This window comes from Mytilus trossulus, chromosome 6 (assembly GCF_036588685.1).
Source record: "Mytilus trossulus isolate FHL-02 chromosome 6, PNRI_Mtr1.1.1.hap1, whole genome shotgun sequence".
NCBI lineage: Eukaryota > Metazoa > Mollusca > Bivalvia > Mytilida > Mytilidae > Mytilus > Mytilus trossulus.
This window is the reverse complement of record NC_086378.1, coordinates 8,327,132-8,390,200: the sequence shown is the minus strand read 5'-3', so window position 1 is coordinate 8,390,200 and position 63,069 is coordinate 8,327,132. Positions and strand designations below refer to the sequence as shown.

At 33.0% G+C, this 63,069-nt stretch overlaps 1 long non-coding RNA gene across 2 annotated transcripts; it reads left to right on the top strand.

The window, feature by feature from the left end:
• Positions 1-2,851: 2,851 nt before the first annotated feature.
• LOC134723167 (uncharacterized) lies at positions 2,852-42,323 on the top strand. 2 transcript variants are annotated; one of them, XR_010108000.1, is made up of 5 exons: positions 2,852-2,922; positions 16,557-16,745; positions 33,713-33,798; positions 37,765-37,885; positions 41,670-42,323. It is a non-coding gene; the product is annotated as an uncharacterized LOC134723167 (long non-coding RNA). The 2 variants fall into 2 exon arrangements; XR_010108001.1 differs by lacking the exon at positions 37,765-37,885.
• The last annotated feature ends 20,746 nt before the right edge of the window (positions 42,324-63,069 follow it).

Genomic DNA, 63,069 nt, shown 5'->3' with positions numbered 1-63,069 from the left:
TATGACATGCAAAATGTCTGCCTTATTAAATTTTTTATTTTTATCATTATGCCCAAGTGTTGTTTTACGACTGTCCTTTTTCATTTTTACAGTAAACAGTGTTTGGTTCAACAGTCAATTAATGTGAAAAAAATCATCAAAGACCAAACTTCGTATATCGGTTAGTTTGAGTTGTACTCCATGCTTGCCTCTGACATCTCTGTCATAACTGTAAACTGTTGCGAAGGATTAAGTATCAACACAACACATGCTGTATCGATAAAGGCAACAGAAGTATACAGCTGTTCAAAATTCATAAATCGATTGAGAAAAACAAATCCTGGTAACAGCATAAATCGAGGGAAACACTTCAACTATAAGAGGAAAACAATGTAACAACATAAACACTGAAGTGCAACATTGACACACACAAATGCAACATACATAGAAACGAACTTATTGTGCTACCCATGTCGACCACATCGACCTCATATACTAAGTACGGCCTCAATTATATGTTTGTAAAGACGATCATCAATACATTACATAATTCAATAGTATAATGACATTACTTGCAACCAACTCTTCAGACAATAATGCATTAATTTGACAGAATACCGATTTTTTTATGCTTATAAATTGCAATAGTTTTGGATAGAAGTTTTTATCAAATTACTGTATAATCAACGCCAGAATGATTATCAAAAAGGTCAACCAATTATGCGTGGCATGTTTGTTTTGATTTCTTTTTTTGTACTGTTTGATTTTGCCTATGTCTATTGAGGCATCACATATGTGTCTTTTTACATGCAATACAAAATAGTATTCATATCATGTATGTAGTAGTCTGAAATTGTGATTTAATCGAAAAATAAGTGGATCATGTCGTGCCACGAAGAATAAAAAGTTATGTAACGCTATCAAAACTATGAGTTTTTTTTACTTTCTGTTTGCTGTTTTTACTGGGCCACACCACTTCCAGTAAACATAATATCCTTCCACTCTCCTGGATTGATTTTCCCCAAAAATGAAAGATGTTTGCGAGATTTAATATATATATATGTTTCAATTCAGCATGCACCAGAGTATAACCAGTATAAGTATTGACATGCATTATTATTAATGTGTTCATAATTTTAAATTAAGTGCTAACAACAGTTTGATTTTTCTAAATACCAAGGATGTTTTACCCTAACAATAGCTATCATTATCTGTATTTGAGATAACCTTTCGGACGTTTTGGATCTGAATGCTTTTCTACTATATTTGACATGTTTCACTTTTTTATTCGAGCGTTATTGACGAGTCTTTTACACATAAACAATTTAAATTCAGCCCTGTATACTGAGTATTTTGATAGCTGTATTGGTTCTTTCTCATCCCTGTGTTTCCTATTATCGGCTTCGAGCATTCCTAGTTAATTCAGAAATGCGATTTAGACGTATGATGTTGATAAAATGTTCTTTCTCTTTTTACACTGGTTTGATACAGCTGCTGTCGAGTGCTGATAGACTATCAGTTCCGGAGGAAAAATTAGCTCAATAGCCAGTTCTTCATAAATTATTTAATTTATCTCCATCATGCAAAAAATAAGATCGACGAAAGATACTAGAGGGACATTTTTAAACACTCATGATATTTTTGTGACGTTCAGTTTAACATAACGGGAAGGTAAAAAAATAACACGAAGTGTCAGAGTAGTTAAATACAAAATAATGTGTCAGGATACGTTATGCAAAAAATTTGGTAAATCTAGTTATTTTATAGGTCCGGCCTCAATTATGAAGATAATTACAATATTTTCCTGCTTATTGTTATTGTATATGTTATTAGAAATTATCATAAATTAAGGAATGTATCTCCCTCATGAAAAGCTCCGATTCCTTTCACGGAATTGGCTATACTTTTTAGACCTTTTGGATTATACCTCTTCATTTTTTATATAAGCTTTTGATTTCAATGTTTTGGCCACGAGCATCACTGAAGAGACATGTATATTGTCGAAATGCACATCTGGTGCAGGAAAATTGGTACCGTTAATTTAATTATTATTGTATTTTATTTTTGAAATGTTTTTGCGCAAAGTAAAAGACATATTGATTTCCTTAGTTATACAAATAAAAAATTATTTCGTCAAATAATTGATGTAAGACCGTTGTAAATTTATCTCTTTCAAGGGTTTAAATCACATGTTTCATTTAAGTATTGTTGAGAGATATAAAATTAGAAAGATGTGGTATGATTGCCAATGAGATGACCATCCACAAGAGACAAAATAACACAACACTCAACAACTGTAGGTCACTGTACGGCTTTCAATTATCTATTCTTAATCAGATGAAGTAGATATTTTATGTTCATGTGCATAATTATGTATTTTTCATGTATTTAGTTGTATCCAGTTTTTCTTTTTCTTTTATTCGATCATAGGTTTCTGTTTTTGTTCGACCATAGTTTTCTGGTTATTTATAACTGCTCGCAGGTGTTAAATTTTCCTTTGATTATACTGGTTATTTCTTGTTTTCTGCTGTCTGCATGTAAAATTATGCATGAGCTTATACAATTGTCTGTCTGTCTCTTTGTAATTTGCTTCTTTTATTTAAGATTGAATGAAATTTCAAAAGAAATAAATCCATCGTGATTTATTGATCATGAACAGATCCTGAAATAAAGACAGAACAGGTTATAAGGTCTATTGCTACTGATGATCTCAACAAATGTAATTTACATTTAAAGAAATAATCATTTCATAAAACAACCATATATTTGCGAACTTAATTGTGATGTGTAGCTTTCTGAAATGCAACATGAAAATGGACAAGTGTTTATCAAGAAATATATAACACACGTATAAATGTCATAATGAGACGACCAGCATTTGGTTAAATCCACTCACTGGGTTACGACTAGAATTCACAACATAACAATGTAGCGTATCCATTGGTAAGTATAGTACAATTTGTTTGATTTGTGGCAAATATATGATTTGTGGCAATAATATTTATTTATCTATCTGAACATGCCGAAAGAAGAAAAACAAACCTAAAGGGCTAATTATTGTGCTTTTTTTAACGTAAAATTGGGATGGTGGCGCTATGATATTATACAAACAATATATAATCTATTACGTCATTGATGAGTCTTTTGTAGACGAAAAGTGCGTCTTGCAAAAATACGAAATTTAAATCCTGGTATCTATGATGAGTTTAATTACACATGTTCGTAAAAAGAAAGATAACTCTAATGTTGTAAGTGAATGTTTTTTTTTAAATATTATGTGTCGATTCTTGCATATGACGCGCTTCATATTGTTATATACCTCGCTTTTCTCTTTTTAGCAACAGTCTTTCTTGTTTTATATGATTCACAAAATTTAACGCTTTCATTCTTATTGAAGCCTTCCCCTGAGCTGTTTGGAAAGTATTCAGAATGTCATACATCAAAACTTTATGTTTGAATATTTTGTAACGCAACTGACATCGTCATTTTTTCTAAATTGGTGAAATAACATAAACGGTACCAATTTTTTAACTTAGGATTTTCTTATTTTTTTTTTATTCCAGCAATAGATTACCCTTGCCGTTTTTGGCACAAATATTTGGAATTTTGGGTCCTCGATGCTCTTCAACTTTGTACTTGTTTGGCTTTATAACTTTTTGACCTGAGCGTCACTGTAGACGAAACGCGCGTCTGGCGTATGGAATTATTATTCTGGTACCTTTGATAAATATTTTAACACCAGTTCCGCATTTTGATAATGAATTTATATACAGCAATTCACGATGACAGATGATTTGAAAATCCAAAACTTATTAAAAGGATGAAGAGCTATAAACATAAAAAAGACAAAAAGTTTAGCCAAAGGCAGGCAAGGAATTAGAGCTTTGCATGAGGGAGATGCGTCCCTTTATTTCAAATAAAATTTAGAATTTGGTATACAAACGTGAACTTGCATGTATTTTACATAATATTCAACGCACGATGTACGTTTTATTTAACACGGACCTGCAATGTCTGCCAGTGTTCTAATAATCTCAAACCATTAATGTATGTTTGAATGTTAGTTTGAATGTAGGTTTAGATGTTGGTTTGAATGTAGGTTTAGATGTAGGTTTGAATGTAGGTTTACAATAATGTAATTTATACGTACCTCATAAAATTATAACCGAAACATATCTATCAACCTTGTAGTTATGTCTGTATGTTTATAAAATATATAAGGGTTAACATAATGACAAAGATATGTTATGATTCACTTTGACTTCTTTCTATATATGTTGTCAATGTTTGTAAACAATGTATTTGGTGTTCTCATCAAATAAAATTTGAACTGAATCACAGTCTGGGAATACTGGAGACGGTTATGAAATATCTATGATTTGCGGCGAGATTTTGTGTATTTTAAAAATCGTTGACAAATAAAACACATTTAGTTATTTCTTTCACACATTTACAATGGTGTCCATGTCTTTAGTCAGTAAGTTATAAGTTCTATTGCTTCTACTTTTCGCAACAAAAGCAATTTGTATATAATGAAATATTCATCATAGAAAACAATCTTAAACTTACGAACTCAAATGTGATTTAAAAAAAACCCATAATGCTTACCAAGAAATATAATAAACACGTATTAGTGTCGACCAGCTTTTGATTATTTTTTAGGAGCTGAATTCAAAAGCCATTCACTGGTTTATTACTAAAATTCACAAAATAACTTTGTACCGTATTCAAAAGGTTTCCCGATTTGCTACGTATCATGTACGGTTGGTTCGTAACATAACCGTTGGTGCTGTTTCGGAGATATCATTTAACGCATGAAATTATCTTATTAATTACGATGAAATTTAAAGAATTGATTTGCGTATCATAAAAAAACTAGCTTAACGATTTATTTGATAGCGATTTTAACGTTTCTAGAACATTGTGTTTATGATTCTTTATGGATAACTTTGTTATGCATAAGTGAATTCTTTTTAAATCCACTCACTGGGTTACAACTAGAATTCACATAATAACAATGTAACGTATCCATTGGTAAGTATAGTACAATTTGTTTGATTTGTGGCAAACATATTTATTTATCTATCTGAAAGAAGTAAAACAAACCTAAAGGTCTAATTATGCTTGTTTTAACGTAAAATTGGGGTGGTGGTGCTATGATATTATACAAACAATATATAAGCTATTACGTCACTTATGAGTCTTTTGTAGACGAAACGCGCGTCATGCGAAAATACGAAATTTAAATCCTGGTATCTATGATGAGTTTAATTACACAGGTTCGTAAAAAAGAAAGATAACTCTAATGTTGTAAGAGAATGTTTTTTTTTTTTAAATATTATGTGTCGGCATATGACGCGCTCCATATTGTTATATAGCCCTACCTCGCTTTTCTCCTTTTAGCAATAGTCTATCTTGTTTTATATGATTTACAAAATTTAAAGCTTTCATTCTTGTTGAAGCCTTCCCTTGAGCTGTTCGGAAAGTATTCAGAATGAAATATATCAAAACTTTATGCTTGAATAGTTTGTAACGCAACTGACATTGTCATGTTATCTGAATTGGCGAACTAACATAAACAGTACCAATTTTTTAACTAAGGATTTTCTTGTTATTTTCTTATTCCAGGAATAAATTACCTTAGCCTTTTATGGCACAACATTTTGAAATTTTTGGTCCTCGATGCTCTTCATCTTTGTACTTGTGGCTTTATAATTATTTTGATCTTAGCGTCACTGATTCGTCTTATGTAGACGAAACTCGCGTCTGGCGTATTAAAATTAGTATTCTGGTACCTTTGATAAATATTTTAGCACCAGTTGCGCATTTCGATAATCAATGTATATACAGTGATTCACGATGACAGATCATTTGAAAATCCAAAACTTATTAAAAGGATAAAGAGCTATAAACCTTAAAAAAGACAAAACGTTTAGCCAAAGGTGGCAAGGAATTAGAGTTTTTCCATGAGGGAGATACGTTCTTAAATTTTAATTAATTTAAATATTTGGTATACAAACGTAAACGATGTACGTTTTTTTTTAACACGGACCTGCCATGTCTGCCAGTGTTTTAATGATCTCAAACCATTAATGTATGTTTGAATGTTAGTTTGAATGTAGGTTTAGATGTAGGTTTGAATGTAGGTTTAGATGTAGGTTTGAATGTAAGTTTAAAATTATGTAATTTATACGTAGCTTATAAAATTTTAACCGAAACATATCTATCAACCTTGTAGTTATTTCTGTATGTTTATAAAATATATAAGGGTTAACAGAATGACAAAGATATTTTATGATTCACTTTGACTTCTTTCTATATATGTTGTCAATTTCTGTAAACAATGTATTTGGTGTTCTCATCAAATAAAATTTGAACTGAATCACAGTCTGGGAATACTGGAGACGGTTATGAAATATCTATGATTTGCGGCGAGATTTTATTTATTTTAAAAATCGTTGACAAATAAAAAACATTTAGCCATTTCTTTCACACATATGAAATGGTGTCCATGTCCTTAGTCAGTAAGTGATAAGTTCTATTGCTACTTCTTTTCACAACAAAAGTAATTTGTATTTGATGAAATATTCATCACAGAAAACAACCTTAAATTGGCGAACTAAATAGTGCTGATAAAAAAAAATGTTAATCAATAAATATATTACACACGTATTAGTGTCATAATGAGACGACCAGCATTTGGTTATTTTTCAGGAGCTGAATAATTTCTTTTTAAATCCATTCACTGTACTGGGTTACTACTGAAATTCATAAAATATCTATGTAGCCTATTCATTTGTTAGTATAGTACACTTTGTTTAATTTGTTGCAAACATATCAATCTATCTGAAAGAAGTAAAAAAAAATTAAAGAACTAATTGTGCTTGTTTTAACGAAAAATTGGGGTGGTGTTGCTATAATATTAAACATGCAATATATAGGCAATTATACAAATGTTTGTAACAAGAAAGATAACTCTAATGTTGTAAGTGAATTTTATATCTTTGAGTCTTTTTTTAAAAGTATTATATGTCAATCTTTCATATGACGCGGTTCATATTGTTATATACCTCGCTTTTCTCTTTTTTAGCAACAGTCTATCTTGTGTTATATGATTCACGAAATTTAACGCTTTCATTCTTATTGAATCCTTACCCTGAGCTATTTGGAAATTATTCAAAATAAAATAAATCAAAACTTTATGTTTGAATATTTTGTAACGTAACTGACATTGTCATGTTATCCGAATTGGTGAAATAGCATAAACGGTACCAATTTTTGTTGGCACCAGTTGCGCATTTCGATACTCAATGTATATACAGTGATGCTGGATGACATCTCATTCAAACGTCCAAAACTTATTACAATGTTGGAGAGCTGTAAACAAACGAAAAAAGACAAAAATGTTAGCCAAAGCCGGACAAGGGATTAGAGCTTTACATAAGGGAGATACATTCCTTCATTTTGAATAATTTTAAAAATATATTCAACGCATGATGAACTACTTTTTTTTTTAACACGGACCTACTATGTCTGTCAGTGTTCCAAATTTCTATGATTTGCGACGAGATTTTATGTATTTTAAAAATCGTTGACAAATAAAACACATTTAGCCATTTCTTTCACACATATGAAAAGGTGTCCATGTCCTTAGTCGGTAGGTGCATTATTCGAACAGGTTATCAAGTATACAAGAACTTGAGAATTGAATTGATTAGATTTTAATTATTAGGTATGATTATAGGGAAAAAATTTCAATGCATAATCGAAGAAAAGGGGCAGATATTAAGTTGAAAATTTAAGAATCGTACATCCTGAATTTTTACCGTTGAATCTTAATTGGAATGAAAAAGGCTCCGTGAAGAACAATTTCCATATCTTGCAATCATATTTGCTTTAAACATAGCCTTGGTTTATTGATGAATGTGTATTTTGCAGTAAACAAAATTAAGAAATTAATTTTTTTCCTTTCGATTAATAGAAAAAAATAACAAAATTGATATACTAATTAATACAAATCTTTAAATTTTAATTTTTTAGACTTTTGCATACCACCACAAATCTTTTCTAGCCAAGTTAAATATCTGATTATTAACATGTTATTAGAGCTGATGTTTTCTTGTGGATGATTTTAAATATTTTCTTTAGAATGAGTTTCAGGGGAAACTTATATGATGTATATGACGGTTTTTGTAAATAAATAGACACGCGGACGTATCTTACTTCTTCGATTTTTTGTAAAAATAGTTATGATCTTAATAAAATAATATTTGAAAAAAAGCACTTTACACAAAACAAACAGTTTAGACCACGTTTCTTTGTTTAAATAGATAATGACGTTAAACAGAAAATAGAACTTTGGGTCATGGATGCTTTCAACTTTATTTTGCCTTTTTTATTCGAGCGTCCTTGGTACGTCTTTTGAATGCAATGAATACTCGTCTGGCGTAACATTCTTAATCATGTTGTCTGTTATAAGTTTATGGTGTATACAAATACAACAGACATCAGCTTACATGTACTTTTAAACAGAAATTTAGAAAACCTGGTTATTTTACTGTTTAGAACTCACAAATGAAGACAATGGCGTAAAGAGTTGCTTAGTCTTTAGTTTTCTATGTTGTGTAGTTTTATTTTTGTCTTTTCTTTATTTTGTCATTGCCTTGTTAGTGTATTTTCGACTTTTTGAATGTCTCAGTTGTATCTTTCATTTAACTGATACAAATCAAAAATATTTTGTTTATTTCATTTGGAATAAGAAGTTAAACTATTTTACATGACTAGCTTATGTTGAACATTGTTACATTATAGTTCGATTCTGTGTGTGTTACGTTTCGGTATTGTGTCTCTGTTGTGTCGCAGTTCTCTTATATTTGATACGTTTCCCTCAGTTTTAGTTTGTAACCCGGATTTGTTTTTCTCTCTATCGATTTATGAATTTTGAACAGCGGTATACTACTGTTGCCTTTATTTATATACCTCATCCTCTTTCACAGGGTTATATTGATGTTGTTGTGAGATAGTCTTGTATTCTTGTTATCATGACTTGTTTTATTTAAAAGACATTTTTCATTTATGGTTTTTGTTTTTGCTCGTATCACGTTGTATCATTTTTTCTTTTCAGTTTTGCAGGTGTCCTTTAATTTGTTTATCCTTGCTTTTTGATGTCTTCGTGTTTATTACGTTCATGAGGTTTAGAAATTGTCTGGTTCATTATCCTTGTTAGATATTATTACTCAATTATCTTAAAAAATTACATAAAGTGTAGAATATATCGTGCTTCATTCTTCATATATAGAAAGCCAACAGTCAGACAGTACACTTTTGCAGTTCTATTGGTACTATTTCGTAACAAAAGTGCGCTTTGTTTGATAAAATGAATATCCAAAAGCATTGACATATTCACGTACTTTATTTTGATGTATGTTTCTTAGAAGGAAAAAGTACGCACAAATATTAGTCCGAAGTCATGCACTGGTTTACGATTATACAATTCACTAATTCGGTTTGGTACCTTATTTTGATGTAGTCTGTATGTTTATAAAAATAACGTGTTGTGAATCAATTAAAAATCATTTAGTTGCGATAAGTTCAGCATCTTAAGGCTCTAAAAAGTCCAGCTGATTTATAGCGTTAAAGTGGGGAATATGGTGCTATCCAATTGTGTAGATTTATTTGAGACCATTTCACAGTCGGATCAACCGCTTTGATTTGTTTAAAAAAAGAATTATAACTGTCGTAATTTTGATAAAGATTTGCCGAAATTCAATCACAATAAGAAACAAATCTGTAATATGTACTGGAGAAAATCTTGATAAAGTATTGTCCTGCATGCATCTTTACATTATGACTCGTAGATATTCTAAGTTATATATATGTTGTGTACAAGATGTAAGTTTGTACAAATTTTAAAAATGTGTTCAGGGTTTTTGTACAAGTTATAATAAATTTTTTGATACACACCTTCTTGCACTAGTTGATAAAAGTTTATCTTCTAAAATGTGTCGGTTTAATGTCTTAATTTCAAATTGATACTCCAACCTAACATTAAGTGCTATTCTTCTTGTCCTAAAACAGAGAGGATACCTGAATGATTTATGTTCTTATATTATTTTTCTCCTTACACCAAATTCATATCCGTAAAAAGTATGTGTGTGTTCAAATAATGTATTGTATCAATGCTGAGTTTTAGACTGTACCATGAATTGTGGAAATATGACAGAAATGTGCAAAACAAAAGAATGTTTGCTTGCATCATCCATTTGTGTTAAGTGGTAAAGAAAACAATGACAACTTGTACAAACTATCTGTACAAATTATGATTTACGAAATATATATGTACATGAAGAATCTTAGTTCACATGTTACCCGTTATTTGTACAATGGGCAACTCTGGGTAACTGTTATCAATGAAATACTATAAAACCCAGATACAAATATATTAGAACGTTATGCGTTAGTTTAACAATAACTTATACAATATTTTGTCGTGTCAACAATTTCATCAACCTTTCTGAAACTTATGTAAGTGAATATTAATCTTAACATATACATTGTAATTTTTGAAGGTTTTAGTGCCTTTCTAATATGGTCCCTAAAAACTGTATGTTCCTAACCTTTCTAAATAGGTAAAAGTTTCTTTTTCATTTTATTCCATCATTCGTTGTGTCCATTATTGTAGACGTAAGCAAGTAAATGTAACCGTATAGTCTTCAACAATTAATAAATCCTATATCGTATCGTATAATAACATAAATCGAACAGGAATAACTTGAGAAAGAGGAAGAAGGCTGTATCAATTAGAAATGTAAATACTAAGTAATGCAAACTTGAGAGTTGTCTCATTGGCACTCACACCACATCTTCCTATATCTATTAAAACTAGTTTTGAATCTTAATATGATGGTCATCAATTATATCTTACATTTTACAAATTACAAATTACGAAGTACAAAAACCTAACCGTCTTTTTCAATAACTGAAGTATTTTGTCAAATTGAAACTCTTGAAATAGTGAATTGATATATACGATAAAGGAATAAAAGAGTTTAGTTCAAAATATTGCAGATAAAAAATGTATAAGAAGGAAAGTCGAAAAAGAGAATCGATATATGCCTACATATACATATACCTCTCAACTCTTCTACTCGGCATGGCTACCAACGCACACTATACAATATCGGTTTGTTCATTTCAAAACAGATGCATGCTTTATAAGAAATTGTACCGTATCAAATTGATATATTGTAAAACCGATATTTGTATACAGTGTAAGATAAAATATATGTAGGAAAATAAACTCATCATAGATACTAGAATTGAAATTTAGAGTTTACCCAAGACGCGGCATGTTTCGTCTACAAAAGACCCGTCAGTGACGCTCAAATCAAATAAGTTTAAAAAGGGACAAATAAAGTACAAAGTTGAAGAGCATGGAGGTCCTAAAAGTTTTGCAAAATACTGCAAAAGTAATCTATTCGTGAGGTAGAAAAGCCTTAGTATTTTAAAAAAAATCAAAGTATTACTAATCGGAGAATATTAACCTGGAAAACACCTAATTTTTCGGTTTAATGATATTATAAACACCAACAAACTGTGATAAGTTGTTAGAAATTAAAATGATTATCTCTACGGTAATGTATGTAAGGTAATCGGAATTAACAAAAATAATTAAAAGATCGATAAAAAATGTGTAAGCTCGTGATAAAGATTTGCGTTGTGAGAAATTGGGGTTAAAACATATCGTTTGAAGAAAATAAAAGCACCGTGTAATTGAGAGGTCAGGTTGGTCTTTGTATTATGTATTCGGGTTTTGTTTTCTATAATTAGTTAATACTTCAGTTTCATTTTGTATATCTTTTATATTCATTTGATAAAATTTACTGTTTGCAGTAGCATAAATTGTTCTAAATAATGAGGATGTTCTTATCCCAAGCAGAAAAACATAGCCGTATTTGACACAACCTTTTTCAACTTTTGATCTTCAGTGCTGTACAACTTTGTACTTTTTTCACTTTCGATCTTTTATATCTGGGCGTCATTGGTGAGTCTTGTGGGGACGAGGCGCGTTTTTGGTGTATTGAATTTTAAACCTGATGCATTTTGTGATCTATTTCTTTATTTAATACGTTCTCCTATTTATTTGTATTGTAGTCCTGTAATATTATGTTTTCATTTTAATTTTATATTCAACATTGCCATTAAAGTGCGAGGTTTGGCATGCCACACAACCAGGTTCAACCCACAATTTTTATCTAAAAAAATGTTCTGTACCAAGTCAGGAAAATGACCATTGTTATATCATAGTTTGTTTCTGTGTTTGAAACATTTTAACGTTGTGTTTCCGTTGTGTCGTTTGTTTTCTCTTATACTTGAGTGTGAATTGTGTCACGCTATTTTTATGTTCCAAATTCATGTATTAAGTTTTGATGTTATTTTTGTTATTCTCATCGGATTTTGTCTAATGCTTAGTCCGTTTCTGTGTGTGTTACATTTTAGTGTTGTGTCGGTGTGCTCTTTTTGTCGAGCCTTCGACTTTAGTCGAAAAGCGAGACTAAGCGATCCTACATTCCGTCGTCGGCGTCGTCGTCGGCGGCGTCCACAAATATTCACTCTGTGGTTAAAGTTTTTGAAAATTTAATAACTTTCTTAAACTATACTGGATTTCTACCAAACTTGGACAGAAGCCTGTTTATGATCATAAGATAGTATCCAGAAGTAAATTTTTCAAAAATAAAATTCTATTTTTTCTGTTTTTTACTTATAAGTGGACTTAGTTTTTCTGCGGGGAAACATTACATTCACTCTGAGGTTAAAGTTTTTAAAATTTTAACAACTTTTTTTAACTATCATGGGTTTGTACCAAACTTGGACAGAAGCTTGTTTATGATCATAAGATAGTATCCAGAAGTAAATTTTGTAAAAAAATAAATCCAGTTAACATAAAATACAGTCTGCACTTTAAGTTTTTAAAACATTTATTCGATTCATAAACTATCCTGAAATGTATACAAACTTGGACAGAAGCATCTTACAATCAAAAGATAGTATCAGTAGGAATATTTTGATTGATTGTTTTCCTCATTTTTGTTGAGCCTGGGAGTTACAGCAAAAGTAGGCGAGACACTGGGTTCCGCGGAACCCTTACAAATTTTTATATTTTATGCGTTTCTCTCAGTTTTAGTTTGTTACCCCAATTTTGTTTTTGTCTATAGAGTTTTGAACAGCGGTATACTTCAATCTGTTGCCTTTCTTTACTTAGCTGTGAAACCAGGTTTAATCCACCATTTTCTACATAAAAAAAACGAATTTAACAAGTCAGGAATATGACAGATGTTGTTTTTTTGGTTGATGCGTTTGAGCTTTTGGTTTTACTATTTGATTAGGAACTTTGTTAGTATTTTTGCGATTTCATTTTTTGTAACACATTTAAGGATGTGTTATAAATTCAAAGATGTACAAAAAAAACGCGTTACATAAATTTCATGCGTCTAAATGTCTAGAACTACCTTCATCAGGAACGCTCAAAGCCAAATATTTCAAAGTCAAGAATTAAATAAAAACCGAATCAATTGAAGAGCTGTATGACCATGAAATGGCCATATTAATCAAATAGCAACTTTACCTGAAAACACCTGATAAATAGGTTTTTGACTTATCTTAAAACTAAATGTTCTTCTTGTCTGACCTCAATTGTTTAAAAATGTGCTAAATTCGACGCGTCAACGTCCGGAAAATTATTTGTCTCGGAAGGTGAATAAGTTAATAAAGCAACAATGTATGATTTGAAGGACAATCTCATAACTTCTTTGTCTATTTTCTAGGCAGACAAAAAAGGTGTGTTTCTTTTTTTGCGTCCACAATACATTTGTCATTTGGTCTTTCACCGGAAGAGATTGCAACAATTTAACAAGGTTAGTTTAACTGTTGACTGCTTTCATCATCTACGAATAAACCATCTCTTATCATTTTAATGCAGAGAACCAGTATGTGGAAAGCGGGAAATGTAGAAGATAACAACACATTGATTGTTATTTATTCTAATTATATCGTTGGTAAACCGCAGATCAAATTATAAATTTGAGATTCCGGACAAAAATGTGGATTAATCTTCTTCACATTTGATTACTCGAAATAACTAAATTTTGAAATAAAAAATATTACATTTATAGTAGGCCGTTTTCATTTTTAACGATAAACTATCATCGAAAGTGAATTGGCTGAGTGTAGAAAAGAAAATCGCGTAATTTTATAGAAATCAACAAAAAACAAGTTTTATCTCATTTTCAAATTTCAAATGAACGTAATTACGACCCAAATCCCATTTAATGTAATTTATTAGACCACACATAGGCATAGCTCGACCTGCGATGCTACCAAGACAGGGGTTTGCAATAGTCCGGTAAATATTGTACATTAGAACACGTCAGACGTTCTGATCTGACTGCAAATCCCCAACGGGTTCACAAGTCCAGTGCTTTGAAATTCTAAGATAACATGAATTGTGTAACAAGTGGAACGATATTTCGTCTGTCCGGAACGCTTTTCTTTGTTTACCTTCAGAGATGTTATTAACTTTACCACCTGGAATTCTTGGTATGAAATGATGTCATAACAGCAAATGTAAATCAAGCATTATCTGTTTTTTACGCAGCCAGTACTGGCCACTGGGCTGGTGATACCATCGGGGACAAACAGTTTACCAGCAGATGCATAGACCAAGTGGTAGCTAGACTTATAAAGTTACCATTTTTTTCTACACCAGATTTAGGACTTTAATTATTACAATTGATGTTGTATCAAAATTGAATGTAGGATCAATCTATTATGTCCCGTCATTGCTATATCTTCCATAGGTGTATTCATTAACAAAAAACATAACAGTCGTATGTATCCATGTCTCTTTAAGTTATCTTTTACAAGAAAGATTAAGTGATTCAAAAATACAGTTTTATGTTTCTACAGCGAAATTTGTTGAAATAGAAAACCCAATGAACTAAGTTGTCAGTCTATGAATTAATGGTTTATTCGGGTACCGCTGGCAGTCTAGTTTAAACATATTTTATTTGTTTAAGTACAAATTGGATAAGACACAAGTCAAACAGTCCTGAAACGGAAAAGACGACACTTTTCCAGAACAATACGAAAAACTGTATACAAGAATATCAGACTTGTGACACTTCAATTACAAACATTTGCATCTTTATTTTTATCGGTACTTGTGCGATAATGTTTAATTGATATCAGAAAGATTTGAGACAGAATGTAAGTAGCATGCAGTATTATTATTCTCTATGCAAGAGAACAATTGTATTTAATCTTTGATTATTTGTATTGTAAATTTTAGTCCTGTCATGTAATTCGGTCAATTTATTGTTATATATAACATTGCAGTAACAGCAAGAGGTATGGCATGCCACAAAACCAGGTTCAACCCACCATTTTTTTCTTAAAATGTCCTGTACTAAGTCAGGAAAATGGCCACTCTTATATTATAGTTCGTTTATGTGTGTGTTGCATTTTATTTTGTGTTTCTATTGTGTCGTTGTTCTCCTCTTATATTTGATGTGTTTCCCTCAGTTTTAGTTTGTAACCCGGATTTGTTTTTTTCACACTCGATTTATGAATTTCTAACAGCGGTATACTACTGTTGCCTTTATTTATATGTGTTTCGCGACATAATAACACATCTTTAAACAAACCATTCTATTAAAAGCATTAACGGTACCAATTTTCCTGCACCAGATGCGCATTCCGACAATACATGTCTCTTCAGTAATGTTCGTGGCCAAAATATTTGAAATCCAAAGCTTATAAGAAAGATGAAGACCTATAATCCAAAAGGTAACAAAAGTATAGCCAAATGCGTGCAAGGAATCAAAGCTTTGCATGAGGGGAATGCAATTCTTAATTTATAATAATTTAACATTTTGAAACAACAAATTTTAATTACACAAAACAAAATCCGTTTTTGCATGCCAATACCGAAGTACTGGCTACTTGGCTGGTGATCTTAATTGAGTTATTCCGCATAGAAATCATAAGCCACTTTTGCTAAAATGTTTTTGATTTCTTGGTTTGGAACTTCGATATTGATGTGGCCTTCAAATTGTGTTGATAAGACTGCTACTAGCGGGTTTTGTGTAGACAAAAAGCGTGGCAGATGAGCTTCATAATAGTATCTTTAATGAGATTTTGCAAGTGTAACCCCATTCATTATGTGCTTGACGTAAATTGAAAAACGATGTAAATAATATTTTTTCAAAATTCATTCAACTTATCGCCTGCTTGTTTGGTTTCGAAAGAAATAGACTCCAGTGCATGTGTCAGCACAATTAATAGTTTATACGTTCTTAAAACGGAAGTATATATCGAAATATATTACCCTAAAAAAAGGCAGTTTATTGTATCGATAGAACATAAATCATCCACACAATGCTACGTATGATATTTCTATTTTTTTCTATTTGATTTTTTTTTACAAAATTTCACTTCTCATATTCCCTTTATAAGACTGTCCGAAATTTGGATCGGACAGGATTGGCAAAGATAAAAACACATTTTGTTTTAATTTACAGGTAGACTAGACAGTGGGATTGTTTCAATCACGAAACTTTAAACTAAGTGCAGATTTAGCAGAATATGAATAGGGAATTAAGAACATATATAATGAAATATTGACCTAAGAATAAATTTAGCTTGTGACAAATGAACTATACAAGGATGAGTTATAAACCAGGTGCGGTGTCTAACATACACGAATATCTGTAAGTTTTACTATAGTAGCGACATATTCCGTTTTGTTGTCATGTTAGAATATCATGCTATCTTCTTTGATCCATTCTGGTACAGGATTGTGTAAATGTTCGCAAATGTCGCCAACGTCGCCAACATTTACGAAATCCTTACTATTCGCCAACGTCGCCAACGCCGCCAACATTTATGAACTCAATACTGTTCGCCAACGTCGCCAACGTCGCCAACATTTATGAACTCAATACTGTTCGCCAACGTCGCCAACGTCGCCAACATTTATGAACTCAATACTGTTCGCCAACGTCGCCAACGTCGCCAACATTTATGAACTCAATACTGTTCGCCAACGTCGCCAACGTCGCCAACATTTATGAACTCAATACTGTTCGCCAACGTCGCCAACATTTATGAACTCAATACTGTTCGCCAACGTTGCCAACATTTATGAACTCAATACTGTTCGCCAACGTCGCCAACATTTATGAACTCAATACTGTTCGCCAACGTCGCCAACGTCGCCAACATTTATGAACTCAATACTGTTCGCCAACGTCGCCAACATTTATGAAACATTACAGTTCGCCAATGCGCCAACATTTACAAACTCATAACTGTTCGCCAACGTCCCCAACATCGCCAACATTTATGAAACATCACTGTTCACCAACGTCGCCAACGTTGCCAACATTTACAAACTGTACTGTTCGCCAACGTCGCCAACATTTATGAAACATTACTGTTTGTCAACATCGCCAACATTTATGAACTCATAACTGTTCGTCAATGTCGCCAACATTTACGAAACTTAATACTGTTCGCTAACATTTACAAATTCATTCAAATATCGCCAGCGTCGCTATCATTGCCAGTATTTATGTAGTCATTACTATTCGCAAACATTTACAAACTAATACTGTTCGCTTAGTTGCAAACATTCAGGAAAACATTACTGCTCGCCATGCAATGTGTATATGTAATATTTGCCAACTTACTGAAGTTTGCCAATTTAGCCAAGTTCACCAATATTTATTTTTGTATGTTTTATTCACCAATCTATCCAACATTATTTTTTGAAGTACTGTTTGCACAGTTTGCAAAAAATATTTTTTACGTTTTGTTTAGTATGTTTGTAAACATTAAATTTAGATATAAATATATTATTATAGGTAACAATTTTATGGCGAAAAATTAAATTCGGATTGTATCCGTCCTTGTCTCTGGAAATACACATGTTGTCAACATCCATTTTCTCTAACTTTCCCTGGAAATATTGACCGCTAACCATTTGCTGAGTCTTAATTTTAAAATAATAGTTGATATAGAACATTATAATGCTGTGAAATGGTATACAGTATGTTCCTGATTTTTTTGTAAGTTTTAAACATTAAATACCGACTAAAAAAAGGAATTAACTTTTAGTTTAAAAGTGATTTATAGGCCCTAACGTTACATGTAAATGACAAATGTCCATGACCGACATGTTGCAACTTATAAATAAGAATGTGAGACGTATTTCTTTTGACTACTATTACTATTAGAACACTTAGGGAAAAATTAAGACATTTTTAAAAAGGGGTTCCAGCCGTTACGCTTAATTTTTGCGTTTTGAAGCCAGAGACTTATTTTTTTGAAAATTTTAGTTGGATTAGAAACAATGAACAGTATAATACAATGTTGTATTATATGTCTCTGGTTGGATTTTGTTGGCTTGTAGAGAAGAATTTTACAAGCCTGAGAGCAATTTTACAATCAATGCTGTAGGACTTGTGGATAAACATTAAGACTGGGGTTCCCAACCTAGGGTAAAAGGGGGGGGGGGGGGGGGGGGGAGGGTCCAACACACGCACTCGTCTAAGAAAAAAATCTTACCTATATAAGTTATATATATTATATACATGTATATAGGAAATTTTTGTTGAGATGAGTGCCTGTGGGGTCAAACTTGATGTTTCCATTTAAATGCATAGCTATATATTAAGGCATTTAAAAAGTTTTTTTTTTGCACTATTTTAATTTTTAAAGCCCAAAATGTTGATAGTTGAAATTTTTTAATTTTAACGTCAAAATTTTACACGCAAAGATGAGTATAGACCTTACCTTATTGTATATAATATACATGCTATTGTTATGAAACTTTGTAATTAGTGCTATAATTTATTAAGCTTTGGTCATACCAAGTTCTTTTAAAATTTTACAACTCTTTATATTCCATTAGGTTTGAGACCACAATTGTCGTCTCTTGATTTTCGTTGTTTACAAATATAGTCCCTTGTGTTTTACAGTGGGTTACTTGCCATTAATTTTTATATGCCTTCCAAATTAATTTTTCCATGTTAAATGCCTCAAATTGCAAGTAGGAGGGTTAAATTACACTTAAAATTAGAACTTTGGAAGCTGTGAAAAGATTTCAAGACGCCATAACCATGAAATTGTCCATATTTGGAGTTAGAGCCAATGAAGTTTTCTATAATTTTTCTATAATTTGTCCCAAAATAGGACAACACACTGTAAAAGTTTCTTTGAGAAAGCGCAGGTGGGATTTTTTTTATTTTCATTTTTGTTTTAAAAGAAATGCACTGCAAAATAAGTGTGGTCTTGGACATAATGGGACTATTAACTGATTAAAAGTGCAGTCATGCTCATTTAACTGTTTTATTTACTATTAAATAATAAAATTTAAGGTAAAATACTTTTATTTGAGATAATAAATGAGATTTTTGTGAGTTTATTCAGTATTTATATTAGGCTATGATATCTGCCCTATATACATGGTATGCGGCTATGATATACATGTAAAAGGGGGGGTAAAGGGTTATTTTTTTTAACTTTTTCGGCCTTTTTATTTTCCGTTAATTTCGTGTTTTGATGTTTTAATTTCTCCTTTTTTCGTGTTTGGCTTGATTTGCTTGCTTTGTGTTTCCCCTTATTTGTTTTCCGTGTTTCGTGTTTGTGCTATTAATTTGTCTTGCATGTCCCGCATTTGGTTAAAAAGTGTGGAATACAGTGTAATATCTTCTGAAATTTGTGTAACCTAATAGTTATTGATGTATGTTTTACTTTTGCAAAATTTATTGTATGAATGAAGTCTATCAAATTACTATGAATAATATTTTATTTTCAAATAATTAAGATGCAAGTAGCAGATGCTAAAAGTTGACTGCAAGGTTTTTATGTTCATTAATAAAGGCTGCATGATCTTGAAGAACGACTCAATAATTACTTTTGGTACTTTTTTCTTTAATATTTACAGCTATTTTTGTCATGCTTTATTTTTTCCCGACCTTTATTTTTCGTGCAACGTTTTTGAGATTTTTATTTCATGTGTTTGCGTGTTTAATACCCCCCTTTACTACCCTCATGTAACAGGTAAAAATCAAATAATTTTATTAAATCTTTATGACGACATTTTTTTTAGGGTAGTAATCAACCTTTGTTTTAATGTTTTACACCACAGAAACAACTTTCTTTGCATTTATAACTGTTTCAATTTATAACATTTTTTATATGAAAGCATATTGTGAAGCTAAACCTGCTTTTGATTGAAGATTTTTTTTAACATATATATCTTGGGAGTTTCATAGCACTATTTTATTCTTATTAAATTTATTTTGAGAGTTATGGCATTAACTTTTTGGAAATTAGGGGACAAAACCAATACTTTTCTATTTTTGTCGAGCCTTCGATTTTGTCGATAAAGCGAGACTAAGAGATCCTACATTCCGTCTTCGGCGTCGTCGACGGCGGCGTCCACAAATATTCACTCTGTGGTTAAAGTTTTTGAAATTTTAGTAACTTTCTTAAACTATACTGGATTTCTACCAAATTTGGACAGAAGCTTGTTTATGATCATAAGATAGTATCCAGAAGTAAATTTTGTAAAAATAAATTTTCATTTTTTTCGTATTTTACATTTAAATGGACTTAGTTTTTCTGCGGGGAAACATTACATTCACTCTGTGGTTAAAGTTTTTAAAATTTTAATAACTTTCTTAAGCTATCCTGGGTTTGTACCAAACTTGGACGGAAGCTTGTTTATGATCATAAGATAGTATCCAGAAGTAAATTTTATAAAAATAAATTCCATTTTTTCCACATTTTACTTTTAAATGGACTTAGTTTTTCTGCAGGGAAACATTACATTCACTCTGTGGTTAAAGTTTTTAAAATTTTAATACCTTTCTTAAACTATCCTGGGTTTGTACCAAACTTGAACAGAAGCTTATTTATGATCATAAGATGGTATCCAGAAGTAAATTTTGTAAAAAAAATAACTCCATTTTTTCTACTTTTAAATGGACTTAGATTTTTTTCCAGTTAACATTACATACAGTCTGCAGTTAAAGTTTTTCAAAACATTTATAAGATTTATTAACTATCCTACATTTTTACCAAACTTGGACAGAAGCCTCTTACAATGAAAAGATAGTATCAAAAGGAATATTTTTATTGATTTTTTTCCTCATTTTTGTTGAGCCTGTGATTTACAGCAAAAGTAGGCGAGACACTGGGTTCCGCGGAACCCTTACAATTTTTTTTGTATAAATTGCTTATTTTTTGGACTAATTTTAACATTAATATGCTGAATGTTACCATGTATTATTTTTATTGGATTTTGGGCCCCAAATTTAAAATGGTCCACATTGAGGTCCAAAGGGTACAAAATTAAAGTTTGTATGATTTTAATAAAATTTGAATTATTGTTTTTTTTTATATGCTTAATATAACTTTGTATATAGATTTTTAATTTTGGTACCGTTTTTAAATTGGTCTAAATTATGGTTTATAGGGTTTGAAATTAAACTTACATGTGTAGTTTAATTTCCTTAAAAATTAAATTTTTTGTGTACTTTGATATACCGAATTTAACTGTGAAATTTAATTTTTAATTTTAGGTCCGGTTTTTAATTTGGTTGAAAGGGTTAATTATTAAACTTAGTGTGATTTTAACAAAAAGGGCTCAGAAGATTGTCTAATTTGGGGTACAAATTGAAAATTTGTTTGGTTACAACAAAAATTGAGTTCTTTGTTTTTTTTCTTGAGTTCTTGTGTATTTCGTAATAAAAATATAGGTACTAGAAATGAAGGAGGTATTGCTGTTTTTTGTAAGAGTTTTTTATGTAACGGTATTATTGTTGAAAAAGAATTAAATGATGGTATTATTCTGTTAAAACTTGACCATAGTTTCTTTGATACTGATAAAGATATTTTTATTTGTTTTTCTTATGTACCACACGAAAGATCTAATTATTACCAATTATGTGATATAGATTTTCACGATATTATTGAAAGTATTGTAAATAACTATAGTGATAAAGGTATTGTTTTGTTATGTGGAGATTTAAATAGCCGCATAGGTGAATTAAGTGATTTTTTACTTAATGACGATCTAGATAAATATGTCGAAAGTGTTGAGCACGTTGTAAACCCCATTATTTCTGACAGAAGTTCAATGGACAAAACAGTTAATGCATTTGGCCGTAAACTATTACAAATGTGTTTTAACACGGGTTTAGTTGTAGCCAATGGCAGGCTTTGTAATGACAAAAATGGTAATTTTACGTTCTGTACAGCCAAAGGAAGAAGTGTAAATGACTACCTACTAGTGCCCCCGAGCGAATGTAGATTAATCAATGATTTTAAAGTGCTACCTATGAACGAATTTTCTGATCACATGCCTGTTTACTTCGAACTAGACTTATCTGTTATTCGTCAACAAAACCTCCCCCGAGTCCATAAATTCATTAAATGGGACAACAATAAGTGCGATGAGTATATTAAAATTTTACAGTCTCATAGTGACAGCCTCTTGAGTTTGGTGAATGATCTATCTTCCGAAATTGATATTAATAACGCAGTGAGGGAGATAACCCGAACTATCTATGAAAGTGCATATAAAGTTTTTGGACACTCTGTTTTAACTCGAGACGATATATATGTTAAACGACCAAATAACGAATGGTTTAACGAGAAATGCGCAAATTCACGAATAGAATTTCACACTGCTAGAAATTTTTATATGCGTCATCCGACAGATACAAATAGACATTCATATATAACGACTAGAAACAAATTTAATAAAGTCAAACGTAATGCACAGTTTAACTTCAAGAAAAGGAAAGGAATCGAACTTTGTAATATTGCAAAAAGGGAACCTAGAAAGTTTTGGTCCGCTGTAAAACCGAAAAACAGATCAAAATGTTTAGTTGAAAATAATGAGATGTTGAACTATTTCGAAAATATTTTGGGATCGAACCCACCAGAACTTTGTGATGAAGTTTTACATTTATTAAACAATACCGACTTTGGTGAAATAAGTATTGATATTCTCGATTCAGAAATTACAGAAGATGAAATTATAAAAGCTATACAGAAACTTAAAACTGGCAAAAGTTCGGGAAACGATGATATAATTGGTGAAATGTTAGCTGCGAATCCTCTTTTCTTTGCGCCTATTTTTAAAATTATTTTCAACTCTATGTTTGACAATGGAATATATCCAGATAATTGGACCGAATGCATAGTTATCCCTGTACCCAAAAGCGGTGATTTGTCGGACCCTAACAATTTCAGGCCGATTGTATTGGTGAGCATTCTTTCTAAGATATTTACTAGCATATTAACGGAACGTTTGCTGTCATGGTCGGAAGACGAAGAGAAATTAATAGACAATCAGTTTGGATTTCGTCCTGGTCGTTCAACTGTTGACGCCATTTTCACACTGCATGGAACTATATCACATATTTTAGTACAAAAGCTTCAGCTTTTTTGTGCCTTCGTGGACTTTCGCAAGGCTTTTGATAAACTACACAGAAGAATTTTGATATACAAACTGCTAAAGAATGGCATTAGTAACAAATTTGTTTCTATTATTAAAAATTTATATTCATCAGTGCGTCTTCGTGTACGATCTGGAGGAGTGCTGTCAGATGCGTTTGACAATTTTCTTGGTGTAAAACAAGGGGAACCTTTATCGCCTTTGCTGTTTTTGTTTTTTATTAACGACATTATTCAAGATATTTCCGTTGAAACAGATAAAGACATCGTGTCTCTAAATGGATTTTTAATATATTTGATCTTATTTGCTGATGATACCGTACTTTTTGGAAAATCAACGAATGTGCTGCAACATTTACTGAATAAATTACTTCTATATTGTAATAAATGGAACATAGAAGTAAACACGGAGAAGACAAAAGTTGTTGTTTTCCGAAATGGATGGAGGCCTGTGGTAAACCGTTTTTATTACAACGACAGAGAATTAGAAATTGTGAACTCCTATGTATACCTCGGTGTATTGCTCCACTATAATGGAAAATTTTTACAAACTCAAAAGCGTTTATCTCAACAAGGATCAAGAGCTTTATCTTCACTAATAAATTCATTGAAACAAATATATGTGACTACTGAACAACAAATTTTCTTATTCGATAGTATGGTTGGATCCGTTTTAAGTTATGGGTCTGAAATATGGGGTTTTCATCGTGCTGGTGATATAGAGCTTATATATAATAGATTTTGTAGATTTATTTTGAAACTTGGTAAAAAAGTCCCTACAAATTTTTTATATGGTGAACTTGGGCACTTGCCATTGCATATTTTGAGAAAATATAAAATCCTGAAATATTGGATTCATATTGTAACTAATAAACCTCATATTGTATATGAAGTTTATAAACTTTTGTACAAAGATGCAAATAATGGTAAAATTAATTGGGCGTCTAACGTAAAAAAATTGTTATGTAACCTTGGATTTTATGATGTATGGATTTCACAAGATAGTAGTAAATTATCATTTGATTGTATAAAAACACGTATTAAAGATCAATTTTTACAAAACTGGAATACAGCTTTAGAAGAATGTAGTAAACTTTGTATTTATAAACGATATAAACTAGAATTTGGTTTTGAAAAATACTTAGATTTTCATTGTAATGTATCTATATTAACAAAACTACGTAGCGGCACACTTAAATTAAATGTTGAAGTTGGTCGTTATCTAAATACTCAAAGAGAAAACAGAATTTGTATGTGTTGTAATATGAATGTTTTAGAGGACGAGTATCATTTTGTTTTATCATGTCCAGCGTATAGATCTGTACGTATAGAATTTTTACCTTTATACTACTGTTCTTGGCCAAATCGGCACAAGTTAGATAATTTATTACAAGCTCATTCTAAATCTCTGACAGTAAAACTATGTAACTATTTAAATGCAGCTTGGAAAATTAGATCGCATATATTGTCATAATATTATTGTATACTCTGTAACTACTGTTCTCTGCTGTCTTTTGTTTGTCATATATTGTATATATTTTCGTTTGCCATAGCATGTATATGCTTCTTGCAAATAAAGTATTCATTCATTCATTCATTCATTTTTGATATGCTGAATTTCACCACGTACATGTCTTTACATTTTGATGTATGGGTTCTGTTATGAGTTATGAAGTTAGTTCCTTATTGAGGAGAAAAGGGTACAAAAGTGAACTTTTGTTTGATTTATGAAAAATTGGATTATTGGGTTTTTGATATGCTGAATATAACTATGTATTTAGATTTTGGATATTGGACTACAATAGTAAAATTTAAAACTTTTTAGACCACATTTATTCTGTGTCAGAATTTATGCTGAGTCAATTATTTAATCACAATATAAATTAAGAGTTGTATCAAGCTTGAATGTTGTGTTTGTACTTTCCCCTTTTGTTTTGGGTACTACCTCTGCGGTTGTATTAGGCTGCGCCCTGAGGAGTATTTTATTATAGGAATAATGCCATGATGATTTTTCCTTTATATATGCATTTTTGGGGGAAAACTGGGGGGGGGGGGGATAAAGAAAATGTATACAACAAAAATTATCAGCAAGACCATTTAAAATTATTGGTGGATCCAGGGGAGGGTTATGGGGTTTGAACCCCCCATTTTTTTGGCCAATTAATGCATTTGAATGGGGACATAAAGTTGGAACCCCCCTTTGTTTTGTGTTGGGAACCTTCCTTTTGAAATGGCTGGATCCTCCCCTGAAAATAATTTGTATGCCCCATTTATGGGTATTATGTTTTTTGGACTGTGCGCTCGTTTGTTCATTTGTTTCTCTTTAGGTAAAAGGTTTGGTTATAATAGTTTTAGATGAAATTGTATTGAAATTAACCTGAAACTTTGAACAGAAGTTTCTTATGATATGATCTTTTTAATTTTAATGCCAAATTAGAGTTTTTATTTTAATTTCACGGTCCATTGAACAGTTTAAGTTTAAAGTATTGGTTTGTTTCTTTAATCAGCATTAGTTTTGCAAATAAGTTTTACTCACTGTTTTTGTTATTCATGAAGATTTGATGTTTGTTTTTTTTATTATATCATTGCAAGTTACAAAGAAGTTTGAATTTTGTTTCAGTCTAATGATTTAGGGCAGGGTTATGGTCCTTTGACTTTTGAAAATTCACTAAAATAATCAGTTTTTTCACCTTTTTTGTTATTTTTGAATATATGGATTTGATAATTAGTATATAACTTTATCATACCAAGTAACAGTTAAATTTTGATTTTGTTTGATAATTTTGTGCAGAGTAATGGTTGTTGGGCTTAGAAAATTATCTGAAATAATCAGTTTTAAACACTTTTCTTGTCATGCTTAAATACATTAACTTGACTTTTGTTTTAAGGTTTACAATGACAAGTTATAAATCAAATTACAATTTTGTTTCAATACAATGATTTTTGTCGAGCCTGCTACTTTTGTTGCAGAAAGCACGACATAGGGATAGTGATCCAGTGGCGGCTACAGCGGCGGCGGAGGTGTTAGCTCACTTCTTAAAAGCTTTATATTTTAGAAGGTGGGAGACCTGGATGCTTCATACTTTGTATATGGATGCCTCACGTTGCAAAGTTTCCGTCAGTCACATGTCCAATGCCCTTGACCTCATTTTCATGGTTCAGTGACTACTTAAAAAAAAAGTTAAGATTTTTTGTAATGTAAATATGTTAAATTCTCTCTTATTATAAGTAATAGGATAACTATATTTGGTATGTGCGTACCTTGCAAGGTCCTCTTGCCCGTCAGACAGTTTTCACTTGACCTCGACCTCATTTCATGGATCAGTGAACAAGGTTAATTTTTGGTGGTCAAGTCCATATCTAAGATACTATGAGCAATAGGTCTAGTATATTCGGTGTATGGAAGCACTGTAAGGTGTACATGTCCAACTGGCAGGTGTCATATTACCTTGACCTCATTTTCATGGTTCAGTGGTCAAAGTTAAGTTTTTAAGTTTTGGCCTTTTTTTCTAATACTATATGCAATAGGTCAACTATATTTTGTGTATGGAAATATTTCATGACCTACATGTCAGTCGTGCAGGGTTAATTTTACCTTGACCTCATTTTTTACGGTTCATTGCTCAGTGTTAAACTTTTGTGTTTTAGTTTGTTTTTCTTAAATTATAAGCAATAAATCAATTTTATTTGTTGTATAGAAGAATTGTTAGCTGTACATGTCTACCTGGCATGGTTCATCTGACCTTGTCCTCATTGACATGGTTCAAAGGTCAATGTTTAGTTTTCTTGGTTTATGTTAAGTTTATGTTACAATTGTAATAAAGCTTTATTATTAGGACTATCAACATAATATCAATAATTAGTAAAGAAGGCGAGACATTTTAGTGTGTGCACTCTTGTTTTTAAAAATGGTAGGGGATTTTGCATTGCCATGCAATACTCACAGAATGCTTGTTTTACGCCCATTTATGGGACATACAGTCAGGGGTACTACTTGTACAAGTTATCTTTATTTACTTGAAGAAGTAAAAAAAAATACACCTTATCGCTATTTGTCCGCCATTTTTGGATATTACACAGGTTCCCGTAAAATTTTGACGTCATAAAACAAAATATCTGATGCCACAATGGAAAAGTGATTGTTGTTTGTGTCAAAAGGTCGAGCGGCCAGGTCGGCCGGCTGAGTAGGCTAATAGCGATAAGGTGTATATACACATATAAGTAAATAAATAATGTTTGAATAATCTCCCCTTAATTTTCTTTAAAATCTACTTGCATAATCAAATTTTTCTTACAATCCCACAAAAGTTATTAAGTTTTTTTATGTAAATTCATGCCTTTTATGATTTTTTCCATGCTGCTGATTTTTTTTTATTAGAGTTTATAATGTTTCCTCTTATTGATTGAACAAAGAAACTGATTGGGCAAAGATCTTTTAAAAGTATTTGGGCAAGGCCTAAAAAAATTGCTCCTTGGGGGCTTGTAAATGAGCAGTGTTCTGAAGATAACAGACAAATGGGATTTTAATTGTCTATGAAATTACACTTAAATGATTAGTAAAGACATTTGTAAAGGGCAGATAATTTAAAATTTTATTAGAGCATAGAAATCATAAGAATTCAATACAGAAGATAGGATGACTTTTTTCTTTTACAAGTAAAAATATCTTAATGTTTAAGGGACATAACTCGACTGACATATTATGGTATATTGTTAAAAGTTTGTTTTTATGTGTGTTCTGTTCGTCTTTAAAATGTTTGACATTAACTTAAAAACACTTTAACCAATATGAAAAGAACTTTGGTGAATGATTTTTATATATATTGCCATGAGTTTTTTTTTTTTATAATAATATACATGATTTTCCGTTTCCTACTTTTATTTATTAAAAAAGGGGAGATTATCCAGTTTACGGACTATAACCTTAAAAATAGTTTTACCTACTTGCAAGAAACTGTGGTGAATTGTTTGATTTTATTAACATGAGCTTCCTTTTGATTTTTATACATTTTATACTATACCTTTTTTGATTTATGGGGATTTATTTTATACAAAAAGGGGGATTTTTAAGTTTTCGGACAGTTACTGAAAAATGCTTTTTGCATTTTTGTTAATTTTGTATTTATTGTTGTAAGCTTTTTTTGGTTTTTATAAATTGAAGATTTTACCCTTATGAGTAATCGTAAGATTTTATTTATAAAAAGGGTTGATTTTCAGGTTTTGGACAGGATCCTTAAAGTGCATAAAGCAGTTTTTATTAAGATTTGATGACTGATTTTTATTTATTATTATTAGGATAACCTTTTTTTAGTTTTTTTATAAATTTTCTTATAAAATGTTGAAAAGTTATTGAACTTTATTTTTTTATAGTTGATATAGTGTGTTTGTGTTATGTTATATAACTTTTGAAGAACTTCTTTGTACTATTGTAATTTTATGGTGTTTAAGAAATAAAAAATATTGAAATTTTAACAAAAGATTTACAAAGTATTGCCCAACAGCATACTTAGTATTGCAACTGCACTGTGTATTGCACAACAGCAAGAAATTTTTAGTTGAATATAAATTTAATTTATATAATTACTATTTAAAATTGTCTATTTACATGGTTTTCTTTAACAAAGATGTAATCTGAAACTTGTATGTAAAATTTTACCAGACATGGCTACAATTATAATTGGAGTATGTATTTTTTTGTAAAATATGTTTTTTGAGCCTGTCCGCCTGACAATCAAGATGGCAGACATGGTAAAAAAAAGTACACAGTGTAAAATGCAAATTTTGTCTTATTATCTAGTTATTAACTGTAAAGAAATGAGATATTCTGACAAGATCAATGTTGGAGAGTATGTGTTCTGAGTCTGTAGAATATGCACTTAGACTAAGGTCAACAGCACAGGCTCTTTAAAGCCTATAGTTATTTTAAAGTTAAAGAATTGAATGCTTTTTACATTTTATTTTTATACAGATATATAATGTTACGAAGTTATAAATGTTTGTTATATGTACATGTTATTGACCTTATTTTTATTGTTGAGTTACTGCTTTTTATTTTAAAAGCACTTGTTACATTTTATAATGATGTTTAAATGGTTGTTAGCAGGCTGGTAAGTGTTTTTTGAAGATTTTTGTATTCCTTTTTGGAAACTATTTATGGGCTATAGCTATTTACTCATAAAAAATGTAGCACTATTTAGTTTCTGGATAGGTTGCAATTGTTCAACTTGATTAAACTATTACTTTTTAGAGATGGTATTAGATTTGCATGATTTTTTTATTTCACAAAAGATGGTCAAGAATATATTCCTTATATTTTTAAGTATTGATTGTCATTATGAGATTTTTATTTATTCTTATTTTTATATGTTTTTTTAATGATTGAATGTTGGGAATTTTAAGGCAAACAAGTGGTACTTGTTTGAAAGACTCTTTAATAAACTGTTGAAACAGGGGTACTTGTTAAAACCATTTGGAAGTTGTGGAATTTGGCTAACAGGATTATGGGATTATTTAAAAAAAAAAAAAAAGAAGATGTGGTATAATGATTGTCAATGAGATATCTTTCCACAAGAGACCAAAATGACACAGACATTAACAACTTTAGGTCACCGTACAGCCTTTAACAATGAGTAAAGCCCATAACGCATACTCAGCTTTAAAAGGCCCTGATGATACAATGTAAAACAATTGAAACGAGAAAACTAAAGTCCTTATTTATTTTAAAAAATAAAAGAAAATAATATATCTATATATCGATATCCCTTCTGAATAACTAGGTTTTGTTAGCTTTAAGGAATGACAACATTTTTGTGTTTTGTATAGTATATTACCATAAAAGGTTTGTTATTAAATACCTTATTGTCCTGAACATGACATATAAGAAGTTTGCATGTTGATTTATTTTTGAATTATGCCTTTGTATCAATGATGAAATTTAGTTAATGTAATGACTGGTTTGTGATAATGAAAACCCTGGTGTAATAATTTTTTAGTAATAGAGATTTTTTTTATTTGAACTAAATGCAGTGTTACAAACACAAGCGAAACTAAGAAGATGTTATATTTAAATAATATTAAATTAATTTAGTTGGCAAACCTTCATTATGTTTAGATAGTATGCAAACAGTGGTACTAAAACAGGGGCACTGTTCAGAATGTTGGCGATGTTAGCGAATAGGGGTACTGTTTAGAATGTTAGCGATGTTGGTGACGTTGGCAAACAGGGGTACTGTTACAGAATGTTGGGGACGTTGGCGAACAGGGGTACTGGTCAGAATGTTGGCAACGTTGGCGAACAATGGTACTGTTCAGAATGTTGGCGATGTTGTCGAACAGGGGTACTGTTCAGAATGTTGGCGACGTTGGCGAACAGGAGTACTGTTTGGAATGTTGGCGACGTTGGCGAACAGGGTTACTGTTTAGAATGTTGGCGACGTTGGCGAACAGGGATACTGGTAAGAATGTTGGTGACGTTGGCGAACAGGGGTACTGGTTAGAATGTTGGCGATGTTGGTGAACAGGGGTACTGGTTAGAATGTTGGCGACGTTGGCGAACAGGGGTACTGGTTAGAATGTTGGCGACGTTGGCGAACAGGGGTACTGGTTAGAATGTTGGCGACGTTGGCGAACAGGGGTACTGGTTAGAATGTTGGCGACGTTGGCGAACAGGGGTACTGGTTAGAATGTTGGCGACGTTGGCGACGTTGGCGAACAGGGGTACTGGTTAGAATGTTGGCGACGTTGGCGACGTTGGCGACGTTGGCGAACAGGGGTACTGGTTAGAATGTTGGCGACGTTGGCGACGTTGGCGATGTTGGCGAACAGGGGTACTGGTTAGAATGTTGGCGACGTTGGCGACGTTGGCGAACAGGGGTACTGGTTATAATGTTGGCGACGTTGGTGAACAGGTTAGAATGTTGGCGACGTTGGCGAAGTTGGCGAACAGGGGTACTGTTCAAAATGTTGGCGACGTTGGCGAAGTTGGCGAACAGGGTACTGTTCAGAATGTTGGCGACGTTGGCGACATTTACGAACATTTCCCCAATCCTGTACCAGCCTACTTTGATCACTATCTATTCTGGCAACTTTCGCATCATTATCTAGTGTTTACACAAAGTGCGTTCTGCCGTATTTGGCACAACTTTTTGTAATTTTGGATCCTCAATGCTCTTCAACTTTGTACTTGTTTGGTTTAATAAATATTTTGATTTCAGCGTCACTGATGAGTCTTATGTATAGCGCCACTGACGATTCATATGCAGACACATCTCGTTACTTTGGGTTGTTATGAACCTGGTATCTTTAATATGACATAAACGGTTTACAAATGATGTGCGCCTGAAACGCTTTTCTTATTGGTTCAAAATAACACTTAGACTGTTAACAAACAAAAATAATTTCTGAAATACTGATGCTTTTTTTTTTACCTCAAGAATAGATTACCTAACAGCAACTCATTTGAATTCGTTTTTGAGCATGAGAATAAAAAAATGCCTATCAGAAAATTATTTGCTAAAGATGTATATTCATTTTTTATCGATCAGGGAAGTGTTTCTCCTATTTCACAACAAAGATAGGAAGAAAGTTTTAATATAGAAATTAGTGACGAGCAATGGAAAAATATTTATTCATTAGCTTTCAAATGTACTATAGAAAGCAAACTACAAGCTTTTCAATATAAACTACTACACAGAATAGTCTCACATAATAATCTTCTTGAAAAATATAAATTTTCTTAACTAATGAATGTGCCAGTTGTAAAGAAATAGAAACCATAGAGCATAATTTTTTTGAATGTACAGAAATAAAACAATTTTGGAGAGATTTTTCAAAATGGTGGTATTCAGTTTTTGGAGTAAAACTATTGTTGAATAAAGACAGTATCATTTTTGGTGTATTGAATTCTGATAACTTAGTTTTAAATTATTGCATTCTACAGGCAAAATATTACATTAATTATGTAAAGAACACACAATTAGACAGATTGTTTATATATGTGCAAGCTTTTCTCATATTTTTGAAAAGACGTCTGGAAATATTAGAATATTTATATATATCTAAAGACAAACACGAGTCATTTGTCAACAGATGGGGGGGGGGGGGGGGGAGGATTTATGAAAGATATTTAATTAATCAATGCCTTTTTTTTAATATGGTTACAGTATAATGTATTCCAAAGTTTTCTTAAGACGTATCATATACTGAGTATTCACACCACTAACTGTGTCTACTATGTCTTATTTGCATAATGTCAATAGTATAACAATGCCATACATGTCATGTCATTCACTTATGTATTGAAAAATGTATATATGCACTGTAGTTTGAACACCAAAAAAGAACAATAAAAAAAAATAGATTACCTTAGCTGAATTTGGCAAAACTTTTAGGAATTTTTGGAACTCAATGCTCTTCAACTTCGTACTTTTATTTGCCATTTTGATATATTTTTTATTATTTGAGCGTCACTGATTAGTCTCTTGTTGACGAAACGTGCGTCTGGCGTAAATATAAAATTCGAATCCTGGTATCATTGATGAGTTTATTTAGATTCAAAGCACACAAGACAACTAATGTTAAAAAGAGAGGTGAAATGTTCCCAAAAGAGACATTCAAATGACATAGGTCGAAAAAATCTACCAAAAGAAAAACCACAGTCTACAAAACACAACATATTACTGCAAAGATGAGCAATATTTTTATAAAGGTGTAACACCACTAATTCAGGCCCGGCCAGAAAGCACATACCAGAAAGTAGTACATATTTAACACAAAATAGTTCCTACGCATGAGTGTAACTTTCAAAATATGTAGAATATGTAGGTATTTTTGGTATCAAATGAAAGCTGAAGGACTGTTGATCATTGTAGGACACTTTTGGACTTTTAATTTTGAATATTAAAAAAACTGCACCAAATTTTAAAAAGAGGGTACATTTTGTCTGTTTGTCAGATCTGAAGTACCTGTTTTGGTACATCTGAAGTTCCGGGAACCAGTTCTTTCTTATATGCCATGTAAGGTATGTTGATTTTTTCAGTACAAGACACCATAAAGTGTTGCTTTGAAATGCAATGATTGCCACTTTATTTGAACTTAAAATAAAAAAGGTGTGCCTGCTTGAAACGGAGAAATTTAACATAGAAAGCAATGGGACCATGAATTAGTGGTGTACTTCCTAAATATCTTTCCAATTTATTTATTGCAGAGGTGACCTAATAGAAAAAAGTATAGATTCGCGTACTATATACCCGTAAAGTGTTATCTCTCAACTATACCGTAAGAAATTGTCAGGTATGTAGAAAAAATAGAATGGTGCTAATATTAAGGTCCACTGATTTCCAATAATAAAAATGATTTAAATAAAAATCTGAAGAGTAAATCTGTTAAAAATTTGGTCAGAGTTTAATATAAACCGATATATTTGATAAAATTTAGTTTCTTACATTTAGAATGTTAGCTTATTTGTTCTCATATAAATGTTTCTAAACAGACAAAATTATATGGCCAGTTATTTCATAACTCTTATTTAAGTTTGATACCTGAATTTCTCAATTAACATCTTATTTGAAAAAAAAGCCAGTATTCGATACGAACAATACTAACATTGTGATTCTCTTGTGACATGTATGATAGCAGTTATTCTGTGAACGTTACCATTGAATCCAATGGAGAGCAAACATTATTGTTTTTTCTATGGTCGGGTTGTTGTCTCATTGGCACATTTCCATTCTCAATTTTATTACCTTATCATAATATGTAGCCAATCATAGGTCGACAGACAATCATGTGATCAGAAGACAAATAGGTAGAACAATGAGTGAGAAGATGATATGGATCTCTGGTCCAGTATGTACCAATTGTCTTCTGATTTTAGAATGAGGAACAGAATGTCATAGGAAAAATTTTCTATGGTCGGGTTGTTGTCTCATTGGCACATTTCCATTCTCAATTTTATTACCTTATCATAATATGTAGCCAATCATAGGTCGACAGACAATCATGTGATCAGAAGACAAATAGGTAGAACAATGAGTGAGAAGATGATATGGATCTCTGGTCCAGTATGTACCAATTGTCTTCTGATTTTAGAATGAGGAACAGAATGTCATAGGAAAAAAAGTCACATCGGGCATGTGTCACCATGGTCACGTTCTCTTGAACGGAAACTACAATATGTCAATATATACCTGGCACAGTTGTGACAGAATTAGCATGTCTAGGAAAGGTTGGGAATAAAAAGATACTGTCACAATAGACGGATTCCAGAAAACGACCAAATAACATGTGAACGGGTTAACTAGATCATGGAACAGATTGGGGTTAAGAGTTGAGTCACTATTTCTAATATACTTGGTAGAAGTAGAACGAGTTGCGGAGGGTATAATGTTTTTGACCCGTCCGTCCGTCAGTCCGTCCGTCCGTCTGTCAGTCCTATTTCTTGTCATCGCAACTCCTCTTAAAAGAGGGACGAAAGATACTTAAACCACACAACAGAATTTCACAAAACCTTTTCAGATAATAAGGACATATTATGTAGTTGTGCATATCGACGGAAAATTGCGATTCAATTTTTTTTCTAGGAGTTACGCCCCTTTGAACTTATTTACTTTAATGTACTACCGCAACAGTTTGTCATCGCAACTCCTCTCAAACCACACAACAGAATTTCACGAAACCTTTTCAGATAATAAGGACATACTATGTTGTTGTGCATATCGACGGGAAATTGCGATTCAATTTTTTTTCTAGGAGTTACTTCCCTTTGAACTTATTTACTTAAATGTACTACTGCAACAGTTTGTCATCGCAACTCCTCTCAAACCACAGAACAGAATTTCACGAAACCTTTTCAGATAATAAGGACATACTATGTAGTTGTGCATATCGACGGGAAATTGCGATTTAATTTTTTTTTCTAGGAGTTACGCCCCTTTGAACTTATTTACTTTAATGTACTGCTGCAACAGTTTGTCATTTCAACTCCTCTGAAACCACACAACAGAATTTCATGAAATTTTGTAGATAATAAGGACATACTATTTAGATGTGCATATTGGCAGGAAATTAATTATTCTTATACAATTTTTTTCCTTACACTTATTTAATTTCTCCAATGACAATGTGGGGACGTGGGGTATGTGTAATTATCAAAAATATTGCTAATTCAGATGTACATATGTACCTTAATTTTAATTTAACAGCTCTAAAGAGTCAAACAAATTTTAAAGCTTATAAGAATGGATATTAAATATATTCTGCAAATGAGCTACATTAATGTACAGGGAAAGTTTGGATTATCGCCCTTTGGACATGTATAAAGTAAATTCACAAAAATACTGAACTCCGAGTAAAATTCAAAACGGAAAGTCCCTAATCAAATGACAAAAATCAAAAGCTCAAACACATCAAACGAATGGAAAACATAATCCTGACTTGGTACAGGCATTTTCTTATGTAAAAAATGGTAGATTAAACCTGGGTTGTTAGCTAGTTAAACCTCTAACTGTTATGACCATGTTCACATGTACCATGTGATTGAGGATGTGGAAATGTTTATCAATGTACAGCTTAGTAAACTAAACCCTCTGGACTGTGTGAAAATATTATTCTTATTTAATTTAACTTATTCTTTACAGTAAAATTGGTACCGCTTATTTCATTATGAGTCTTCCTCGTAAATAACACACAACATGACTACAAACAAACCAATATATCGTCATACAAATGTACATGACTATCATAAATTACTACTTTTCTACCTCTACATGCATAGATTACCTTAGCTGTATTAGGCACCACTTTCAGGAATTTTGGATATCAATGCGCTTCAACTTAATTTGATTTTTTTTTAGACCTTTTTGGATTTGAGCGTCACTGATGAGTCTTTTGTAGACGAAATGCGCGTCTGGCGTATATATACAATTTAGTCCTTGTATCTATGATGAGTTTATTTACATAACATCGTAACATGAGTATATTGTAAGTGACGAGTTGGTGTAATGATGTTCATTTAGCTCGAAAGAGATCGAGTATTCAAAGGCCAAAACGCAAATTGAGATGACCTTCTAAAGAACAAAAAGTACATTGCGTTGGAAAATTACGACTGCTGACGAGGTGTGCAATACAATAAAATACGGGGAAAAACTTCTTGAAAGGGCACATAATACTTGCCTGTATGTTTTGACCGTAAAATTAATAATAAACGTATGGCTGTCGATTTAGAGCTTTGACTGTTTGTTTGACTCATCAGTTCGTCCTGTACGCATATGTATACACCAGAAATATGGGTATTTGAAAGAAAAGATAGCTTGAAAATAACACACCTTCAAGTTTGTAAACTCGTTTTGAAATTTAAAAAAAAAAACAGTTCACAAATCTATATGATGTATGGAGAAGTTCAAGGATTCCTGTCGGAAACCATCATTGTTAAAAGTAAAATAATGTGGTTTTATTAGTACTTTATTTAACAACAAACTATCAGCTGAGGGGTGTTTAACATTAATGCAGAAATCAAATTTCCCCGCAAAATTCAAATTAAATAGAATAAAAAGGAAAGATGTATTAAAGAGACAAAAATTTGACCAAAAGAGCCAAAAACAGCCCTTAAAGGCCACTATAATTAATCTCTATCATCAAATTAAATAAAACATTCAGTTTATGACGTCTTTACACTAAATCTATAGGATGTTGGATGTGTACGGATTGATAGTTTAGTCTTAGATACATGATTATTTTATAAGTTGTTAGTGGCTTTACACAAGCTTTCAGATAACTACAGGTACTCTCAGATCTGTTCGTAGTGACTTTTTGTTGTCGTGATGTATAAGTACCCGTCCACGTCCACTTGTATTTTTGTCCATCTGATGAGTTAAGCCTTTTTCAACTGATTTTTATTGTTCGTTCTTATGTTGTACTGTTATACCAATGTCCCAGGTTAGGGGAGGGTTGGGATCCCGCTAACATGTTTAACCCCGCAACATTATTCATATGTGTGCCTGTCCCAAGTCAGGAGCCTGTAATTCAGTGGTTGTCGTTTGTTTATGCGTTACATATTGTTTTTCGTTCATTTTTTTTCATACAAATAAGGCCGTTAGTTTTCTCGTTTGAATTATTTTTATAGCTGACTATGCGGTATGGGCTTTGCTCATTGTGAAAGGCCGTATGATGACCTTTAGTTGTTAAATGTCTGTCATTTTGGTCTCTTGTGGATAATTGTCTCATTGGCAATCATACCACATCTTATTTTTTATATATCAGGTTCCTGACTAGGACAAGTACAAACAAATGTAGCGGGTTTAAATATTTTATAGGCGCCAACCTTCACCCGAACTTTCAACAATAGTGTAATAATGAATGTTTTGAATGCTGCTACATTCATGTAAGTACAATGTATCATGATTTTAGAGGAATAACATCTGTGTCATACTTAGAAAAAAAACCTAATCATAGATACCAGGTTAGACATTTTGTTTTTTCGGCAACTAAAGACTAATCAGTGACGCTCGAAAAAAAGAAGTTAAAAAGACCAAATAAAGTATCATGAATGTTAAAAAGAGCGTTGAGGACAAAAAATTCCTAAAATCTTTGCTAAATACATATAAGGTAATCTATTGCTGAGGTAGAAAAGCTTTTTCGTTAGTTTTTCGAAAATTAAAAGTTTTTTTTGTAAAAGTAAAAGATGCAAGATAATAGTATCCAAAATACGAAAATAACATCTGCTCACGTATGTGTAATACTTAGCTACAGCTACAAGATATCCCAAATAAAGAAATAACAGATGTCACTTATTCGAATATAGCTCAAAGCGCTCTAATCAAGCTTTCTTGATAATTCTATACGATTGAAACGTTCGAATTAACAATTACTCTACTTCAAAGTTAATAAGTGACGATAAGATTCGTTTGTTGTTTTGTGAATGTTTGTTGTCTTTTCTCGACTTGCCTTTTGTTTAATCTATGACTTGCCAATAGCAATAGTTATACCGTTAGTTCTTATTTTTGTTCTTTTATATAAATATATATATATATATATAACTCGTCTAAACATCAACCCAACAATGTTAGATCTGTAAATTTGCTTTCGCAAATTTTTGGTTCTTCCCCGCCGGGATTCGAACCCATGCTACTGTGATATCGTGACACCAAATCGCCTGCACTGCAGCCGTCCCGCTAGACCACACGACCACCTGGGCTCTCAAAAAAAGAGCTTTCGGTGGCCATATGTTACCTTTCCACGTCAGTTTTAATCTAGCGGCGTACTACAGTACATGATATATAAGGCATGAAGATGTTATTGTTACAGATCAGCTAAATTATCTATAGTAAAGGATCCTACAAATTAATGTAATATACAGTCACAGAAAATAATTATATTCATAAGTACGTCTGAGTCAGTGACAACTCTACAACAGATGTATCCATCGGATCGCCTATATATATATATACGTAGAATTATGTATAAAAGAGAGCGACGAATGATGCCAAAAGGACACTCAAACTCGTAATTCGAAAATAAACTGAAAACGCCATGGCTTAAAAAGGAAAATACCAACAGATTAACAATAGTATACGAAACGTAAAATATAAAACTAAAGACCTTACGACACGAACGTTCCCGGTAAACAAAATATTCAACATACCAAACAGATCTTACCAAAACCAAAATGGCGGCCGTCCTTCCTAAATTTCCATTGTCACGTATGAAAATATTTAAACGCTCACCAAACGCCTTCGGGCACCGAGATGACCGTGGGAGAGCTGTAAAGCAGGTCAAGGTTGTTAAACGCTTACATCATTAACGAACCCCACCAAAAACTAGGGGTTCTCTCATTTGATCTGGAAGGTTAAGCAGATCCTGCTCCACATGTCGTGTTGCTTATGTTAATATTAAACCGATAAGACGTCTTACTCAGTAGTCCACATTCGGGGGAAAGAGGGGAGAGGGAGAGAGAACGGGATTTAGTTTTTAGTTACGACATTTGGAACATATCCGCTATCATCTGTGTAAATCATGTAATCTCCTAAATTTCCAAATGCTTAGTCGACTTTCGAAATGTTTGAGTATGCTTAATTTTGATGAAAAGTGTTTTTCTGGGGCAAATATTATATATTTCGATTCCAATATATTAAGATTCTATCGAAACAATAAATATGGTAGTTGACCTTGTATACTTGATGCCATAAACAAAGAAATGTTTAAGGAAAAGTACTATTTATTATTGACTATTTCCTTCATGAAAATCCAAAACTTGAAAAAAGAGCTATGGTGCACCTAATAGTGAAAAAAAAAGTAAAATCACAAAAGTAATGAACTCCGAGGAAAATTCAAAACGGAAAGTCCCTAATCAAATGGCAAAATCTAAAGCTCATACACATCAAACGAATGTATAACAACTGTTATGTTCCTGATTGGTACAGTATTTTATTATGTAGAAAATGGTGGTTTAAACCTGGTTTTAAAAGTTTTAGTTTCCAACCTTTTCATAGACCAGCCTAGTTAATAAGGCGACATGAAACCCTCCGATAAATTGGATTTAAATCAAAATGTATTTAAGCAAATGAAGCACAATACTTTATTAATGTTTTATTGTTTGCCCGCCTGTTGGATTGACAGCCGAAAAAACTGGAAATATCTAGCGAATACTAATATATCTCAGATTATTCCAGAACAAGAAGTTATCATGGAAGTATATAATACTTCCCTGGTTATATATAAATTACTAATCTGTTATGTTGACATAATTAATCAAGCCTGAATATAAACCTGTTTCATGAATAACGTCGATGACATTAATCTTATAAATACTATTCCTTCGAGAAAGTTGTTTCTAGCAATTACATGTTTCACCACAGTCAGTTACTAGTAGTAAACTGATTATTGTCAGGCTAAATTATGACACAATTTACTCCGTGGTTATGTTCCGGACCATATGAGTATTTGGACCATACGCGTATGGTCGTGACCATATGCCGGTATACTCATATGGTCGGACCATATGAGTATGATGCTCGTTTGTTTATTAACAGGCTGGACCATATGAGTATTTGGACCATATAGGTATTTGTTTTTCAATAACATATTTTAGAGCACTTTAAAAAAAAACCAATGATTTCTACATGCAAATGTATTATTTTCAATTCAAATAGGAGCCTATGGCCTGTGTTAGTCTTGCATTATTTTAATTTTAGATTCTTGTGTACAATTTGGAAATTAGTATGTACTGAAGTGCAAATTCATATCACCAGACAACTTAGAAAATAAAACTAGGGTCCTTGTCGGTTATGTCATTCATTTTTTAACAACAAAAACACGTTTTAAAAATTCTGAATATTTCACTGCTAAATAAATGCTAATTAAATAAAGTTTCAAAAGTAAGCAAATTATTAGACTCTTTATCCTTTCGACTTTTATGTCAGTTTATAGTAAAACAATTGATTTATTGTGTAACATTTCATTAAGATATTTTTGGAAGCTATCCTCCCAGGTCGACATTTTGCCATTCACTCGTAATAACATATCGAAAATTGAAAAAAAAAGTTTTTACTGTAGTTTTGACTAGTGATGAAATTTACTACCTCAGGCATAGATTATCTTAGCTGTATTTGGCAAAACTTTTAGGAATTTTGGTCCTCAATGCTCTTCGTACTTTATTTGACCTTTTGAACATTTTTTGGATTCGATTGGATTGGATCACTGATGAGTCTTTTGTAGACGAAAGTCGCGGCTGGCGTATACTAAATTTAGTCCTGGTATCTATGATGAGTTTAATTACTGTGTTAAACTGCTTATTTCATTTTGTTAATCTTGTTATTATTAATTTTTTTATAGATCTATAATACAATTACCTTTGGTAGTGCCTTTTTAATGACGTGACAAATAGAAGTAAACCTGTTAATTACCCCGACCATACGCGTATGATCGGACCATATGAGTATATACCCATATGGTCATGACCATACGCGTATGGTCCAAATACTCATATGGTCCGGAACAGTTATATTACTTGCAATGATATTATTTGCTCCGTATGGAAGGTCTTGCTATGACTACGAGATGAAGAACAGTAATTAAAATGATGTTCCATTGATTTTAGTATGAATGCTGTTCGTGTGGTGTCTTTGTGTCATAGATGAATGTCCATATCCTTTCTTTTCTATTTACAGAGAAATTTTGATTGACCAATTTGAGTCTAAAAGAGGGGCGAAAGATAAAAAAAGGGACGAAAGATAACAGAGAGGCGAAAGATAACCGGGGGACGGAAGATAACAGAGGGACATTCAAATATATCAATTTGTTTCTCTGACGTAGTCAAAAGACTAAAGGTGAAAAAACATGTATGTGACTATCTACCAAAGGTTAGGCCTGTAAACCAATGTTTTGTCATTTTATGGTCATTTTTATAAATTTCCAGTTACAAATCTTTATAACTATTTTGATCTGAGCGTTACTGATGAGTCTTATGTAGACGAAACGCGTGTCTGGCGTATTAAATTATAATCTAGGTACCTTTGATAACTATTGTTGCTGTCTGTCATAATGTTTATTAACTGTTTTTTTTATGAAACTGTAAGCTTCTATTTTAAATTTGTTTGACATTTTATAATACCAAGGCCTTTTAAAGCTTATTACTTTGACAAAGGATTAGTTTTGCGCAGTGTTGAAGGTCGTATTTCTATGTTTTGACTTGATTGTTATAAAAGTTTCAATGTATTATAAGCTGTTTCAAAATTTTGATTTACATCAAATTATTATTAAGTTTTTGCAAAATTCTATATCCTTCAATGACATTGTAATTTGGACTATATGGTTGGAGTGAACCTCGGGACAACCTTGCTCAAAGGTATATTTGTAATAAGTGCAATGCATGCACGACTTTAAAAGACTTTAGGTGATATAAAATGAACACGATATATATTTCACAAACTTATTACTCATAAACAAATTATACTTACTGAACTATGTACTGTAACAAAAAGTTGTATAAAATGAAAATAAGGAGATGTGGTATGATAGCCAATGAAACAAAAATCCACCTGATTTTAAATAATGGAAGTAATTATAAACAGGCGACATTTTAGCCTTCAACAATGGGAGAAACCAATACCGTTTAAATGGATAACAAGGTCCCTACATACAATTGTAAAACAAATTAAAGAGAAAGCTGGTGGCATAATTTATAACAAAAAAGTTTTACGAAAAACAAATATAACAGACAAAAATAAGGGAAAACCACTGACCTATAGACCCCTGACTTGGGACAGGCACATGAAGGATGTGACGGGTCTCTGGGTCGAAGCATGTTTGTGAGCGTTCAGCTCTACCCTAACCTGGAACAATGGCGTAACAATACAGCAGAAGAACAAACTATACAAATCAGTAGTAATTGGTTTTACTCAAAAGAGGTAAAAAAATTAATCAACTAACATGAACCAAAAGACACCAAGCACCCAAATAAGAGTACTCCTAGTTATTGAAATTTCGTTCAAATCACGTATAACGTATATAGGGACGAAAGATACCAGAGAGTCATTCAAACTCATAGATCGAAAACAAGCTGACGACGCCATGGCTAAAACATACTAACAGACAAATAATAGTATACAAGACACAACATAAAAAACGAAAGACTAAGCAACACGAACCCCACCAAAAACTAGGGGTGATCTCAGGTACTCCGGAAGGGTTAGCAGAGCAGAATCGGAGAGCAGAATCGATTCTGCTCCACATGTGGCACCCGTCGTGTTGCTCATGTTATTACACAACCGGTAAATAGTCTTACGTTGTAGGTCATATGCGTGAAAAGGGAAGGGGGTTGTAAATACGGCATAAGAACATGTCCGATATCATCTGCGAAACAGTATTCCGTAACGATCAACCAACTCCATAAAAATATACCCAGTAATGTAAAATATAAGTTTTATTCAAATGAAAGTTGTATTTTTGTTCATGTCCATAAGCATGTAGTTAGTTACATTTAGAGTTCAACCCTATAATCCGATTGATTACTTTTCATCACAAATTCATTTTTTCGCGGGACAGATGTTCAATATTTTTTCTCGATCGTTTGTATTCAAAATACAAAAACCGTTTGCAGGATATAGGGATAGGAGGATAAAGATGTTTTATAAGATTCATTCAATTAAGTTTTAAGTCTTAAGGGCATTCGTGTGTTTCAATATATAGATATAAGCTTTGATTTGATAAAAGAACAAAATACTCTGAATTAAATAGTTTGTAGTCTTCCCTGGACAAGAAGGATCTTTGCTTCGTTCACTCGGTCGATCTGGTGGTATACCATCGTATATGTGTTCCTCCTAACAAAAGTTACTGTATTGTAAAGGCCCTTGGGCTGATATTGATGTCTCGGGATGATACGACATATGATACGGATTTTGCAATGTATTATTCTCTATGTAATATGTATCTCAGGTAATCTTACAAGATGCGATAATTTTCTTTTTATCGACATTTTGAAGAGATCTATCATTCAGTTTTATTATGCAAGTTAAATCGGATAGGTTCACTAAGTTGAATGATTCGTTTTGAAATACGAGATTACTAGTAAATGATCACTTTCAAACAGTTAATGTGTGTTGCTTAAAAGTAGGAAATGCAGTGATTTGTTTTACTGTAGTCCAAAGTTCAAAAATAAGAATACCTTACACGCTAATAAACAGTAAAGTTGGCAAAAGAGGTCGCCCTGTAGATATATAAACATCTAATGCACACACAAACAAAATGGCCAGTCTTTATACATCTATTATAACAAAACTATTAATGTACTTAAGTATGCAGTACAAGACGAGGTGTCATTGAAGGCCTAAGAAGACCAGAAACCAAAGTGAAATAATCGGGAAGTCCGTGTGTAGTACGGATTTCGTACGTTTTAATTAGTATAAAAAAGAAGATGTGGTATGATTGTCAATGAGATAACTCTCCACAAGAGACTTAAATGACACAGAAATAGGACAGTTATTCGACTTAGAAGGAGTATCATCTATTAACTTGTCCATTATAATCAGTTTCTATTCTTTATCACCATAAACTATTACCTTCAAAACTGACTTAATATATACATTATTATGTATACAGAGTATTTATTACATGCATATTATTCAAGATTACTTTTAAGATTGTAGTTAAATATGCGGAAATAAAGTGTAGGCGTGTAAAGAGGTTGTAAATCTTAAATATTTTTTATGAATGAAAACACGATTATGATTTATTTGTAAACATGTATTCCGGCATGTCTTGCAATTTCATTTGCTGTGAGACAGCATTTAATTATTTGATAACGGTGACTGGAAGATAACAAATCAATGCGTAAAACTTTTATTATCATTTTGCTTCAACCTCAAACAGTGATATTTCATTCATGAAAAGAAGACTTTGAATACTGTGTTAGCATGATACCACGTGTTTAACAACTCCAGTTGTTAATTTCTGTGTCATTTGGTCTCTTGTGGAGAGTTGTCTCATTGGCAATCATACCTTCTTTTTTTTTTATTTGACTGAAGATGATAAATTGTATTCTTTAAAACTGAAATGGTCAAATTAATTGATTTTAAAAGGGGCATCTAGATTCGCAAATACTGAGAATCCTCCGAACACATAGAACTCAGATGTATATACATAAAATATCATAATGTATTATTAATTAAATCTTACTGCATTATTTTGATTTTCCAAGTACATATATATTAGTCTCTCATTGTTCTATAATTAACTCCCCGTATGTAACGAAATTAAGACTATAAATGGATGTGTTGGTGTGCTTTTCTATATCAACCTTCATCATGTACGCACAAAACAAAAACAAATAAAAACGATAGTCAAGGATGTTTATATTATTAAAGAGATATCTGACCGAAAGTGTTTTAAACAGATTTGCTAAAACCATCCATTGTCAACTCAACGGAATTAGAACCCTATAGTCCTAAATTGTTGATAACTTCTAACGTAGTCAACGGACTATTTGAGAGATGCATTTTATAATAACATCAAAGGTACCAATTTTTCTGCACCAGATGCGCATTTCGACAATACATGTCTCTTCAGTGATGCTCGTGGCCAAAATATGTAACATCCAGAGCTTATATAAAAGAGGAAGAGCTATAATCCAAAAGTTCAAAAAGTATAACCAAATCCGTGAAAGGAGCTTTGGATGAGGGAGATGCATTTCTTATAAATGATGTTTCAGGCGAAGTACTGACTACTGATGTGATGATTCACTCGGAGACAAATAGTTCAACAGTAGCGATGTCGACCCAGTGCTAGAAAATGTCTATGAAACTTCACAAATTTGGTGCGTCGAAGCACTTGTTTACAGTTGCCTTCATTAGGAACGCTCAAAACCAAAATGGTAATACTATCCATTTTATTTGAGCAGTGGGTGGTATTTTGGATATAGAATGCTTGACGGACGCTGTCACTACATGAGATCGTCGGATTTAGTATTTTTCCTCAAATGGTCCTTTGTGGACATTATTAGTCTTCCAGAATTTTTAATAAGGGTTAACATATACACTGGATTGAGATTTTACGCAGTCTTCTGATTGTAAAACAAATCCCAGAAAATCATGTATAATGTACCTCCAAAATCGCTTTAATTGTTTATTTCATTCAGTGTCGTTTAAATGTTTCATTGTTGCAGGTTTTGTGGATCTTTGTTTATAAATTATAGTAGATTTAGGTAAACGTCATTGAAACACCAACCCAGAGACACAAAATATCAAAAGAGGTGACAATTTGATTAACCGAAGTCTCAAACATCACTGCAGAATATAGTGTTTGTCGAAATGCTGGGGTTTTATTTCCTTTCTCGTTTACTCTAGACCGCCTTACAACCAAGGTTGTAGCAGAAACTTTTCCGTTGAAATTTGGTTTTCGCATATTTTGGGATATCTTGTATGTTTTTTTTCTCCTTTGTATATTTATCAGGGTATGACGTGGGTTCCATTTCGCTAAGTTTATGTCTTCCATGTAAACTGAGTGCCAATGAAAACGCAACACTTTTGTTTTTCAAAAAAATCTTATAATTTTTATTTTATCTATATTATAACTTTGTATAGTTGGTTTAAAATGACTTTTAAGACAATTGACGACAACTTTACGGTTGAGTGATTTTTGGAACAAATGCGAAGTAATGGTTATTTTGAACGGAAATAAACCGAGTTCACCGCTTTTCAACCTACGCACCATTTTCACGATTTTGTCATTTAAAGCTTGGCTAATGTCATGAACTTTCCCGCCCTTATTGTAAGGAAACTGCAATAAACATTTGAGTAAATGCCAGGTTTTTCTGAAAACCAGCGACATGCAGTTTTGGGCATGATCCAATAAAGCCTTTCACTGAATACAACTACGAGAAGACTGAAGTTGTAGCCTCTTCAATAACCCAAATCATCCACAAATTCAACCAAAATGGATCATTTAATGATAAGTGACATCCCGGGGTACACAAAGCAAGAAACGCTCAGCCAGACCGATACATTTGGTCTTAAAAATATTCGATATTGACTCTGATGGGTGAACAAAGGTCACGAGAGTTCAATGGTGGTCATGGTAGATCCTTTGGAGCAATTTCAGTAAAGCACCATTTGCGCAGAAATTGTTAAAGAGCACCAAAGTCTTTCCTAAGTGACATCTAAACGGCCGTAAGGCGTAAATATCGAATTCTATAGACCAAAAATCATTCATTGTGTACCAAAAACCGTCAGTGGTGGTAACATAGACATTTGGCACCTATCTTGTCCAAAAGTAATGTGTTTCGCCAGATTTTGGTCCGATCGAGAAAATTTTGCATCAGATTGCCTAGATTCTAGTTACATATAAACAAACATACAGTAGATACATGTATAGACTGCTAACATAATCAATATCAATAAGGTTGTATAAATAATATTGTTACGTTACTTAACGAATAAAAACGTTGATAGCTCATCAGTTTAAACCATGCGACTATGGCACACACATTGGTATTGAAATCAAACCTGTGTGTACCAGAGACCAAAATGACGGTGATGTATGCGTCCTGTCCCTTATAAATTTAAAAGGCTATGACTTGGGTACAGCCGTGAGTTCTATTTAGCCAAGTGTATGTATGTCTCCCTTATTTAAGTTTGAGGACATTCGTTGGGTACAGCATTGGTTTCTATTTCGTTAGGTCTCCACCTTGTATATTTTACAGGCTACGACTTCGGTATAGCAATTGTTTTTATTTCGCTTAGTGTATGTTTGTCTCTCTTGTATAAGTTAGAGGACATCTGTTGGGTACAGCATTGGTTTCTATTTCGTTAGGTCTCCATCTTGTATATTTTACAGGCTACGACTTCGGTATAGCAATTGTTTTTATTTCGCTTAGTGTATGTTTGTCTCTCTTGTATAAGTCAGAGGACATCCGTTGGGTACAGCATTGGTTTCTATTTCGTTAGGTCTCCACCTTGTATATTTTACAAGCTACGACTTGGGTACAGCCATGAGTTCTATTTCGCCAAGTGTATGTATGTATCCCTTGTATAAGTTGGAGGACATCAGTTGGATACAGGAATGGTTTCTATTTCGTCAAGGTGTCTACTTGTATATTTTACAGGCTACGACTCGGGTACAGCCATGAGTTCTATTTCGCCAAGTGTATGTATGTATCCCTTGTATAAGTTAGAGGACATCAGTTGGATACAGGAATGGTTTCTATTTCGTCAAGGTGTCCACTTGTATATTTTACAGGCTACGACTTGGGTACAGCCATGAGTTCTATTTCGCCAAGTGTATGTATGTATCTCTTGTATAAGTTAGAGGACATCAGTTGGATACAGGAATGGTTTCTATTTCGTCAAGGTGTCCACTTGTATATTTTACAGGCTACGACTTGGGTACAGCCATGAGTTATATTTCGCCAAGTGTATGTATGTATCTCTTGTATAAGTTAGAGGACATCCGTTGGATACAACATTGGTTTCTATTTCGTCAAGGTGTCCACCTTGTATATTTTACAGGGTACGACTTCGGTATAGCAATTGTTTCTATTTCGCCAAGTGTATGTATGTATCCCTTGTATAAGTAAGAGGTCATCAGTTGGGTCAACCATGGGTTCTATTTCGCCAAGTGTCCCCCTTGTGTATTTTGAATTTTATTCTTATCGGTATTTAAAGTATTATAAGGCAATACATACATTAAAAAAACACATAAATCTATAATGTACTGAATTACATGAATTTACAATTTTAATAAAAATGTTTCAAAGTAACAAATTAATGTCAAATGTTTCGTTTTTCTAAGGATTTGTATAGTACATATCCTTGGATTTTCAAACTGATATTTAACGCTAGAAATAAGTAATCCTCATATTAACCTGATTTATCGTCCTTAGATTCGAGTTACATATAAACAAACATACAGTAGATATAGACTGCTAACATATTCAATATCAATAAGGTTGTATAAATATTATTGTTACTTAACGGATAAAAACGTTGATAGCTCCTCAGTTTTAACCATGCGACTATTGCACACACATTGGTATTGAGTTCAAACCTGTGTGTACCAGTGACCAAAATGACGATGATGTAAGCGTCCTGCCCCTTGTATATTTTAGAGGTTATGAATTGGGTACAGCTATTTGTTCTATTTCGCTTAGTGTATGTTTGTGTCTCCCTTGTATAAGTTAGAGGACATCATTTGAGTCAAACATGGTTTCTATTTCGCAAGGTGTTCCCTATGTATAATATACATGCTATGATTTGGGTACAGCAATTGGTTCTATTTCGTTAAGTGAATGTATGTCTCCCTTGTATAATTTAGAGGATATCAGTTAGGTACAGGAATGGTTTCTATTTCATCAAGGTGATCCCCTTATACTCTTTAAAGGTTATGACTTGGGTACAGCCATGAGTTCTATTTCGCCAAGTGTATGTATTTCCCCCTTGTATAAGTTAGAGAACATCAGTTGGATAGAGCATTGATTTCTCTTTCGCAAGGTGTCCACCTTGTATATTTTATAGGCTACGACTTGGGTATAGCAATTGGTTCTATTTCTCTCAGTGTATGTATGTCTCCCTTGCAAAATTTAGAGGATATCAGTTGGGTACAGGCATGGTTTCTATTTATCAAGGTGGTCCCTTTATACATTTTAAAGGATATGACTTGGGTACAGCCATGAGTTCTATTTCGCCAAGTGTATGTATGTCTCCCTTGTATAAGTTAGAGGACATCCTTTGGGTACAGACACCATGACTGTATCCAACATCCTGTAAAATATACAAGGGTGAACACTTGACGAAATAGAAACCATGACTGTACCCAATTAACATCCTGTAAAATATACAAGGGTGAGCACTTGACGAAATAGAAACCATGAATGTTCCCAATTAACATCCTGTAAAATATACAAGGGTGAGCACTTGACGATATAGAAACCATAACTGTATCCAATTAACATGGTTTCTATTCGTCAAGTGTTCACCCTTGTATATTTTACAGGATGTTAATTGGATACAGTCATGGTTTCTATTTCGTCAAGTGTTCACCTTGTATATTTTACAGGATGTTAATTGGATACAGTCATGGTTTCTATTCGTCAAGTGTTCACCCTTGTATATTTTTCAGGATGTTAATTGGATACAGTCATGGTTTCTATTTCGTCAAGTGTTCACCTTGTATATTTTACAGGATGTTAATTGGATACAGTCATGGTTTCTATTTCGACAAGTGCTCACCCTTGTATATTTTACAGGATGTTAATTGGATACAGTCATGGTTTCTATTTCGTCAAGTGTTCATCCTTGTATATTTTTCAGGATGTTAATTGGATACAGTCATGGTTTCTATTTCGTCAAGTGTTCACCCTTGTATATTTTGCAGGATGTAAATTGGATACATTCATGGTTTCTATTTCGTCAAGTGTTCATCCTTGTATATTTTTCAGGATGTTAATTGGATACAGTCATGGTTTCTATTTCGTCAAGTGCTCACCCTTGTATATTTTACAGGATGTTAATTGGATACAGTCATGGTTTCTGTTTTGCCAAGTGCTAGTATATCCAATTAACATCCTGTAAAATATACAAGGTTGCAAACTTGACGAAATAGAAACCATGACCGTATCCAATTAACATCATATTTCTATGTGTCCATTTTATTCATCTACTTTAAAATTGGGGTTTCCAATTGGTATTGTTACATCATGGTCATTTTCGTCTTTGGTAGATACAGGTTTTAATCTGAAATAACAATGTATGAACCATGCTTCAATGGTCAGTTAATATGGATGAGCCATCAACAATTTCGCTCGTTAAGTAACAATATTATTTTACATACAACCTTATATATTGATCATATAAGCAGTCTATATTTACTCTGAGTTTGTTCATATGTAACTCGAATCTAAAGACGACGACTCAGGTTACTGTGAGATGTATTTCCTTGTAGTATTACATTACAGTTGGGAAAATGATTATTTTGACCTTATTTTGTTGTTTTAATTAAAATTGCATAATAACGTTATTCAATACATTCTAGTTTTATTGATTTTTTTTCTTCGAAATTTATGTCTTGTCATAGAATAATATCGATGGGAATAACCTTGAGAATATACAAAGTTGAACACTTGGCGAAATAGACAACATGACTGTACTTTCACCAAGTGCTCACCCATGTATATTTTGCAGGATGTTAATTGGATACAGTCATGGTTTCTATTTCGCCAAGTGCTCACCCTTGTATATTTTGCAGGATATTAATTGGATACAGTTATGGTTTCTATTTCGCCAAGTGCTCACCCTTATATATTTTGCAGGATGTTAATAGGATACAGTCATGGTTTTTATTTCGACAAGTGTTCAGCCTTGTATATTTTACAGGATGTTAATTGAATACAGTCATGGTTTCTATTTCGTCAAGTGCTCACCCTTGTATATTTAACAGGATGTTAAATGGGTACAGTCATGGTTTCTATTTCGTCAAGTGCTCACCCTTGTATATTTTACAGGATGTTAATTGGATACAGTCATGGTTTCTATTTCGTCAAGTGCTCACCCTTGTATATTTTACAGGATGTTAATTGGATACAGTCATGGTTTCTATTTCGTCAAGTGTTCACCTTGTATATTTTACAGGATGTTAATTGGATACAGTCATGGTTTCTATTCGTCAAGTGTTCACCCTTGTATATTTTGCAGGATGTTAATTGAATACAGTCATGGTTTCTATTTCGTCAAGTGCTCACCCTTGTATATTTTACAGGATGTTAATTGAATACAGTCATGGTTTCTATTTCGTCAAGTGCTCACCCTTGTATATTTTACAGGATGTTAATTGAATACAGTCATAGTTTCTATTTCGTCAAGTGCTCACCCTTGTATATTTAACAGGATGTTAATTGGGTACAGTCATGGTTTCTATTTCGTCAAGTGCTCACCCTTGTATATTTTACAGGATGTTAATTGGATACAGTCATGGTTTCTATTTCGTCAAGTGTTCACCCTTGTATATTTTGCAGGATGTTAATTGAATACAGTCATGGTTTCTATTTCGTCAAGTGGTCACCCATGTACATTTTGTAGGATATTATTTGGGTACAGTTATGGTTTCTATTTCGCCAAGTGTTCACCAATGTATATTTTGGAGGATGTTAATTGAATACAGTTATGGTTCCTATTTCGCCAAGTGTTCACCCTAATATATTTTGCAGGATATTAATTGGGTACAGTTATGGTTTCTATTTCGCCAGGTGTTCACCCATGTATATTTTGCAGGATATTAATTGGATACAGTCATGGTGTCTATTTCGTCAGGTGTTCACCCTTGTATATTTTGCAGGATGTTAATTGGATACAGTCATGGTTTCTATTTCGCCAAGTGTTCACCCATGTAAATTTGGAGGATGTTATTTGGATACAGTCATGGTGTCTATTTCGTCAAGTATTCACCCTTGTATATTTTGCAGGATATTAATTGGATACAGTCATGGTGTCTATTTCGTCAAGTGTTCACTCTTGTATATTTTGCGGGATATTAATTAGGTATAGTCATGGTGTCTATTTCGTCAAGTGTTCACCCTTGTATATTTTGCAGGATATTAATTAGATACAGTTATAGTTTATTTCGTCAAGTGTTCACCCTTGTATAGTTTGCATGATATTAAGCGGGTACAGTCATAGTATCTATTTCGCCAAGTGTTCACTCTTGTAGATTTTTCAGGATACTAATTGGGTACAGTCATAGTTTCTTTTTCGCCAAGTGTTCACCCTTGTAGATTTTGCAGGATATTAATCGGGTACAGTCATAGTGTCTACTTTGCCAAGTGTTCACCCTTGTATATTCTCAAGGTTATTCCCATCGATATTATTCTATGACTTGACAGAAATTACGAAGAAAAAATCAATAAAACTAGAATGTATTGAATAACGTAACTATGCAATTTTAATTAAAACAACAAAATAAGGTCAAAAGAATTATTTTCCTAACTGAAATGTGATACTACAAAGAAATAAATCTCACAGTAACCTGAGTTGTCGTCCTTAGATTCTAGTTACATATAAACAAACACAGAGTACACGAAGACTGCTTATATGATCAATATATAAGGTTGTATGTAAAATAATATTGTTACTTTACGAGCGAAATTGTTGATAGCTCATCTGTTTAAACTGACCATTGAATCATGGTTCATACATTGTTATTGCAGAGTACACCTGTATCTACCAGAGACCAAAATGACCATGAAATAACAGTTACAATTGGAAACCATAATTTTAAAGTAGATGAATAAAATGAATGCAAAGAAATGAGTTAAACACCCGTCTTAAGATTTAATTGTTTTAGAAAAAAAATCCTCTTTAGTGGTCCTGATTGAACTAATACTAAGAACATTTGTAGACCACACATATCATTATTATATTAAAATGGTGAAGAAGATGTTCTATTGCATGAGGCAAAAGGTGGGGGATGTAAAGTACGTTAAGTCACTGTACGGCCTTCAGCAGAGCAGTTCAAAGGAGAAAACCAACACCTTGATTTGATGATTAAACGGAAAACAAATAAAGTAGACCACAACGAGCAACAATCACTATTCATAAATAACATGGTCCTGCTATACCATGATAAAAACTTATTACATATTAATTTTGTAGTTTGCTATAAAAGACCCCGACATGAAAAAAGGGAAATATTGCATACGAGAAAACTAACTTCTAAAAGTCTAATTTCATAACAAAATATTTACAGAAAAAAAAATAACAGACATGATACAACGGCACACACTGAACTGCAGGGTCATAATGCATGTGCGTGTGTTTTTTTTTGTTTTTTGTTTTGGGGGACATGTTTGTAAGTGCCCAACCCTTCTCTAATCAAGGAACATAGTTTTCGTTGCTCGGTTTTCCAAGAAATATGAATTATGCTAATGTTTAACATTGCAACGTCAACGTCGATATCTTTTCCTCGTCTTCATATCACACATTTTGTAACTATACCCATGAAAACAATAACACTATTAACCTCCTTTAGTACTGCTTCTACTGTATTAAGTTATTAACATAATCATCACCTCAAATATGTAACTGTTGTTTTAATGAAACGAGGACAGTATTACACAAACATGGATTGTTTCGCAACTGATCTTTTCTGGAGGTTTTATATAACGTATACAAAATAATAGCATATTATTCAGTATTTTGATCGTTATCCTTTTCCCCTAAAATTCAAATACTAGTATATAACACATTGATATGTCGTTAAGATAAGTAGTAAACAGTAAAACTTTACAATATTTTCCTTTTGTTTGATCGTTTTACATGTATATAAACACAAGCATATGTCTATTATTGGACTGGTTTAACAGTTTGGCTTTTTAACTATTTTGATCTGAGCGTCACTGATGAGTCTTATGTAGACGAAACGCGCGTCTGGCGTATAAAAATAATAATCCTGGTACTTTTGATAACTATTTACACCACTGGGTCGATGCCACTGCTGGTGGACGTTTCGTCCCCGAGGGTATCACCAGCCCAGTAGTCAGCACTTCGGTGTTGACATGAATATCAATTATATGGTCATTTTTATAAATTTTCTGTTTACAAAACTTTGAATTATTCGAAAAACTAAGGATTTTCTTACCTCAGGAGTAGATTACCTTAGCCGTATGTGGCACAACCTTTTGGAATTTTGGGTCCTCATTGCTCTTCAACTTTGTATTTGTTTGGCTTTTTAACTATTTTGATCTGAGCGTCACTGATGAGTCTTATGTAGACGAAACGCGCGTCTGGCGTATAAAATTATAATCCTGGTACTTTTGATAACTATTTACACCACTGGGTCGATGCCACTGCTGGTGGACGTTTCGTCCCCGAGGGTATCACCAGCCCAGTAGTCAGCACTTCGGTGTTGACATGAATATCAATTATATGGTCATTTTTATAAATTTTCTGTTTACAAAACTTTGAATTATTCGAAAAACTAAGGATTTTCTTACCTCAGGAGTAGATTACCTTAGCCGTATTTGGCACAACTTTTTGGAATTTTGGGTCCTCAATGCTCTTCAACTTTGTATTTGTTTGGCTTTTTAACTATTTTGATCTGAGCGTCACTGATGAGTCTTATGTAGACGAAACGCGCGTCTGACGTATAAAATTATAACCCTGGTACGTTTGATAACTATTAACCGTGCTTTTCAGTTTGTTTACAGCCGAAATAATTGTATTCTCGTAACATTGCGAACAACCGCAATACTATTGTGGATACTAAAAAAAATCTAAAGATCTTTTGGAGAACATACAATCTAAAACTCTCTTGAAATAGTATTAAAACATTTGACTTTTCTTCACTTTACACAAGTATTCCCCATTCCATACAAAAAGACAAATTAAAAGAGTTGGTATTACTTTGTTTCATTAAAAAAGAATGGCGAACGTATAGATACAAGTATCTTTCATTGGGAACGAATAAATTCTACTTTGTAAAGAATCACTCTGATTCAAACAAAAAAATCTCTGAAACTTACATTATCAAGATATTTGATATCTTGATTGACAACATATTTGTCACGTTTGGAATAAGTGTTTTTCAACAGACTGACGGAATTTCAATGGAGACCAATTATACCCCTCTTTATGTCGACTTGTGTCTTTATTATTATGAGACTGACATCATACAGAAACGTCTTAGGAAGAAAGATAGGAAGTTAGCGTTATCCTTTAACTTTACGTTCCGCTTATAGATGATTTTCTCTCACTTAATAATACAAAATTTAATGACTATGTTGAACGAATCTATCCCATTGAACTAGAGATAAAGGATACTACAGAAACAATTATGTCTGCCTCATATCTTGACTTACAAATAGAAATTGATAATGAGGGCCGGTTGAAAACAAAACTTTACGACAAAGGAGAAGAGTTCAGCTTCCCAATTGTGAACTTGCCATTTTTATGTAGCAACTTAACTAATAGAGCGGGAACTGTCGACCCTTTCAGAATGTGGCGTTGGTAATAACGTTCGCAGAACGCTTTATCCTTTACAATACTTAGAGTTGGTAGGTCTATGAGTGAAAATAGCAATATACAGCAATGTTCAGTTCTCCTTAAAGACATTTTGGATTTTGTTGACTCAGAACAACACTGACGCACTTTGAAATTTGAGAACAAAGGCTAAACAATTTGTGAAATTTTAATTACAGATGCTGAATTCACTAGCAATTTAACTAAGAAGTCATATTTTACCAGAAGTTACGATGATCTTAATTGTAAATCGATTAATGTCTTCTACGGATTAGAGTGCAACCTTTGCGGATTGGTATACGTCGGTGAAACGAAAAGGTAGGCTAAACAAACGTAAGTGCGGTCATAGATCATACATTAATATCAATGCTAACGACATTCTTTACCAGCATTTCAATCAGCCCAATCATTCCATCGTTTCTATGACAGTACGCATTATCGAAAAAAATATACCATTGTTCTGACAATCCTAATCTTGCGACGCCTCTACGTAGACAAAAAGAGGACTACTGTATTAGACAATTGGGAACTGCGACACCATATGGTTGCAATGACGAAATTGATAGTATAGGAATTTTATCTACTCCCTCGAGTATCTCGGTGAATGTGATAAATATTTTCAACTCTACTCCTCGGCTTAGACGCAGTCATGGTCATCGTCATTATACATCACCTTCTCTGCATGATGTCTCTATCAGTGAGTTGCTGCCATTTATACAAAAGCCGTTAGATATTCAACACATTAACACTTTATTCATTACCCCTTTCAACACTTCATTCTCTGTTCAATTTATGTTTGGAAACCAATGTTATAAACCCTCATTCAAACCAATACAAACTTACTGCTATAATTTCGGATATTGCTAGTCACAGACTTTTCAAGCCAGTCCGCATTAGAAAAGATGAAAAAGATATATTATTTCCTTAATCTTTCCTTTGCCAACAAAGGTCTCGATGGCGTCAACTAAGGCAATATCCTTCACCATAAATAAGTTCAACCTATTGCAACTAAAATTTTCAATTACAAACACGTTTTGCAGGATCTCAGTATTGACGACTTCAAGTCTAAACCTCCGGATTGCACTTGTGCTAGTTCCCAATTCACATGTAATCCGGCTGGCTAAGTTATTACCGGTCACCTCAACATTGTTAATAACACTTCCCTATGAAATGTGTTATCAAAAGGTTCAAAATATCGTGAGCCGATTTGGAAATACAACTTTAAAATTTTGATGGATTCAGTCAAGGATTATGCCAGGCAATGGGCTAATCGTGAGAAGGAAGACCTAGACACTCTTTCCGAATAGATTAAGGCCGTAAGGTTGTTGATACAAATCAGAATTAAGAAACTGAATGGGTCTATCAATGCCCGTGCTACGTCAATCTTTTAAGACCCTAATGTTGACAAACACTTATCCTACCTTCATGACAAATATGTTGTTGTCCCCGCAGATAAAGCCCCTAACAACATCCTTTTTGTGTGTAAACCTCATTACATTAACTGCTTGATAAACGAATTAGGTATTGACAATTAACTTGAAAACCCAAAAAAATACACGACACTTACCAAAGAGGAAATCCTGGATAATCATAGGTCTTTTCTATGTTCCTTTGGAATTTCAACCAAAGAGGATGAACTGGATCTTCCATCACTGTATAGGATACATAAACTGCATAAGTGTCCTTACAAACAACGGTATATTGCTGGGTCTTCCAAGTGCTCCACGGAACCCCTTTTTAAATTATTAATATCTATTTTATCAGCAATCATAGACGGGCTTTAAAGTAATCGCAAAACTGCCTATTCTAGAGGTGGCGTGAATTAGATGTGGATACTTAAAAATTCCAAAGATCTTTTAGAGTACAAACAATCTAACTTTCTTTCATCTTGCATTAGTATTAAACATTTAGCTTTTTACACTTTATACAAGTATTCCACATTCCAAATTAAAAGGCAAATTGAAAGAGTTGGTACTGCTTTGTTTCATAAAAAAGAAGGGGTAGCAAAGATACAAGTATCTTGTCTTAGGAAGGGATAAATCCTACTTTGTAAAGGATTACTCTGATTCAAATAAAAAATTATCTGAAACTGACATTATCAAGATGCTTGATTTCTTGATTGACAACATTTTTGTTACGTTCGGAGAACGTGTTTTTCAACAGACTATAGACATTCCAATGGGAACGAATTGTGACCCTCTTTTTGTCGACTTGTTTCTTTATCATTATGAGGCTGACTTCATAGAGGAACTTCTTAGGAAGAAAGATAAGAAGTTATCAATATCCTTTAACTCTACTTTCCGCTACATTGATGATGTTCTTTCAATAAATAATTCAAATTTTGGTGACTATGTCAAACTATATTGAACTAGAGATAAATGATACAACAGATACAGTTAAGGCGGCCTCATATCTTGACTTACATCTAGAAATTGACAGTGAGGGTTGACTGAAAACAAAGCTTTACGATAAAAGAGATCAGCACCTGTATACGTTTTATATATATATATCCCAATTGATACAATATTCCCGTGCTTGCATTTCCTATCATTATTTTCTTGATAGAGGCTTGTTGCTCACAAGGAAGCTATTAAAAGCCATCACGAGTTTGTTGACCGTTATGGAATTACCGTTTCACAAATGATATCGGATATGTTCCTTACGTGGTAACTACAACTCCCTTCCCTTTCATAAATGTGACCTACCGAATAAGACTATTTACCGGATATGCTATTTCATAGGCAACACGACGGGTGTCACATGTGGAGCATGATCTACTTACCCTTAAGGAGCACTTGAGAGCAGCCCTATTTTTTCGTGGGGTTCGTGTTGTTTATTTTTAATTTTCTATGTTGTGTCATGTGTACTATTTTTTTTTTTTGTCCTTTTCATTTTTAGCCATGGCTATGTCAGTTTATTTTTGATTTATGAGTTTGACTGTCCTTCTGGTATCTTTCGTCCCTCTCAGTCTATGAGGATAGTCAATATCAAGGAAAGTCGCGTTCGGTAGTAATTGGGACGTAATATTTTTTGCGTGCGATTCATATCGAAAAATGAACGTTGACTGATGAGGGTACATGTAGCATGGATGATGAACACACGTTGAATTGAATATAAAAAAAGAAGATGTGGTATGATTGTCAATGAGACAACTATCCACAAGAGACCAAAAATGACACAGACATTAACACCTATAGATCACCATACGGCCTTCAAAAATGAGCAAAACCCATACCGCATAGTCATTTATAAAAGGCTCCGAAATGACAATGTAAAAAAATCAAACGAGAAAACTAACGGCCTTATTTATGTACAAAAAAATGAACGAAAAACAAATATGTAACACATAAACAAACGATAACCACTGAATTACAAGCTCATCATGAATGATGTACAATAACAGAGAATTGTTATATGTTACTACGAGACGGTACCAGCATTCAAGTACATCAATTGATATTCACTGAATACAAGCAATATTATTATGTGAATGAGACTTGTTTTCTTTTTATTCAAATATGATTATAGATTACAGTTAGAGTGAAAAGTCGCAGATACTCATCTTGATTTAAACGGTTCTTGCTATAAAGAAAAAATAGTCCAGTACGCTTCAAAAATAAAATAAAATACATTGAAAAGGATTGATATTTAAAGGTATGCGAAAATTCAGAACATTTTGATAATGGGTTTTCACATTGTTGAAGGCCGTACTGTGACCTATAATTGCTTACTACAACTTAATCTTAACTCTGGCCGATAGGTGGGGACTTTCCTCAATATTAATACATTTTAGGTGGTCTTGTGAGAATTTAAAACGTAAAAATATCTTCTTGTTTTTATATTTAGTAGATGTCTAAAAGTCTTTATGAAATTATCCTTTCTGAAATGATATGCAAGATAAATTCCCGAAGGTGTTGAAAGAACTAATTGTCTTGTGTTCTAATGTATGTCATAAAATTAGTAAGTTTCTTGTATAAAGAAAGTTCTGGGGTTGGTCATTCGTAGATCTAGACATACGATAGAATACCTAAGAAGTTTATCATCATCCATTATCAAAAGCACTTCCGCGTTTGTGTGCATATCGCACTCTAATGACCGCATTTTTAGTAACTTAACTACTTGTACCTGCAATAATCACATGACGAGATACATACAAATAATATATTTACTGCTTACATGACCAATATTAGTATACTTCATGTTTAAATGCCAGTTGAGATTTTGACTGGTTAATACGATGGAGACATTTGACTCTATCCCATGGCCCAGTGGGAGACAATTTTGTAAATGTCACCCTCTCGTGCAGACCTGTCAAAGATCGATAATTTAAAAAAACAATGAATTAAATGAATTGAATTTACATCAAACAAATTCTACGTTTCAGCTTTTTTCATAAATAGACTGGTAACATACGCAAAAATACATCTAGCTTCACTTTCGTTTGTGTTACTTTTCTAAAGACTGTTCCATCGTGATGACACGAAGGCATACTTTATAAATTTCGATATTTAATTTAAAAGACAATAAAGTACGTTCAGTATAATAATAAATGAAATAAAAAGTAAAGATGTGGTAGAGCAGATTGTTACCCCTCGAGTAAAGATGTGATAGAGTAGATTGTTACACGTCGAGTTAAGATGTGATAGAGCAGGTTGTTAACCCTCGGGTTAAGATGTGATATGGCAGATTATTACCCCTCGGGCAATGTTGTGATAGAGCAGGTTGTTAACCCTTAGAGTTAAGACGTGATCGAGCAGGTTGTTAACCCTCGAGTTAAGACGTGATAGGGCAGATTATTACCCCTCGGACTAAGACGTGAAAGAGCAGATTATTACCCCTCGAGTAAAGATGTGATAGAGTAGATTGTTACCCCTCGAGTTAAGATGTGATAGAGCAGGTTGTTAACCCTCGAGTAAAGATGTGATAGAGTAGATTGTTACACGTCGATTTGAAAGGTGATAGAGCAGGTTGTTAACCCTCGAGTTTAGATGTGATAAAGCAGGTTGTTAATCCTCAAGTTAAGATGTGATAGAGCAGGTTGTTAACCCTCGAGTTTAGATGTGATATGGCAGATTATTACCCCTCGGGCTAAGATGTGATAGAGTAGATTATTACCCCTCGAGTAAAGATGTGATATGGCAGGTTATTACCCCTCGGGCTAAGATGTGATAGAGCAGGTTGTTCGCCCTCGAGTTAAGATGTGATAGAGCAGGTTGTTTCCCCTCGATTTTAGATGTGATAAAGCAGGTTGTTAATCCTCAAGTAAAGATGTGATCTAGCAGGTTGTTAACCCTCGAGTTTAGATGTGATATGGCAGATTATTACCCCTCGGGCTAAGATGTGATAGAGCAAGTTGTTAACCCTTGAGTTTAGATGTGATCTAGCAGGTTGTTAATCCTCGAGTTTAGATGTGATCTAGCAGGTTGTTAACCCTCGAGTTTAGATGTGATAGAGCAGGTTGTTAATCCTCGAGTTTAGATGTGATCTAGCAGGTTTTTAACCCTCGAGTTTAGATGTCATCTAGCAGGTTGTTAACCCTCGAGTTTAGATGTGATCTAGCAGGTTGTTAATCCTCGAGTTTAGATGTGATCTAGCAGGTTGTTAACCCTCGAGTTTAGATGTGATCTAGCAGGTTGTTAATCCTCGAGTTTAGATGTGATCTAGCAGGTTGTTAACCCTCGAGTTTAGATGTGATCTAGTAGGTTGTTAACCCTCGAGTTTAGATGTGATCTAGCAGGTTGTTAATCATCGAGTTTAGATGTGATCTAGCAGGTTGTTAACCCTCGAGTTTAGATGTGATCTAGCAGAATGTTAACCCTCGAGTTAAGATGTGATAGAGCAGGTTGTTCACCCTCGAGTTAAGATGTGATAGGGCAGATTATTACCCCTCGAGCTAAGATGTGATAGAGCAGGTTGTTCACCCTCGAGTTTAGATGTGATCTAGCAGGTTGTTAACCCTCGAGTTTAGATGTGATCTAGCAGGTTGTTAATCCTCGAGTTTAGATGTGATCTAGCAGGTTGTTAACCCTCGAGTTTAGATGTGATCTAGCAGGTTGTTAATCCTCGAGTTTAGATGTGATCTAGCTATATAGCAGGTTGTTAACCCTCGAGTTTAGATGTGATCTAGCAGGTTGTTAACCCTCGAGTTTAGATGTGATCTAGCAGGTTGTTAATCCTCGAGTTTAGATGTGATCTAGCAGGTTGTTAACCCTCGAGTTTAGATGTGATCTAGCAGGTTGTTAATCCTCGAGTTAAGATGTGATAGAGCAGGTTGTTAACCCTTAGAGTTAAGACGTGATCGAGCAGGTTGTTAACCCTCGAGTTAAGACGTGATAGGGCAGATTATTACCCCTCGGACTAAGACCTGAAAGAGCAGATTATTACCCCTCGAGTAAAGATGTGCTAGAGTAGATTGTTACCCCTCGGGTTAAGATGTGATAGAGCAGGTTGTTAACCCTCGAGTAAAGATGTGATAGAGTAGATTGTTACACGTCGAGTTGAAAGGTGATAGAGCAGGTTGCTAACCCTCGAGTTTAGATGTGATAAAGCAGGTTGTTAATCATCAAGTAAAGATGTGATAGAGCAGGTTGTTGACCCTCGAGTTTAGATGTGATATGGCAGATTATTACCCCTCGGGCTAAGATGTGATAGAGTAGATTATTACCCCTCGAGTAAAGATCTGATATGGCAGATTATTACCCCTCGGGCTAAGATGTGATAGAGCAGGTTGTTCACCCTCGAGTCAAGATGTGATATGGCAGATTATTACCCCTCGGGCTAAGATGTGATAGAGCAGGTTGTTAACCCTCGAGTTTAGATGTGATCTAGCAGGTTGTTAATCCTCGAGTTGAGGTGTGATCTAGCAGGTTGTTAACCCTCGAGTTTAGATGTGATCTAGCAGGTTGTTAACCCTCGAGTTTAGATGTGATAGAGCAGGTTGTTTACCTTCGAGTTTAGATGTGATCTAGCAGGTTCTTAACCCTCGAGTTAAGATGTGATAGAGCAGGTTGTTTACCCTCGAGTTAAGATGTGATAGGGCAGATTATTACCCCTCGAGCTAAGATGTGATAAA